Below are 60,948 nucleotides of genomic sequence, written 5' to 3'. Positions count from 1 at the left end.
TGAAGTGATGATCCTCTGCCACATTGTCCAAATGCCCAATGATCACCATCTCCCAAAGCAGTTACTATACACTCAACTCAAGAACGGAATATGGAATGTTGGTGGACAGCAAAAGAGATTGAAGGATGGGCTTAAAGCTAACCTTAAAAATGCCATATGACATATGTGGCATAGACACTGAACACTGGGAAGCCCTGGCCCTTGAGCACTCTAACTGGGAGTCAGCTGTAACCAACAGTGCTGTGGAATTTGAAGAGGCATGAATAGAGGGCAAAAGGGGAAAGCGTCTCAAGAGGAAGAAGGCGCATCAAGCCAACCCTTCTTGGGACCGCCTTCCTCCTGGAAATCGATGTTCTCACTGCAAAAGAACATGCAGATCAAGAACAGGTGTCTACAGTCACCTATGGACCCACTGCCATGACCCTTTATTTGGAAGGCCATCATACCCAGCCACGAAGGATCCTCTATGATGAAACTGAACATTAAAGACTTAAAATGGACTTCTCACCTCCCAACTTAAAGACATATGATGGAAATATTATTGTCATCCCGCTAGTGGCTTATCTGACACAACTTCTTTATTCTACCTTACTATCTCTATATTTTACTTGATCTTCCAAAATGCAAGCATTTTACATTTTGCTTTGTAAATGGTACCAATTGTTCCCATGCTTTCAAAAACCTGCCTTGTTTGACAAATTTTCCTGCCTCAATTCGACACCACCACTACCCCCCCCCCCCCCGCCCCATGCGCATACCTGAGCTGCTTCTGTTTCTGAAGCAAGTTCAAAGAAACCAGTTTCATTTCTGCTCCCCATCCAAAGCAACCACAGGCACTGCACGAAGAGGGTAGGTTATTGTGAGATATTCTAGATCTGTCAGTGACAGAGCAGCAATTTGACATTTGGGCAGGAAACAAAAGAGCACTTCAGGAAATTCTGATAGAAGGAATTAAAAGAAGTAAAGAAACCAAGTATTGCGTTCAGTCTCTGCTGAATTGACTCTTGAAAATCTGCCAAGGTAAGTAAATTTATTTATTTATTATGAGCTTTAGTTTTATTCCACCTTTCTCCCAATATAGGGATTCAAGCAACTGAAAAAGCAAAGTGATTCAATGCCTGATGTCCAATGTTTGATGATAAAATCACTATTTTCTCAGTTTGGGTTTATCAACTATGGTTCTCTAGTTTGGTGAAAGGTTGCAGTTGCGAGATGTGTTTGGAGATATACGTGTGTGTGTGTGTGTGTACACACACGTATATGTGTGTGTGCGCATGTATGTCTCTGTTTGTGTATGTATATGTATATATATAAATAAAAATTTAATGTTTGTTTGTAGGATTAACATAACTCAAAAAACCACTGGACGAACTGACACCAAATTTGGACACAATGCACATATCAGGCCAACAAGTGACCATCACTCATAAAAACACTGAAAAACACAGCAGAAAAGACTTAAAAAGCCAAAAAAAACCCAAAAATACATTACAACGCATGCACAAAACCACATATATATATACACACATATACACAAATATACACACACATATATACACACAAAACATATACACACACTGGCCCACAGCAACGCATGCAGGGAATGGCTAGTGTATACATGTCTGAACGCATCTCCCCTTATGAACCATCCAGGACCTTAAGATCATCTGGGGAGGCCCTGCTCTCATTACTGCCTTTGTCACAAGTACATGTGGCAGAGATGAGAGACAGAGCCTTCTTGGTGGTGGCCTCTCGGCTGTAGAACACCTTCCCTATAGATATTAGAATGGCCACCTCCCTTTTAACATTCCAGAAAAAATTCAAGATGTGACTTTTTGAACAAGCTTTTCCAAATGCAGAGTAACTGACATAGGAAAATGGAACGACAACAATGAGACCGGACAACATTTTTAACAAGGCGACACTATGAATTTATATTTTATTGATATGTTTAATTTTTATTATATGTTATGTTTTTAGTTGTATTTATGATATTGTAAGCATTGGATTTTACCCTGTTAACAGCCTTGAGTCGCCTATGGGCTGAGAAAGGCGGTATACAAATACAGTAAATATATATATATATATATATATATATATATATATATATATGCACCTATACACACACACACAAAATTAATTTACTCAAGAGATCCCTTACACCTGGGAATTATTTCAATGCTTCTTCCAGAGTTTAAAAATTGGTTGAAAAAAGGCTGTTCTGGATTATAGTGGATGGTCTAGCCAGAGCAGATTTGGGGTGCTTCTGTACTATAGAATTAATGCAGTTTGACACCACTTGAACTGCCCTGCTTCAAAGCCATGAAATCATGGAAGTTATAGTTGCACAAGGGCTTTATCCTTCTCTGACAAAGAGTGCTGGTGCCTCACCAAACTTCAATCCCCAGGTTTCCATACAAGTTAAAGTAAACCGCATTAAATCAGCAGTGTAGATGCATCCTTTAATAGAGGGAGGACTACGTATTTTGCATCCCATATTACTGTACTCAGGGGATAATGGGTGCCGCAGTCAACACCTGTAGAGTTCTGGTTTGAGGAAGTCGAAGTTTCAGTTATTAATGTAATGACTCACTGTGAAACCATACAATCAAACATTTAAGAACCAAGCCAAGATACCGAGGTAGAGTCAGTGCAGAGTGAGGTCGTTCTCACCCACAAACCTATTTATTGTGAGAAGAAATCAGGATTCTTATGAGATCGTGAATAATAAACACGTGGTTTTAGGAGCCAGATCATGTTCTGTATTTGTTTCAGTGCTCAATATATTTACATCACTTAAATACAGTGAGCCTTTCATACTGATGGATTCTGCATCCAGGGATTCAAGCATCCATGGCATCTCCTATCATCCTCTGCCAGTGTAGTCATAGTGTATAGTCACACTGCAGGGTTAATGTAGTTTTGTGAGGTCCCAGCACTCCTTGGCAGGGAAGGCTAAGGATCTTGCCAAACTACAACTCCCAGGCTTCCATAGCATTGAGCCATGGCAGTTAAAGTGGTGTCAAACTGCACTTCGTCTTCAGTGTAGCTTCACTCATAGGTAGCCATGGAGATCCAGGTTCAAATCCTAATTGAGCCAGGAAACTCTATGAATCAATTTCCTTTTTTTCAGCCAGACCTACGTTACAGGGTTGTTGTAACAACAAAGGAAAAGGAAGAGAGCTGTCATGAGCTCAACTAGAGCTCCACGATTTCAAGTCTTGGGCCTTCTTCTCCAATCTTTAGGGCAAGAGGGAGGACTTTCAAGGAGATAGTGGTCTTGAAAAGTGGGCATATATTTATTCTATCCATAAATCAGTTTGGTCCTTGTAACATCATCTGGGTCTGCTGAAATCTCAGAGCCTGGTAAACATAGATTGAACTGATATAAACAACTAACTAACCAGGAGCTAAATAGCTGAAGACAGCAGATCTTCTCTAATTTTGGAAACGGAGCAAGGTCAGACCTGGTTAATAATTGCACAGAAGACTACCAAGGCATACCTAGTTGTATTCCAGAGGAAGGTCATGGCAAACCACCTTTGAGTATTCCCTTGCCTATGAAAACCCTTTGAAACTTATGGGGTCACCATAAATCAACAGGTGACTTGAAGGTACATGTATAGCTAACTGTTCTCTATTTTTCTCTCCCCTCCCCAGACTTATGGATAACCTTTCCTCTACGAATGAGCTGCTACAAAATGGATCTAATGGATCAACATGTGAAATTGAGGATGGCTTCTTAGCCGTGACTCTTCCTATCACTTACTCCATTATCTCCATCATCGGCTTCTTCAGCAACACCCTGGCTCTCTGGGTCTTCTTTTATGGCACCCGGAAGATGAACTCCATCACGGTGTACCTGAAGAACCTTGCCATGGCCGACCTCTTGCTTGCCCTTTGCCTGCCCTTCCGGGCCACTTACCAGAACCAGAACGGTCCCCCAATCCTCTGCAAAGTGGTTGGCATCATCTTCTACCTCACCATGTATGTTAGCATCTTCCTCCTGAGCCTCATCAGCTTGGACCGCTATCTCAAAATCACCCGGCCCCTCCAGCAATACCGCATCCACACTGTGCCGCACAGCACCACCGCATCCAGAGTGGTGTGGTTCCTTTGCGCCGGTTCAATGCTGCCTTTCTTTTTCGATAGCGGCGAGAGCGGACCCTGTAGCCACAGATGCTTTCATTTCAAGAATAGAGGGACACTAGGATCCGTCTTCAACATGTTGGCAGTTGTCACCTTCTTCCTCCTGTTGCTCTTTTTCTTCTTCTCTTACAGCAAAATCTCCCTGAAGCTCCGCGCCGTCGCCTTAAAGAACTCTAAGAAGACTAGCACCAGAGCCATACTCAAGACTTTCGTGGTCCTGGCTGTCTTCGTGATGTGCTTCACCCCATACCATGTTGTCCGAGTGCCATACATTCTTGCCCAGGTGGGGGTCATTCCCACCACAGAAAGCAGACAGGCCCTCCACCTGGCAAACGAGATGGTCCTTTGCATCTCGGCGCTCAACTGTTGCTTCGACCCGGTGATTTTCTTCTTCCTGTCCAGCAGTTTCAAGAGAGCCATGTTGGCTTCCACCCGTGGGAAGCTCAAGAGAGCGCTCCAGAAGAACCAGGGGGTCTTGAACCCCAAAAAATCCACCTCAGAATGTAGGATCCAGAGAATCGAGGTACTAGGTCTGAGAGAGTCTATGAGAGATACACAATGAAGAGGCCAACACATTTGGGAGGAGGTAGCAAAATGGTGTCTTCGATCTCCAGATGGGATATATTCCTGGAAAAATAAAGAGTGACGGTCTCTGACCATAGTCTTCTAATCATTCCTGTTAGTGCTCTTCAACTGTAAGATATATACAGCACTGCTACTGCCTGCATATGCTTTGCAAGCTTATGTGTTAACTCAGCCCAAAGACTGTATTTACGTGAGATAAGAACTTGGTGTGGCATCCCAACAATGGACGAGGCCAAAAAGTGGCACAAAAGATGCTCACATATTTATATGAAGCTCTTAGCAACTCAGAGAAGAAGCTGTATCTGGATTGCACAATTATACCAGGTAGATACCAGTATAACTTCCAAAGCTCCATCCTCAAAAATCCTGGTATTTGGAGTTTGGGTTAGTAAAAGGTAAAGGTATAGGTTTCCCCTGGGCATTAAGTCTAATCGTGTCCAACTCTGGCGGGATGGTGCTAATCTCAATTTCTAAGCTGAAGAGCCTGAGTTGTCCATAGACACCTCCAAGGTCATATGGCCGGCATAACTTCATGGAGCACCGTTACCTTCCCATTATTTTCATGCCAAAGCGGTACCTATTTATTTACTCACATTTGCATGTTTTCAGACTGCTAGGTTCGCAGAAGCTGGGGCTAACAGTAGGAGCTCACCCCGCTCCCTGGATTTGAACTGCCGACCTTTCAGTCAGCAAGTACCTATTGATTTACTCACATTTGCATGTTTTCAGACTGCTAGGTTCGCAGGAGCTGGGGCTAACAGCAGGAGCTCACTCCACTCCTGGATTTGAACTGCCGACCTTTCAGGCAGCAAGTTCAGCAGATCAGCGGTTTAACCTGCTGTGCCACCAGGAGCAGTATTTTGGTGCAGTATTTTGGTCAAATATGTAAATTTTATTTCAACTTTTGGTAAAACAGAAACCTTTAAAGGTAGAGGAATGCTGTGTTTTGATGGAAAACTTGAACATTCGATGTCAGACTTGTTCTGTTCATTAGATGTATACTAATTTTATTTCAGGTTAACGTCTATTACTTTGATGTGTAATTATATTTGTTAAACATGTAGTGAATTTGGATTTGATGACTGAATTCAAATAAATCTGAGTCTAAATTAAAATTTAACAAGGGAAAGTGTGAAGGCATGTGGGTTATTTTGCAACCTACTACAAGGAGAGGTAAGTAAGAAATAAAATAATTATAATTATGATTATTATTACATACACAAACCCAATGGATACTAAAATTCATGGATGTCATTATTATTCTAATTATTTGATACACAACATGATTGGTACACAGCAAACAAGATCACTATGCAGGCTTTTGTATTCGATCACACGTTGGACACTTCCCAAGTGTCTAGGACAGTGTGATGTATCAGCGAATAATGTGTGCAGATTTGAGTAGGGTGACCTTTTGCAGCTGACAGATGGTAATTTTGTCAGGACTGATTTTTTTTAAGTGCAGGTCAAGGTCTTTAGGTACTGCACCCAGTGTGCTGATCGCCACTGGGTTGTGCCAGTCTTTCCAGTTCGATCTTTAAATCATCATATTGTGTAAGCTTTTGCAGTTCCAGTTATTATTATTATTATTATTATTATTATTATTATTATCATCATCATCATCATCATCATCATGTGCTTTAAAGAGAAAAAAGTGGCATATGGGTGGAGCTGTACTGTCTAAGACTTCTGGGACTTGGAGTCCAATTCACACCATTCTCATTTTCTGTAATAGGGGAGTGTGGGGACTATAGTCCAAAAATAACTGGAAGACTAAATAAAGTGCAGAGCGAAGGGGAAAAAGATAAAAAAAACCCCACAAAACATTTCTATGAGAAATAAAGATAAGCCGTTTTTTGCTAAGAGAAAGTTTCTGTGTGATTTTATGCAAGATTACTTATGGAAAGCAATGCAAAAGAACATTGCCTCTGTTAAAGGTTCCATCCTTCTCATTTTGGAAGTTTAGAACAAGGAAACGTTATCTGATGGGTGCTCAAAGGCTTACCGCTGAGACAGCTGTTGGTTGTGGTTTTGACACAAAACAGGATAATGCAAGATAGTAGGCAATGTAGATGTTATCTAAATTGGATTAGATTAATTAGGCAAAACACTCCTGTTAAAAGGGTACACAGCTTGAAAAACAGTCACTCTTTGATGCGACTTTCCTCAAATCTGGATATTAGCCATGACAAGTGGATGCAACCATTCCCAGTCTGGGACCATCAAAATATATTGGCCTGCAAGTCTTATGGGCACCAGATCAAAATGAAGGACATTGCAGAGACACCAGGATGGAGAAAATGGTCTTATTGGGCATTCTGTGCCAGAAGGTAGCTTAAAGTAAACTAAAAAGATGTCATTAATTCTGAGCTTTCTATTGGTGCTTCTCTAGAAGATAGCGGACTATAATTCCCATTATTCCTATGCACTGCTACCTTTGCCTGGGGAAAGCAGAGTCAGATGGACTTTGGTTTGAAACAACAAGTCACATCTTGGACATTTCTTGGCACTTGGAGATTCCATCTGAACATTAGGAAGAACTTCCTAACTGTGAGAGCCGTTCAGCAGTGGAACTCTCTGCCCGAGTGTGGTGGAGGCTCCTTCTTTGGAAGCTTTTAAACAGAGACTGGATGGCCATCTGTAAGGGGTGCTTTGAATGCAATATTCCTGCTTCTTGGCAGAATGTGGTTGGACTGGATGGCCCGCGAGGTCTCTTCCAACTCTATGATTCTATTATTCTAACGCAAGTCTTGTGTCAAGAAAAGTAGGGTTCTGCTGCCTATAGAACTAAAGCAACTTTCCTTCATTTAAATTATTTTCACTTCTTGGTTTGGTTTGGAGGCAGGCAAAATGCTCTGCAAGGAACAGACACTTCCCTTTCCCCCAATTCTTCCCTCTTCTTATACACCAGCATTTCTCAACCTGGAGGTCGGGACCCCGGGGGGTGGGGTCGCCAAAGACCATCAGAAAACACAGTATTTTCTGTTGGTCATGGGCATTCTGTGTGGGAAGTTTGTCCCAAATCTATTGGTGGGGTTCTATGCTCTTTGATTCTAGGTGAACTATAAATCCCAGCAACTACAACTTCCAAATGTCAAGGTCTATTCTCCCCAAACTCCACCAGTGTTGACATTTGGGCATATTGAGTATTCATGCAAAGTTTGGTCCATATCCATCATTGTTTGAGTCCACAGTGCTCTCTGCAATTAAAGGGGTGCCAAACTGCATTCCTTCTACATTGTAGATCAGTGATTCTCAACCTGGGTGTTGGGACCCCTGGGGGGGGGGGGGTCATGAAGGGGGTGTCAATTTGTTTCATAAAGATCAAGTAGACAGAACATATTGTAAAGAACAAAAATAACTTTCTGGCCTTGCATTGCACATTTTAGTGCAAATATTAAGACACAAATAGTGTTCAATTTGGTAAGTATTGCACAATGTCATGCCACATCAGAAAACACAGTATTTTCTGTTAGTCATGGGGGTTCTGTGTGGGAAGCTTGGCCCAATTGTATAATTGATGGGGTTCAGAAAGCTCTTTGATTGTAGGTAAACTATAAATCACAGCAACTACAACTTCCAAATGTCAAGGTCTATTTTCCCCAAACTCCACCAGTGTTCACATTTGGGCATATTGAGTATTCATGCCAAGTTTGGTCCAGATCAATCATTGTTTGAGTCCACAGTGCTCTCTGGATGTAGGTGAGCTACAACTCCAAAACTCAAGGACAATGCCCGCCAAACCCTTCTAGTGTTTTCTGTTAGTCATGGGAGTTCTGTGTGCCAAGTTCTGCGGTCCAATTCCATCATTGTTGGAGTTCAGAATGTTCTTTGATTGTAGGTTAACTACAAATCACAGCAACTACAACTCCCAAATGACAAAATCAATCCCCCTCCCAACCCCACCAGTATTCAAATTTGAGCGTATCGGGTATTTGTGCCAAATTTGGTCCAGTGAATGCAAATACATCCTGCATATCAGATATTTACATTACAATTCATAAAAGTAGCAAAATTGCAGTTATGAAGTAGCAACGAAAATAATGTTATGGCTGAGGGTCACCACAACATGAGGAACTGTCTTAAGGGGTTGTGGCATTAGAAAGGTTGAGAAACTGTGTTATAGACAAAGAGTAATAACTTTAGTTCAAAACATCCATTCCTTTTAGGACATGTTTGCTGGAAATGATAAAGTTAAGCCCACACTTTGTATGCAACCACACATGTATGAAGAACAAAGCCACAAGACCGCTGCTCTGAAAAGAAATGCCACTTATCTTTTTTATTATTGGCAGAAAGAAAATAATCAGTTACAGAACACATTATGGTTAAAACAAGTAACCATCCAAATTCATTGTTTTTGGAGGAGTCAGGAGCTAAGTTGGGTATGCTCTCTACATAAGTTGAGTATCCCTTATCCGAAATGTTTGGAACCAGAAGTGTTTTGAATTTCAGATTTTGGCAAGTCTGCATTTGCATATATCTACCCCATTACTCCAAACATTTCTTGGAGATGGTTACAAGCCTAAATAACTAATCTATTTATATTTCCTATTTACTTTCTACACATAGTTTGAACGTAGTCTTAGGAAATACTTTTGTGCGTGAAATATAGCTCGTGTACATTCAACAACCAGAAAGCAAAGGAGTAAATATCTAAATTTTTGAGGATTTCTGGATAAGAGATGCTCAACCTGTGCTACATCTCCTTGTTGGCAACATGTGGAAAGGGCAGTAGATGGACAATAGTGCAAAACACTACTAGATCTGCACTTGTATAAGGACCTTTTCATGAACAAACAAACACAATTCACAATTGTATTCTTCTGCCTTAAGAGAAAGGCAGGTGTGTAGTGCCACACTTGGATGATTCCAGGTGGCAGCCCTGAAATAAAAGGTAAAGGTTTTCCTTAAGTCTAGTTGTGTCTGACTCTTGGGGGGTGTGGTGGTGCTCACCTCCATTTCTAAGGCTAAGAGCCGGCGTTGTCCGTAGACACCTCCAAGGTCATGTGGCTGGCATAACTGCATGGAGTGCAATTACCTTCCCACCAAGTCGGTACCTATTAATCTACTTACATTTGCATGTTTTCGAATCGCTAGGCTGGCAGAAGAAGCTGGGCCTAACAGTGGGAGCTCACCTTGTTCCTTACCGCCAACCTTTCGGTCAGCAAGTTCAGCAGCTCAGTGGTTTAACCCGCTGTGCCACCAGAAGGGCCTGCAATAGAGACCCAGTAACATTCATATGAAGATTGTGTCTGCAACCATAATGTACCTCAATCTCCTTTTCTGTGGCTTTTTGTTAGAGGACACATGTTTAAAATTATACTTAGAGCAATGAGGTCAAAAACTACTCATGCTCTTTGGAAACAAACCTAGAAACTAAGAGGGGGAAAATTGACTACAAAGTCATCAACTGCCCTTTAGGGATTTCAGGAAGGGCAGAAGCAAAGGGACTCAACTGAATGGGATTCAGGAAATCTGGCAAAAATATCAAACGGGAAGGAAGTGAACTACGCTCATGACAAACTCAGCAATGACAACCTCTTGTGAAGACACAGCCCAAGCCAAGGAGGCCTTCAGCTATCATTTTTAACCATCCCGCTCTCAGGCTGTGATTAAAACAGATTTCAAAATGATTATGGGCCATGGCATACTGTACATTATGGCAGTAAATGCAAATACATACACATATACAATCATTTTTAAGATTGTGAACCAATGATGTAGGAAAATAGTCACCATCCCATGTGGAGCCCGCAGTGGAGTAAACTCTTGTGCCGGCGGTACCTACTGATCTATTCAAATTTGCATGTTTTCGAACTTCTTGGTTGGCAGAAGCTGGGGCTAACAGCGGGAGCTCGCCCTGCTTCCCGGATTCAAACCACTGACCTTTCGGTCAGCAAGTAACGGCATCCTGTCATGAAGACACGGCTCAAGCCAAGGAGACCTTCTGTTATCGATTTTAGTTTGCCATCCTGCTCTCTGGCTGTGCTTAAAACAGATTTCAAAACAATTTTGAGGCATGGTATACGTTATGGCAGTAAATGCAAAGACATACACATATACAATCATTTTAAAGATTGTGAACCAAGGATGTAGACAAATAGTACCCATCCCAAGTCCTATGAAAAAGGTTTTATTAGTTTTAACCCAAAATGGAGTGGATACAAGGGATGTAAGTCCAAATTGAGGACTGAAAGGGTCCCCAGTTGCTGCTCATAGGACTCTCTCTTGCAAAGAAAGCTCATTTCCTTAGAAGCAACAGCAATTTCTCAAAAGGTGAGACAGCACTGGGAACTTATTGTTTTGATCAAAGTCAGGTAAAGGTATTCAAGGGAACAACATACATTCATGGCACTACATAATCCAATAATCCCTAATGAACCTTTCTAGGAGTGTATCAAGGCTGCCATCAAGATAGCCATTAGTCCAGTGTTTCTCAACCTGGGGGTCGGGACCGCTGAGGGGTCAGGAGGGGATGTCAGAGGGGCTGCCAAAGACCACCAGAATCCACAGTATTTTCTGTTGATCATGGGGAATCTCTGTGTGAAGTTCGGCTCAATTCTATCATTGGTGGGGTTCAGAATGCTCTTTGATTGTAGGTGAACTATAAATCCCAGAAACTACAACTCCCAAATGTCACAGTCATTTTTCCCCAAACTCCACCAGTGTTCACATTTGGGCATATTGAGTATTCGTGCCAAGTTTGGTCCAAATCCATCACTGTTTGAGTCAACAGTGCTCTCTGGATGTAGGTGAACTACAACTCCCAAACTCAAAGTCAATTTCCACTAAACCCTTCCTGCCATGGAAGTTTTGTGAACTAAGTTTTGTTCAATTCCATCCCTGGTGGAGTTCAGAATGCTCTTTGATTGTAGGTGGACTATAAATCCCAGCAAGTACATCTCCCAAATAACAAAATCAATCACGCCCAGACTTGAATGCTGGTGGGGTTGGGGAGAGATTGATTTTGTTATTTGGGAGTTGTAGTTGCTGGGATAAAAAGTTCATCGGGTATTTGTGAATGAAAATGCATCCTGCAAATCAGATATTGATATTACGATTCATAACAGGAGCAAAATTACAGTTATGAAGTGGCAACAACAATAATGTTATGGTTGGGGGTCACCACAACATGAGGAACTGTTTAGAGGTCGCAGCATTAGGAAGGTTGAGAACTATTATATGAGTCAGTTCCGTCATTCAAGAGTCCAAAATATTCACTTCCATTCCAACCAAATGGAAGTAAATATTTTGGACTCTTGAATGGGAAAGTCAAGCAAAAAGTGGATAATGTCGTTGGACTCAGACTCCCATCAATTTCAGGCAGCACAGAAAAAGCTGAGGAGATACAATCAACAATATCTGGAGTGTTACAACATGTTGTAGGTCAAAACATTATTTTTGTGGTGAGCCAGCAAATTTCTCAATCTTTGCGCAGAATTCAGTTCTTGCTTTCTTTTCTTATTGTGTGTTCTATAATCCAGGGCGGCCTTCCAAGTAAACCCCTCAGTTTGGAAATGTACAGCCTTTCCAAAGGCAAAAGAGAGAAAAAAATAGGTTTGAGAGCAGTTAAAAACAAGGAAAAGATACATTTCAACTGCTGTGCTTTTTCCCCAAAATGGAAAGAGCAGTCAAGGTGTGGTTTGGGAGATGTTGAACAGAAGGCATAACAAAGAAAACTGGAAAAGATGCATTGTACTTGCAAAATGACTCTTTGCAGAACTGGGAAGGAAGAATTCTTTTAGCACCACTTCCCTCTCCAGTTCGGCAGGTCTTCTACAAAAGCTTCCTAGAGACACTTCTGCCTTTCAATATGACAAGTTTAGGCCATCGGTAGAAGACAAAATATGCAGAGAGGCCTAACTTAAACTTCGAGCAATGGGCACTTGCGTATTTTTGGAACACGGAAGAAAAAGAAAATAGTTCTATCTACTTGTTTTGCTGGAGAGTTTCATGTCCTTCAAGACGGACACTATTTTCTCCATTTCCAAAAACGCCTCGCTTGGATTATGTCCAAATACGCTCCAAAATACCTGTATGCTGAATGGCGGTTAACCGAGGACAAGTTTGTTACTACTTTCAAAAGGAAAAGGCACAAGTTCTGCCCTCTGAAGTGCTATAATAGGCCTGTATACCACTCCCAATTCAACCCAGCTCAACCAGTGAGGCTTTCAAAGCCAAGGGAGCAAGGCAATTGGGAAGGACAGAGCGAAGGAAAGGCAATGGCTGTGTGAGTGGAGTGACAATCAAGTAACGCTGTGGGACCTCTCTCCCGCTTGCGAAGAGGGGCCCGGTCTGTGAGGTAGACCAAAGGCTTCCCTGTTTTGGAGGCAGAAGCTCCCAACCCACAGAGGCTCCGACCACATCAGGCTTGCAGGCCCAGGAAGCGGGCTGTGTTCAGCACATCGTCTCTTGTCAGGTAGCAACCGCAGAGCTGCCGGTAACCCGTGAAGGACTCCCTTCCGTGCAGGATCCGCCAGTTGTCCACAAACAGGGCCTGGAGGCAGAAAGAGACAAGGAGAGGGAAGTGGCTACACAAAAACAGTTGCTACTGCAATGTTTTGATGTCACTAGTGCAGTGGTTCTCAACCTGTGGGTCCCCAGGTGTTTTGGCCTACAACTCTCAGAAATCCCAACCAGTTTACCAGCTGTTAGGATTTCTGGGAGTTAAAGGCCAAAACATTTGGGGACCCACAAGTTGAGAACCACTGCACTATTGTATAAGTACTACTAATAATAATATGATATTATAATTACATATTTATATTACATGTACAGTATTACTAATAAAATTACAATATAATGGTATAATACAATATAGTAATATTTAATACTGATATTGTACTATGCTAATAATATAATATATTGTATGTATATATATCTTGTAAGCCGCTCTGAGTCCCCTTTGGGGTGAGAAGGGCGGCAAATAAATGTCGTAAATAAATTAATAAATTAATAAGTAGTGTATAAGTAGGAGCCCCCAATGGCACAGTGGGTTAAACCCCTGTCCCGGCAGGATTTAAGTCCGACAGGTCGCAGGTTCGAATCCAAGGAAAGCGCAGATGAGCTCCCTCTGTCAGGTCCAGCCCCTCATAAGGGAACATGAGACTAGCCTCCCACAAGGATGGTAAAACATCAAAACATTCAAGCATCCTCTGGGCAACGTCCTTGCAGACGGCCAATTCTCTCACACCAGAAGTGACTTGCAGTTTCTCAAGTCGCTCCTGACATGATAAAACAAAACAAAACAAACAAAAAAAAACTAGTGTTTAAGTCAAGGGCAGATTTGGGGAGCCAAATTATAGATTTTGAGACGACTTGTGGATGCATCAAGAGCTAATGAGGGAAAACCACCAATTGCAGCTCATGGGACTCTTAACATCTGCAGAAATTACAAAAAGAAAGAAACCAAACCCTGGAAGCCCTTCAAGGAATCAAAGGAAATAAGGGGAACAATAAGGCAGAGAACATCTCAGTAAAGAGCTAGTCTTGTACTGAGACCCACAGTGGAAGGACTGCAGAAAAATGGATGGAATGTCATGCTGTGTCATTACCTTTCCTGGCTTCAGTTTGACCCAGAGTTCATTCTCCTTCCTCCGCAGCTCCGTGGTGAGAGTCCGGTGTGCCGTGTACCAGCGGCGTACAGTGTCATACGGCACCGTATTAATGACAGCTCTGTCATAGTTGTTGTATCTGGAAGTGGAAGAAGAAATGTTATTTGTCGTGCTTAAGCTAGGGCCCCCTGATCTGCTGAACTTGCTGACCGAAAGATTGGTGGTTCAAATTTGGGGAGCAGGTTGAGCTCCCACTGTTAGGCTCAGCTAGCAGTTCGAAAACATCCAAATGCAAGTAGATCAATAGGGACCACTTCTGCAGGAAAGCAACGGCGCTCTATGCAGTTTTGCTGGCCACATGACCTTGGAGGTGTCTATGGACAATGCCGGCTCTTCGGCTTAGAAATGGAGGTTTGGACACAACTAGGCTTAATGTCAGGTGAAATCTTTACCTTTACCTTTTAAGCTCATGTCTGCACCCTTCATTGACAGGGAAGGACTACTAGTAGTAAAATCTATTTTGAAGAGGGGTGGAAGCTTCAGGTAAACAGACAGAAGCCTTTCAGCATCCAGGCTGGTGTGGCCCATGGAAGGTTGTAATTTGGATGGACAAAAGCCCTTCTTCTCCTGGGCATCACTGTGTTATCTCCAGTAACTGAAGAGTTGTGGAGGGGCCCTTCATATGTTCATCATCCCCAATTTAACAGATTTTACTTAAGGATGAAATGAAGTGGCTGATTTTGAAGGCATGGAGAAATATATGCACCATGCACCAGGAAGATCTCTCACCAGAGTTTCATGTAAATACTAAAAAAAACATTGGGGATAGAGTGGCACCTTGTAAGACGCCATATAACAGCTCCTTTTTTGAGGAGCAGCTATCCCCAAGCACATCTGGAACCTACCTGAGAGGTATGACTGGAAACACTGCAGCACAGTGCCTCCTATTCCTAAACTCCCCAGGCATCGAAAGCCGCTGAGAGGGCTAGAAGCACCAACAGAGACCCACACCTTTTGTCAGTGTTAAGACAGAGATCATCCACTAAGGCAACCATGGCAGTCTCAACTCCATATCCTGCTCTAAGGTAGTTTGAATTGGGTCAAGGAAGAGTGTGTCATCCAAAACTAACTTTTCCAAGGCCTACTTGTTTTCAGCATGGATGCAGCCAACTCAGATGGATACTGGGTGCCTCACCTGATCAGGTAGAGCTCATTATTCCAAGGGTAGGTGTTCAGAACAGGTCCAACCCCGATCATGTGGTTGTGGCAGCCCCCCACGTTCTCAATGTACTCATGTTTCAGCGGCACCTTGGTGAGGAGCTCAAAGTCATCCGGTGCTTGCTGGAGCACCTGTTCGGCAGCATAGAAGCCATCCACCAGCAGTGTGCGGCCCCCGGTCCCTTCGTGACGGAGACAGTGGAGGACCTGGATGCTGTGGGAATCAAATGCAGGGAAGTAAAGTCAGCCAAAGGAGGGGGAGACAAAGTAACAGTCTCTTAACAGTCTCTTTTTGAGTTCTCTTGTTGAGTTCCAGGGCCAGAGAAGCAGATGGCGGAAACAGAAGAACGGCCTGCCTCAGGGGAGCGTGCTTGTTCCATCCATGTTCAACATTTACACAAATGACCAGCCACTGCCAGAAGGGACAGAGAGTTTCATCTATGCTGATGATCGTGCCATTACTGCTCAAGTAGGGAGCTTTGAGATGGTTGAACAGAAGCTCTCCGAAGCTCTGGGTGCTCTTACTGCCTATTACAGGGAAAACCAGCTGATCCCCAACCCATCTAAAACACAGACATGTGCCTTTCATCTCAAGAACAGAGAAGCATCCCGAGCTCTGAAGATCACCTGGGAAGGAATCCCACTGGAGCATTGCAGCGCACCCAAATACCTGGGAGTCACTCTGGACCGTGCTCTTACCTACAAGAAGCATTGCCTGAACATCAAGCAAAAAGTGGGTGCTAGAAACAATATCATACGAAAGCTGACTGGCACAACCTGGGGATCACAACCAGACACAGTGAAGACATCTGCCCTTGTGCTGTGCTACTCTGCTGCTGAGTACGCATGCCCAGTGTGGAACACATCTCACCACACTAAAACAGTAGATGTGGCTCTTAATGAGACATGCCGCATTATCACGGGGTGTCTGCGCCCTACACCACTGGAGAAATTACACTGTCTAGCTGGTACTGCACCACCTAACATCCGCCGGGAAGTAGCAGCCAATAGTGAAAGGACCAAGGCAGTGACATCTCCAGCTCATCCCTTGTTTGGGTATCAGCCAGCACATCAATGACTTAAATCGAGAAATAGTTTTCTAAGATCTACAGAGACACTCGCTGGAACACTTCAGCAAGTGAGAGTCCAAAAGTGGCAGACTCAAACCCAGAACCTCAACCAATGACTGATACCAAATGAGAGACTCCCCCCTGGGCACACAGAGGACTGGGCGACTTGGAAGGCGCTGAACAGACTGTGCTCTGGCACCACGAGATGCAGGGCCAACCTTCAGAAATGGGGCTACAAAGTAGAATCCTCGACATGCGAGTGCGAAGAGGAGCAAACCACCGACCACCTGCTGCAATGCAACCTGAGCCCTGCCACATGCACAGTGGAGGACCTTCTTGCAGAAACACCAGAGGCACTCCAAGTGGCCAGATACTGGTCAAAGGACATTTAATCAACTACCAAACTCACACATTTTGTATTTTCTCTGTTTGTTTGCTTTGTTCTGTTAGAAATGTAATATAATTGACTGGCTGCCCTGACACGAGAAATAAAAAAACCGGTCTCTTTAAAGAACCTTGATGGAGAATCACGTCACTGAGTGCTCTTCAGTTTAGTATTCTTGAGATGGTTTCTACAGCTCCTGTTCCTCCTTCACCATCAACTCTGCTGACAGTTACATAATCTTAAGGTCTAGGAACTTGCTTTTATTTAATATAATCATGTCAAATACACAAAGTTCTGAAAACATTAGCACAAGATCCCTCTCTCATTCAGCTTAACTGATTCTTTGCATCATGCCACCTTCTTGTCCAAAGTCAATGTTATTTAAGGCACAACAATAGTTCAGCGTGTGCTGTTTGAGCAAGGATAGAGTGACTAGAACTAAATTGGAGCTCTTTGGAACATGGCTGTGTTAGGACCAGGGCCAGTTTGGAAACCTTATATAATATCATCAGAAAAACATCAAACCCAGCATTGGAAGGGCAGGGCCACATAACTCTCCTATTGATGTAGTTCTGGAAAAGGCAAAAGATGCCAATGTCTTAATTGTTTTTATGACGGAGTTCCTGTCCTTTGAATATTACAGGCCCTTCTTTTGAAAAATGATAAGGTGATGTGAAACCACAGTATGCCAATATGGGTGTCAAAGGAAACTCTGGCTTGATCAATAAGAAAACATTCTATTACAGTGGTTCTCAACCTTCCTAATGCCGTGACCCCTTAATACAGTTCCTCATGTTGTGGTGACCCCCAACCATAACATTATTTTAGTTGCTACTTCATAACTGTCATTTTGCTACTGTTATGAATCGTAATATAAATATCAGATATGTAGGATGTATTTTCATTCACTGGATCAAATTTGGCACAAATATCCCATATGCCCAAATTTGAATATTGGTTGGGTTGGGGAGGGTTGATTTTGTCATTTGGGCGTTTTAGTTACTGGGATTTATAGTTCACCTACAATTAAAGAGCATTGAGAACTCCATCAATGATGGAATTGAACCAAACTTGGCACACAGAACTCCCATGACCAACAGAAAAAACTGGAAGGGTTTGGTGGGCATTGACTTTGATTCGGGGGAGTTGTAGTTCACCTGCATCCAAAGAGTACTCTGGACTCAAACAATGAAGGATCTGGACCAAACTTAGCACAAATCCTCAATATGCCCAAATGTGAACACTAGTGGAGTTTGGAGAAAATAGACCTTGACATTTGAGAGTTGTAGTTGCTGGGATTTATAGTTCACCTACAATCAGAGAGCATTCTGAACCCTACAAGTGATAGAATTGGGTCAAACTTCTCACATAGAACCCTCATGACCAACAGAACATACTGTGTTTTCTGATGGTCTTTTGTGACCCCTTTAACACCCCCCTTGAAACCCTCCCCCAGGGTTCCTGACCACCAGGTTGAGAAACACTGCTCTATTAAGTCAGGACAGGAAGGATAAAGTACACGAGGCCACTGCTCATTCTGTTTCCTTATCCACATTGTGGAGGATCAGGATTGCAATGTCTGAAGACTGCCAGAGAGACAGATATCTTTACAGCCCAATAAATGTCTGGCAAAGGTGGAAAACTTAAGCTTCTCCAAACACTATTGAACTATACCATGAGCCGTAGCTAGTATAGGCAATGCTGAAGGCATCTTGAGAATTGCAGTCCAACGTATGAAGGACCACACTGTCTCCATACTTGATCTAGGACCACTTAGGAACATAGAATTTCCATTGTTTAGTGCTTGGATGGAAAACTGCCAAATTACGATGTCAAATTAATTGCAATTCCTTCTTCTTCTTAACTTTGAATACTTTGAAAATAATTACACATGTAACAAAATTTGAAAAAAAATCTGTTCCTGGTTTGAAAGTGTCATTTCCTGTTTAATTGTGCGGAACTTACTTTGAAAGTAGGTGTTATTGTCAGAAATATTAAAAATTAACTAGGCATTTTTAAATTACAAAAATATGAGTCAAGCACTGAAAAAATTACATGGATGCAATGACTCACCAAAAGCTGCAGTTCAATATAAGCAGGTGTGCCTCCAGCTTAGGAGCCCTCAGTGTGAGAGAAGGCCTCAGTGGGAGAAAGGCCTCAGTGTTAGTAGGCCTCAGCCTGAGAGAGCCTTACTTCAGAAATTTTGTTTTTGTGGCAGACACAAACTAGGTTGAATTGCTTGAGACTTGATGAGATATTTATCGAAAAACTAGAGTAAAATGTGCTGCAGGATAACCCAGGAACAAAAAAATATTATTAATCTCCATGTTAACATAACCAGTGGCCATGGTGACTTCACCGGTGACCAACCTTTTGGTGAAAAGTGCTTAGTTAGTATAGTTTTTCCATACTTAGCTAAGTTGGTCTGCAGAATTTACTTCTACATGCTATATTTGAAACCTTATCAGCTCGACCAAATCTGCTAGAGTTTACACTGCATCCGACGTTGCCTTTGAGGGATAAGGTCACCCTCAAAAGGAAAGTAGGAAAGGAAGTAGGGTTTTGTGGAAGAGTCACCATATTGCTCTTTCTGTCAATGTTCTACCTAAAAGGAGCCATGTTTGTTGGCTGCTCCTTCTTGGCCTGGTGCTTACCCGCAGGGCTCCTGGAAGTAGGTGGTGTCGGTGTGACGATCCAGCGCTAGCTTGGTGTAGGCAGTGTCTCCCCGGGAAAAGTCAGAGGTGAAATGCCACATCCGGCCATAGATGGTTTCTCTACAAGAGGAGAGGAGAAAGATCAGAAAGGCCAACAAACCACTCTTCGTAAAAAGTATTACATTAACATGGACAGGTTAGTTTTTCCAATCATGCTTGCTGAGTAATTCTGGGGAATGTAGTACAAAAACAACTTTTCAAATTCGTTCAAAATCATACCTAACTCATAAAGCCAAAGCAGATGGGTGTCATGACCATTCAAGTGAATACGCCAACGATACAATCCTAGTTTACTAACAATACCTGAACAACTCATTTTGTTGGATGATTTCCCAGTAGTAGGACTCACAAAATCAAACTCTCAAGTGTGCATAGAACTGCATTAATGGAATATCAGGCGCATCACATGAATGTATTTATTATTATTATTATTATTATTATTATTATTATTATTATTATTTAAAGCATTTATATTCTGCCCTTCTCACCCCTCAGGGGACTCAGGGCAGAGCACAACATATATACAGCAAACATTTAGTGCCGGGACATAAAACCCTAAATATATACAAACATTAAAATCACTTCTATTCACATTAAAAGTTGCTTAAAAATGATCTATTTATGAATGTATTTATGTTATTTATACATAGTTTATATGTGATAGTATATCTGTCTAGTGGGTCGGCTTTAGCACAGCAGGTTAATCACCAGCTGCAGCGGCAGTAAATCTTGCCAGCTGAATGGTTGACAGTTTGAAGCCGAGTCAGGGTGAGCTCCTGACCTTCAGCCCAGCTCCCCGCCCAACTAGCAGATCGAAAACAGCAATGTGAGTAGATAAATAGGAACTGCATTAAAGCAGTGGCGCAGTGGGCTAAACCCTTGTGCCAACAGAATTGAAGATTGACATGTCGGAGGTTCGAATTCAGGGAGAGCGTGGATGAGCTCCTATTTGTCTGCTCCAGCTCCCCATGTGGGGACATGAGAGAAGCCTCCCACAAGGATGATAAAATATCAAAACATCTGGGCGTCCTCAGGGCAACATCTTTGCAGGCGGCCAATTCTCTCACAATAGAAGCAACTTGCAGTTTCTCAAGTGAGAGTAATAAACTCTCTCTCTTGGAGGCAGCGCTGACATGGATTAAAGTTTCCTAAACTCTGGTTTTCCCAGGCTTTTGGACTCCAGCTCCCAGAAACCCAAAGCAGCTAAGGCTTCTGGGAGTTAAAGTCCAAAACATCTGGAGGACTTGAGTTTGTGATTGATTAAGACAATCCCAAAGCAAGGAAACGGCCCGGAACGTATTTAAACAAGCCACTGTGAAAAAGCGTAGGCAGGCAACTGGCGCAAACTCCTTCTCTGCTAGTTCTCAAGGACAACCCAAGGACAGTCTGGCAATTTCATTTTAATTGGGTGGAAAAACGAATTCCCTTGCCCTTTCTACCAGCAGCACGGTTTGATCCTTAACTCTCCCAAGGCTAAGGTCGCCCTCATGAACATTCTTGTCAAAACAGGAAATATCGCTCTCTCTGACACTCAAATATTCCCAGGCTGCAGAAAGAAGGCATGCCTCATTCTTTGCTCGGCTCTAGATGCTCCTGGAAAAAGCCCTGAACCTTATACTTCTTCAAAGAAAATATCTTTTCTGCCCCAAAGCCAGGGAGGTAACAACAACAACATCAAAGGGTGATATTTAGACTAGGCTCCAAAGTGGGATCTTTAGACTAGGATCCAAAATGGTATGTTTCTTGTTTAGCCAAACTGAGCAATCATCTAAGCTGCAAAGTCTTGACTCTTGACTGATAAAGAAAAGGTTTAGCAAGCAAGGCTGCAAGCCAGGTGAAGTATATTGACAATTCTGTCCATTGTTAGTAGCAGAAAATAAACTGACGTTGTATTGTCGAAGGATTTCATGGCCGAAATCACTGGGTTGTTGCAGGTTTTTTCGGGCTATATGGCCATGTTCTAGAGGCATTCTCTCCTGACATTTCACCTGCATCTATGGCAAGCATCCTCAGACCTCATTACCTCTGAGGATGCTTGCCATAGATGCAGGCGAAATGTCAGGAGAGAATGCCTCTAGAACATGGCCATATAACCCGAAAAAATCTACAACAACCCAAAACTGACGTTACTTCATCAAATGGTCTTTGATACTATTCAGTCCACATTACATTTGTAAAATGAACATGCTACTCTTTTGGACTTATTTTGGAGCCCTTGATGTTGAAGTGGGTCAAACCGCTAAGCTCCAGAACTTGCTGACTGAAAGGTCGGCGGATCGAATCCGGGGAGTGGGGTGAGCTTCTGCTGTTAGCCCCAGCTTCTGCCAACCTAGCAGGTCGAAAACATGCAAATGTGAGTAGATCAATAGTTACTGCTTCGGTGGGAAGATAATGGCGCTCCATGCAGTCATGCCGGCCACATGACCTTAGAGGTGTCTACAGACAATGCCGGCTCTTCAGCTTAGAAATGGAGATGAGCACCAATCACCAGTGGGACACGACTGGATTTAATGTCAGGGGACAACCTTTACCTTTGCCTACAATATTATTATTATTATTATTATTATTATTATTTACTTTTATAACTGATTTTGGAGAACTGGCACATAGATACTACATTCTGGCAAAAATTGAGTCACATCTAAAGATCCCTACAGAGAACATATTAATCAAATCTGCACAGAGAAGGCCCCCTCTCTCATTTCCACCAACCGAGCTTGTGATAGGGGTGGGACCGAGAGGAGGGCCGAGAGGATGGTCTGTATTGGGAGATGCGATTAGACAAATAACCTGGACCTAAAACGTTTAGGGCTTTACAGGTAACAAGCCGTTTAGGGCTATAATGGTATGTTTGAGTCTATTTTAGTATTTATATTTTGTAAGTTTAATTTTTTTAATTTTAAAAATTATTTTATTTATTTATTTATTTATTTGCTTTATTTCTATACCGCGTTTCTCAACCTAGATTAGGTGACTCAATGCGGTTTACACAATATTAATTAACATAGCAATAACAATTAAAACACATCATACACAGAAGCAAACACACCACAATCATACATAATGCCTCGATCACAAACGAAATCCAGTCTCATAATCCTTGTGCCGTTCCAATGTTCAGTTTACCGTCATCCTATGTTTAATTGCGCTGATTAGCCAAACGCTTGCTCAAAGAGCCAGGTTTTGAGCTTCTTCCGAAATGCCAGCAGCGAGGGGGCCTGTTTGATGTCACTGGGTAGGGCGTTCCATAGCCGAGGGGCCACCACCGAGAAGGCCCTGTCTCTCGTTCCCGCCAGCCGTGCCTGTGACGCAGGCGGAACCGAGAGCAGGGCCTCCCCGGACGATCTTAATGTCCGTGTCGGTTCATAGGTGGAGATGCGTTCGGAGAGGTAGGTGGGGCCGGAACCGTTTAGGGCTTTGTAGGCTAGCGCCAGCACCTTGAATTGTGCCCGGTAGCAAATTGGCAGCCAGTGGAGCTGGCTCAACAGAGGAGTGGTGTGCTCCCTGAGAGCTGCTCCTGTTAGCAACCTGGCTGCCGAGCGCTGGACCATCTGAAGCTTCCGGGCAGTCTTCAAGGGCAGCCCCATGTAGAGCGCGTTGCAGTAATCTATACGGGATGTGACCAGAGCGTGGACTACCGTGGCCAAGTCAGACTTCCCGAGGTACGGGCGCAGCTGGCGCACGAGCCGGAGCTGTGCGAATGCTCCCCTGGCCACCGCTGAGACCTGAGGTCTCGTTTAACTCCAATTTGTCAGAGTCCACTTTGTTTTATCTTTCCAACCCCTCACTAAAACAATTTGTGCACGCGCTATTAATTCGTCAACCACTCTTTCCTTTTGCACATTATACACTCCTGGTATCCTTGCATGTATTGAATTTCTATTAACTATTATTATTTGAAGATTTAACATTCTCTTAATTTCTCTTTCAATCGTTCTCCAGGACACCTGTACTCTATCACATCCCCATATCATGTGATTAAAAACACCTCTTTGTTTACAACCATGCTAACATCTGTCCTTTACTCTGGTAAAAAAAACATGAAAGTTGTGCAGGAGTGCTGCACAATTTCAGTAGCATTTTCCCTCTTACTTGATTGAAGTTTTCAATCGCATTCTTTTTAAGATTGTGAGCTGCTTTGGGTCTCAATAAAGAGAGAAAAGTGGGGAACTGTGAAGGAGCCCGTATTACTGCTACTAATTGTAAAGGCTTGGCCACTGATTTGCAATTATGCCACCAAATTGTAAGGATGAATAAATATGACTCCTACCAATATGTAGCGTGACTTCACTTGGAAAAGAATGGTAACATAGGCTTGACTTTAAAAAGAAACTGTAACAAGTTTATTGAGGTACAGAAGCTTGATGGTTTCAAATGTTTCAAACTCATAGAGGTACAGATCTTCAAAGGTTACATTTAACAGTTTATAAATAACTCTTAGGAGGAGCAATTCTTCTAATAAACAGGCCTCAAACTTAGTTCCTTTAAAAAGGTGTTTCTTTCTTTAACAGATTGTTTCAGGCACACGCTTATCCTTTCTTTATTTCTATTTCTATCTCTAAAAGAACAAAATGAACAAACAGATTTTAAAAAACCACAAAGTTTGCAAACTTGGTAGTTGATTAAATGTCCTTTGACCAGTATCTGGCCACTTGGAGTGCCTCCGATGTTGCCGCAAGAAGGTCCTCCATTGTGCATGTGGCAGGGCTCAGGTTGCACTGCAGCAGGTGGTCTGTGGTTTGGTCTTCTCCACACTCGCATGTCGTGGATTTGACTCTGTAACCTCATTTCTTAAGGCTGGCTCTGCATCTCGTGGTGTCAGAGCGCAGTCTGTTCAGTGCCTTCCAAGTCGCCCCATCTTCTGTGTGCCCAGGAGGGAGTCTCTCATCTGGTATCACCCACGGATTGAGGTGCTGGGTTTGAGCCTGCCACTTTTGGACTCTCGCTTGCTGAGGTGTTCCAGCAAGTGTCTCTGTAGATCTAAGAAAACTATTTCTTGATTTAAGTCGTTGACGTGCTGGCTGATACCCAAAAAAGGGCTGAGCTGGAGATGTCACTGCCTTGGTCCTTTCACTATTGGCTGCTACTTCCCGGCGGATGTCAGGTGGTGCAATACCGGCTAAGCAGTGTAATTTCTCCAGTGGTGTAGGGTGCAGACACCCCGTGACAATGTGGCATGTCTCATTAAGAGCCACATCCACTGTTTTAGTGTGGTGAGATGTGTTCCACACTGGGCATGCGTACTCAGAAGCAGAGTAGCATAGCAGAAGGGCGGATGTCTTCACTGTGTCTGGTTGTGATCCCCAGGTTGTGCCAGTCAGCTTTTGTATGATATTGTTTCTAGCACCCACTTTTTGCTTGATGTTCAGGCAGTGCTTCTTGTAGGTCAGAGCACGGTCCAGAGTGACTCCTAGGTATTTGGGTGCGCTGCAATGCTCCAGTGGGATTCCTTCAGAGCTCGGGATGCTAGAAATGTAATACAGTGGTCTGGTTGCCGCTGACACGATAAATAAATCCTTTCTTTATGATGGTTATGTTACAATAAAGATGCTTATTAGGGTTTCCCTCTTTTTCCACAACCGTTACTTTTAATATAAATAAGTCACTCGACTTATTTAAACTATATTGCCTCAAAGCCAAAACCTTTCTGATTCTTAGTACCAAAGAATCAGCCTTCCCCTGTAGTTCTTTAACTACAGAATCCTCACTGGTTCTCCACACACAACAGATCCAGCCACTTCTGCAGTTCACCGACTACTGATTAACTGCTTTTAAAATGGCTGCTCTGCCAAGTGGCAGTTGGCTCCGCCCCTGTCTCCATAGCAACCCAGCTCAAAGTGAACTGAGCTGGCTACCATCCCCTAATATTATGCAACATTATATATTTACCCTTACAAACACTTATCTATAACAATACATAACTGTAGATAAAAATTACACTTCATCACAGGAACAAATAAATAAATACAACAGCATCAACATATATACCAAAACAACCTTAGAGTTACCTTATCAGGCTAATCCTCTCTGCTAAAATCTCAGTGTCCTCTTTCGTGGGGGGAACGTTTTCCACAAAGGCAATCCCGTAGAGCAAGAAGTTCTGCAGGAACTCCCTCAGGCCTTCGTTAGTTTCCAGGAAGCTCTGGCACTCGATGGAGGGCACCTGGGCCTCCTGGTAAATCTGGGCATTCCAGAGTATGCGCGGATGCATGACCTGCTGTTTCTGCCCCTCGTAGCTGTTCTTCAGCAGCCATTCCAGACCATACCGGGTCACGTGGCCATCGGGCCCTTGAAATAGCAGAGGAGAGGCAAGATAAGTTCAAGGATCCTTGCAAATAGCTTTCATATTTTCAGTGGTGGCATACAGGGATGCTCACCCTTGGTGCACATTTCTGTTACAGGTACCAAACTGAACTATCTAACCTCATGCAATAGTAGAGAACATGTTTGGGGTCATAACTATGAATTTTCATATGACCCATAGATAAGTCGAAGGGGGAAGGCTAAGGACCATTTCAGGAGTCCATTTTCATGCCCAGACGTTTAAAAAAGGCCAACGAGATCAGGCTCCAAAATCCTGCTTGGTCATAGAAACCCACTGAGTGACCCAGCAAGGAGGTTTTCTCAGCCTTAGAGGAAGGCAATGACAAACCAATCTTGCCAAGAAAACTTCAGGATATGTTGGAAACCACTCGAAGGCACACAGTAACATGGGCAGAAACAGAAAGCTCTAAAAATATATATCCTGTATATTTACAGGAGGAGGTGTTTCCCCAATAAAAACCCACAGGTTTCCATTCTCAACCATTTTGGCAGAAGGAGCCTATGTAATTCCTGTTCAATCCGCTGACAAGGGAGAAAAGCATGAGTTTCGAGAACACACACACACACACACACACATATATATATCTGTTGCACTCCAGGACAGGAAAAGCCCTCTGACTGTAAACACCACACCGTTGATTGGAAAACAATCCTTTTATTGGAGATAATTGAAAAGCAGCAAGTAAAAAGCACTTTAAAGAAATAAGTAAATCCAATTAGGTAAGAAGATAAGCAGAAACAAAAATAGTCCAGGGTAAAGTTCAGCAAAACCCATAAAAAAAAGTCCACACTTCTCTAAATATACCACATATACTCGAGTGTAAGCTGACCCAAATATAAGCTGAGGCACCAAATTAAACCAAAAAAGACTGGGAAAACATATTGACTCGAGTATAAGCCGAGGGTGGGAAATGCAGGAGCTACTAGTAAATTTCAAAATAAAAATAGATATAATACAATTACATTAATTGAGGCATCAGTAGATTAAATGTTTTGAATATTTACATAAAACTATAATTTAAGATAAGACTGTGGAACTCTGATTAAACCATTATTCTAACCTTCTTCAATGTAAATGTGCTTGCATATCCTTACAATAAAAATAGAGTAAAATAATAAATGTAATAATTCTAATAATAATAATAATAGAGTAAAATAATGGAAATGTAACAATAACAGTAATAACAGAGTACAATAATAAATGTAATAATAAAAACAATAAAGTAGAATGATCAATGTAATAATAACAACAGTAATAATAACAAAACATTTATTATGTATTTCTAACAGGGTAAAATAATAAATAACCTTGACTCGAATATAAGCCGAGGGGGACTTTTTCAGCCAACAAAAAGGGCTGAAAAACTAGGCTTATACTTGAGTATATACAGTAATTGAGGAAAACAGGAAACATTAATCCAAGGCATGAGTACGCATTCATACAATCCAAGAATCCAAACCATGAAACAAGAAATAGACAAGAATCTTTCAAGCAAGGCTTCCATAAAACAAGGACAAGAAATACACTTGATTCCAACGATGCTTCATCTGACTATATTTCCCATACTTGGAACTTTTATCCCCTCATTAAGCTATTCCACACACTCAGAAATTGGTTTTGCTTTACTTGAGATCCCCTTATCTTTTTCTGTCGGAGCCTGGCAGAACGCCGAAGGCACTGTTCGGCCTGTCTGTTTTGACTAATTTTCTCTCACCTATCTATTTGCTCATTAAGTTTTGCAGCCTGGCCAGGTGCCCAGTTGTTTTCAAGCCCCAAATCCTAGGAACTTTCTGGTAGCAATTCAGGGAGTACACCATCATCCCCACACCCTTCAGGGACATTCTCATGGGAAACTACACTTTGCACAAGGGTCTCCTGGTCCTTCTCTGCATCAGTATCACTGACCAAACCATTGCCATCTTGAAATTCATTGGCATCACTTCCCACATCCAAAGCACCTTGATCCTGAAACACAATCACAGGCTGAACTCCAACACTATCTATTACACTTTAAAAAGTGCTGATTGAAAAGATCTGGCAACCCCCATAGAAGGGCATCCCTCCGTGCAGTCTTCACCTGAAAAGGAATGCGTCAGAAACTTACAGGTGAGAAACAGCGTGGTCTCATCCACTCTGACCGTCTTTGGCCGGATGCAGAGGTCCACGCTGGCTGTGTCTAAGCTGCGTTGGTTGGTCTTTGTGTTGTAGCAGGACGCAGAGCGACAGTGGTCCCGGAGCCAGACATAGTCAAAGCGCATGAGGGTTTCTCCATATTTCAGCTCTAGAAAGGGAACACACAACACCAGCATCAGAACGAGCAGCAAGGATTTTTTTCCACCTCTTTCCAATTCAAATACATTGCAAAACATAAGTAGTAAATTGTGATTCTATGCCAACAGTCCAAAATTACAGGAAACTGTGCTGATAAAGTTTTCATTTACTATGGGCAGGTCTTTTTTTAAAGCCAGTTTGTTTTAATTGCCCACTAATAACCAGTGAGATATTTTGCATTTATGTAATGCATACTACATTGTGGACATCAAGCATACGTATACTCTAGCTTGGAAAATCTGTTCCAATTAAATTAAGAGGTAACAGGGAAGATGGCTGCAAATTAAGAAGTTCCAATAAGTCATCTTCATCATATCACCACAATGATATGTTACTAACATTTTACACTATGCAAAATCAGGGGAAAAATCTGTTCATGGTTTGAAAGTGTTATTTCCTGTTTAATTGTGTGATACAAACTTTGTGGCTGCCAAAAACTATGTTGAATTGGTTGAGACTCAAGGAGAGATTCATTGAAAAACTAGAGCAAAAACTAGAACCCCACGAATGACAGAATTGGGGCAAACTTCCTACACAGAACTCCCATGACCAACAGAAATTACTTAAGGCCATCGAGTCCAACTACCTTCACCAGGACAAGAAAACGTAATGACTGACAAAGAGCCATCCAGTCATAGATATAGATAGATATGATTCACACACACGGATATAATATCCTAGATTTGAAAGGGACCCTTAAAGAAGGACAATGATATGTTGCATATTCCAGAGTAGGCAAACCAGACAATTTCCACATCAACACTGACAAAGAAACAGCAAGAAATACTGTTTACCCACAAGCATCAAGACATTACATATATTAGAAACCAACATTTTCTCATTACTTTATTTTCCTGATCACTAGACTGGGCCACAGCAACGCGTGGCAGGGGACAGCTAGTAGTAATATATAATACTGATATTGTATTATGCTAATAATATAATGTATTGTATGTATATATATCTTGTAAGCCGCTCTGAGTCCCCTTCGGGGTGAGAAGGGTGGCATATAAATGTCGTAAATACATACATAAATACAATACATGTTGTTATCAGAGACACTAATCTTCTCAGCACCATTTACTGGGGAACAGCCAGAAGGATGCTATTAAATGTACATCTGTCCTGTGGGCTTCTCGTGGGCATCTGGTTAGCCACTTAATGAACAGAGAGCTGGACTCAACAGGAGATTGGCCTGATCTTCTATTCTAACGAAGTTATATCTCCATAAATACTAGATAACACACTCAAGGCATATCTGCAAAAATAAACCCAGGTGTTCCTACAAAGTGCCTCACTTCCTCCCCAGTCCAGCCACTTACCCAAGTGATCCTGGTTTAACTGCCAGGCACAGCTCCATGACTCTGGGGCTGTGTGATGCCAGCAGGCCAGGCCTGGGCCAACAGTCCTGAAGCCGAACCGCCATGGCACCCAGCCGTCCAAGTCCCTTTTCAGCAGGCGCTGGGGGCTGGAGACAAGGCGCAACAGGCGGCGTCCCCACATCCTATGCAACGGAGCCTGAAAGAGAGACAGGGTAAAGAAAAAGCACTCACTGTGGATAATGGGAGTGTGAGTTCAACACATTTGGAGAGCACTGAGCTGGGAATGCAGGATGGGAATGTGTGGAAAGCAGAGTTTCATCACTCTGAGGATTTTATTTAAGTAGATAATACTACTAATAATAATACGATATTATAATTATATATTTTATATTACATGTAATATTACTAATAATATTATAATATAATGGTATAGTACAATATAGTATTATATACTATATAGTACTATATACAAGGTGCCCCCGGTGGCGCAGTGGGTTAAAGCACTGAGCTGCTGAGCTTGTTGATCGAAAGGTCGCAGGTTCGATTCCGGGGAGTGGCGTGAGCTTCCGCTGTCAGCCCTAGCTTCTGCCAACCTAGCAGTTCGAAAACATGCAAATGTGAGTAGATCAACAGGTACCGCTCCGGCGGGAAGGTAACGGCGCTCCATGCAGTCATGCCGGCCACATGACCTTGGAGGTGTCTACGGACAACGCTGGCTCTTCGGCTTAGAAATGGAGATGAGCACCATACCCCAGAGTCAGACATGACTGGACTTAATGTCAGGGGACTACCTTTACCTACAATATAGTAATATATAATACTGATATTGTACTATGCTAATAATATAATATATTGTATGTATATATATCTTGTAAGCTGCTCTGAGTCCCCTTCGGGGTGAGAAGGGGGGCATATAAATGCGGTAAATAAATAAATAAATAAATAAATAGAGTCTTATATTCATTCAGTATAGTTATCATTCAGGATACTGAACATTGAGCATACTCTTATATACCAGGCATGAGCAAACTTCGGCCCTCCCTCCAGGTGTTTTGGACTTCAACACCCACAATTTCTAACTGCCAGTAGGATATTTGAGGATAAACACATTTCTGGATTTGGGGGCCCCAAGACCAGCCCTGGGGGCCACTTGCCAACCACATTTCTTCCTTCTGGTCTAGAATGCGTTGGGGTCTTTTGCCACAAAGAGGAGAGATTTCATTAAGTCACGGTGCAATTATCAGTCTGCAGACCCATTCTCCTAATGAGAAACAGCCCCTTTGGGTCCCAGGAGATGTCAGTTAAGCATATAAAAGGGAATTATAGTCCTGGTCCTTGTGACAACAGTCACGTAAACGGTCTGGTATAACAGATGAGTCTGGTGCATCTGGCAAGGTTTGCAGAAGAGCCAGAAAGGTTATGTACCTGGGCCCAGATAGGAAATGGGAGAAAACAGAACTGGCTGCATAGTGGGAATTCCTAAATGGGATTTTGAGACATGGGAATTATAGAATTGTAGAATCCTAGAGTTGGAAGAGACCTCGTGGGCCATCCAGTCCAACCCCCTGCCAAGAAGCAGGAAAACCACATTCAAAGCACCTCCAACAAATGGCCATCCAGTCTCTATTTAAAAGCTTCCAAAGAAGGAGCCTCCACCACACTCCGAGGCAGAGAGTTCCACTGCTGAACAGCTCTCCCAGTTAGGAAGCTCTTCCTAATGTTCAGGTGGAATCTCCTTTCCTGTAGTTTGAAGCATCCTAGTCTCCAGTGCAGCAGAAAACAAGCCTGCTCCCTCCTCCCTATGACCTCCCTTCACATATAAATACATGGCTCTCATCATGTCTCCTCTCAGACTTCTCTTCGGCAGGCTAAACATGCCCAGCTCTTTAAGCTGCTCCTCATAGGGCTTGTTCTCCAGACCCTTGATCATTTTAGTCACCTTCCTCTGGACAAATTCCAGCTTGTCAACAACTCCCTTCAACTGTGGTGCCCAGAACTGGACACAGTGTGATTCCAGGTGTGGTCTGACCAAGGCAGAATAGAGGGGGAGCATGACTACCCTGGATCTAGACACTAGACCCCTATTGATGCAGGCCAAAATCCCATTGGCTTTTTTGCCGCTGCATCACATTGTTGGCTCATGTTTAACTTGTTGTCCATGAGAACTCCAAGATCTTTTTCACACGTACTTCTATTGAGCCAGGCATCATCCCCCATTCTGTCTCTTTGCATTTCATTTTTTCTGCCTAACTGGAGTTTCTTGCATTTGTCCCTGTTGAACTTCATTGTGTTAGTTTTGGCCAATCATCTCTCTAATCTGTTAAGATCATTTTGAATTCTGTTGTTGTCTTCTGGAATATTGGCTCTCCCTCCCAATTTGTTGTCGCCTGCAAACTTGATGATCATGCCTTCTAACCCTTCATCTACGTCATTAATAAAAAAAGTTGGCTTACTATCAGGTCAGTTTAGATGGATTGCCAGATTCGGAATAAGAATTTCCAAACACAAAGCTTACAATGTATTGTCGAAGGCTTTCATGGCTGGAATCACTAAGTTCTTGTGGGTTTTTTCGGGCTATATGGCCATGTTCAAAGCTTACACTCCAACGCTGCACTATTCATGAGAGATTATTCAAGTTTTTTTAAAATGTATATCCCATCTTTCTCCCAAGGCTGGGATCTAAGAACATCCTTTTAAAAGATGTAAATAAAGTAAGAATTTCATTGGAAATACTTTTAAACAGACGATATTGTTAAAACATCAATGAATTAAAATTCACGCTGCTCTGAGATCAGAGTGAAGAGAGGGGCCAGGAAGGCAGTTCCATCTTGTCTCCTGCACTGTGCTTATAATATAATATAATATAATATAATATAATATAATATAATATAATATAATATAATACTAGCCATGCCCTGCCACGCGTTGCTGTGGCCCAGTCTAGTGATTCCAATGTTATCCTCTATTACGGTGTTTCTCAACCTGGGGGTCGGGACCCCTGGGGAGGTCATGAAGGGGTGTCAGAAGGGTTACTAAAGACAACAGTATTTTCTGTTGGTCATGGGGGTTCTGTGTGGGAATTGTATCATTGCTGGGGTTCAAAATGCTCTTTGATTTCAGGTGAACTATAAATCCCAGTAACTACAACTCCCAAATGTCAAGGTCTATTTCCCCCCAACTCCATCTGTATTTATATTTGAGCATATGGAGCATTCATGCCAAGTTTGGTCCAGATCCATCATTGTTTGAATCCACAGTGCTCTCTGGATGTAGGTGAACTACAACTCCAAAACTCAAGGTCAAAGCCCACCAAACCCTTTCAGTATTTTTTGTTGGTCATGGGAATTCTGTGTGCCAAGTTTGGTTTAATTCCATTGTTGGTGGAGTTCAGAATGCTCTTGGATTGTAGGTGAACTATAAATCCCAGCAACTACAACTCCCAAATGACGAAATCATAATGTTTTGAGTGATGGTCACTCCTTGTGTTGTGAGACGTTTTGTTGCCAAATTTGGTGTGATTTCGTTCATTGGTTCTTTTGTTTTTAAGGTACTCATTATGCACAGAGCATTTTTACATATATAGATATAATATAATATATTGTATATACATATAATATTGATAATATTATAATGTAATACAATATAGTACTACTACTAATAATATATTATAATTATATATTTTATATTAAATGTAATATTACTAATAATATTACAGTATCGTGCTATAGTACAATGTAATATATAATATTAATATTGTGCTATGGTAATAATATAATATATTGTATTTACTTTTTACTTGTAAGCCGCTCTGAGTCCCCTTCAGGGTGAGAAGGGCGGCATATAAATGTAGTTAGTAAATAAATAAATAAATAAATAAATAAATACATAACCATATGATTTACAGCACCCACAAACTATGTTGAATGGTTTGAGACACGAGGAGACATTCATTGAAAAACTATAGCAAAATGTGCTGCAGGATGTCCCTGCCGTAAAAACAAAGTTTTTGCAGTTTAATAAACTTTCCCCATGTTTTTATGATAGATCCAATGAGGAAATGACATTTTTAACCCAGGAACAAAAAATGTGTTACATAGTATTATGGGATGTAATGGAGTCCCAGGTGGTGCAGAATCATAGAACCATGTGCCGGCAGGACTGAAGACTGACAGGTCGCAGGTTCGAATTCGAGGAGAGCGTGGATGAGCTCCCTCTGTCAGCTCCAGCTCTCCGTGTGGGGATATGAGAGAAGCCTCCCACAAGGGTGGTAAAACATTAAAAAAAACCATCCAGGCATCCCCTGGGCAACGTCCTTGCAGACAGCCAATTCTCTCCCACCCGAAGCGACTTGCAGTTTCTCAAGTCGCTCCTGACACAACCAAAATAAATAAATAAATAAAAATGGGATGTATATGATATAGCTTCTTCTCAAAACCAACCTCTTCCTTTCTCAGCTTCCAAATTAACACAAATGAATGCCAAAATCATTAAAAACTAGCTTAGTAAAAGAGGCTCACTTTAAAACACTGGGGAAAATTCCATATAGTTCAAAAATGGGTTTCTTATATTGTCGGAGCATCTAACTTACGTACAGTTTACAGAGGTGGCAAAAAGTCTTTCTAATCCCCAAGGAATGTTCACAAAGCCCCAACTGGCCTTATCTGCTTATGGAAAAGCCAAGGCTGGAATGGCAACAATGCCAGAAAAGCAAAGGAGAAGCTTGCGAAACTGTTTAAGGGATTTCAGGTTTGTCAAGGTTTCCAAGGCTGGCCATGCAAAGTTGCACACAATTGGGAAACAAAACACAGATCCAGAGCATGATTTCAGCCACATATAAAGCTTTTTTTAACCTTGCTATTGGGAAATATATTAGTGAAAAGGATTGGAATGGACTATAATATCAATTTAAGGCTACAATCTTCCTAAGGCCCCTTCCACACAGCTGAATAAAAACTCACATATTCTGCTTTGAACTGGAATATATGATAGTGTGGACTCAGATATCCCAATACAAAGCAGATATTGTCGGATTTTCAGCCTTGATATTCTGGGTCCACTTCCACAAAGCTGAATAAAACCCCACATATTCGGCTTTGAAGTGGAATATATGGCAGTGTGGACTAAGATAACCTAGTTCAAAGCAGATATTCTGGGATTTTCTGCCTTGATATTCTGGAATATAAGGCTGTGTGGAAGGGACCTCAGATATTCCAACACAAAGCAGATATTGTGGGATTTTTTGCCTTGGTATTCTAGGTTATATGGCTGTATGGGCTCTAAAGACGTTTTGGAGGAGGCTGAATATTGAATTAAAGAATCCTGGGATCTGTAGTTCGGTCATGCAACAGCTCTCTCAGGACCCTTCCACACAGCCATATAACCCAGAATAGTTTTGGAGGAGGCTGAATATTGAATTAAAGCATCCTGGGATCTGTAGTTCGGTCATGCAACAGCTTTCTCAGGGCCCTTCCACACAGCCATATAACCCAGAATAGTTTAGGAGGAGGCTGAATATTGAATTAAAGAATCCTGGGATCTGTAGTTCGGTTATGCAACAGCTCTCTCAGGGCCCTTCCACACAGCCATATAACCCAGAATAATTTAGGAGGGGGCTGAATATTGAATTAAAGAATCTGTAGTTCGGTCATGCAACAGCTCTCTCAGGGCCCTTCCACACAGCCATATAACCCAGAATATAAAGGCAAAAAAATCCCACAATATCTGCTTTGATCTGGGTTATCTGCGTCCACACTGCCATATATTCCGGTTCAAATCAGACAATGTGTGATTTCATTCATCTGTGTGGAAGGGGCCTTAGGCAGAGAAGGCTAAAGTTCTTGCAAAACTATAAATCCCACAATTCCTTAGCATTAATCCACAACAATTAAAGTGATGTCCAACTGCATTATTTCTACAGTTTAAATGCATCCTATATCAATTTAAACTTGTCCAATACAAAAAAAAACAATTTTGTCTAATAGACCTTACAACCTCTGAGGATGCTTGCCATAGATGCAGGCGAAACGTCAGGAGAGAATGCTTCTAGAACATGGTCATATAGCCCGAAAAACCTACAACAACCCATTTGTCCAATTTACTAGTATATCAGCTGAGTGCGAGTTAAGACAGAAAAACATGCGTTGCTGACCAATTTCCCCTCTAATTTCTTTAATTAAAGAAAAAAACAAATTCACACTATGGTAAAACATGACAAACAAAAAAGCTGGGGTAAATGCAAGTGGTAATATGTATAAACACAACCTCTAAGTATGAAAGTTGAACGCTATTAGCTGGAGAAAGCAAGCAAAAAAACAGCACTTCACAATCTGCTACAGGATTAGTTTTCAGATCCTAATTCGTAGAAAACAGCTCAGGAAACACACACAAAAAACATACACAAAGATGAGCATAATTCATTTTGACAAGGCAATCCCTCCAAGAAGCTATGAGAAACTATGAGGACTTTGATTCCCAGAGTTTGAGGATATAAATCCACAGCAAGGAACTGAGAAGCAAATGTTTACAAACCTATGTTTGCTCCAACAAACCTGCTGGGTGGCTCCTTGTTACTGAGCACCCACCGAAGTCCTGAGCTGTTATCTGCATTCCCATGCGGTCTCTCTATCTCCTTTCCCATCCCAACATTGAAGGGTGCCAGAGACACACTGAGCATGCTTTGCGGTTAAAGGACCCTCAGCTCTCAATCTAATTTTGCATACTTGTTTCCATGCAGTCTTGGATCACATCCAGACAGCCTCTCTTACTACCTTTTCCACTAATTCGGGCTATTTAAGGAGCCAAAGATAAAACCCACACCCTAAATCATATTCATAACTATTTTTAAAGCGTTTGTAGCTTTTCGGTCAGCTAGAATAGACATCTTTGAGAACACAGGGTGTCGCAAACATCTCCAGACATAGGAAAGATTAACACATCTATATATATATATATAAATGCTCTGTGCATAATGAGTACCTTAAAAACAAAAGAACCAATGAACTATAAATCCCAGCAACTACAACTCCCAAATGACAAAATCATAATTTTTTGAGTGATGGTCACTCCTTGTGTTGTGAGACGTTTTGTTGTCTCACAACACAAGGAGTGTAGATGAATTAAACAGTGTAGATGGAGCCCACAGTGGCACAGTGGGTTAAACCCCTGTGCCGGCAGGACTGAAGACCAGCAAGTCACAGGTTCGAATCGGGGGAGAGGTGGATGAGCTCCCTCTATCAGCTCCAGCTCCTCATACGGGGACATGAGAGAAGCCTCCCACAAGGATGATAAAAACATCAAATCATCCGGGCGTCCCCTGGGCAACGTCCTTGCAGACAGCCAATTCTCTCACACCAGAAGCAACTTGCAGTTTCTCAAGTCGCTCCTGACAAGACAAATAAAAACAGTGTAGATGCACCCAGGGTTACAAAAACCAGGTAAAGCCCTAGAAGAACAGATCAGTTTTTAAAAGTAATTTTTCTATTGTGTCAGAAGTGACTTATCTAATATAATAGTTATAACTTTATTTTTATACCCGGCCAACCATCTCCCCTAATGGACTCAAGGTGGCTTACAAGGGACAAGCCCAAAATGACAAGTAAAACACAGAAAAACACTTTAGCCGATTAAAAAAACACTTTAGCCGACTTGAGAACATACTGCAAGTTGGTTCTGGTGTGGGAGAATTGGCCATCTACAGAGATGTTGCCCAGGGGATGCCCGGATGTGTTAGCTGGAGGGGGCCTCTTACATGTCCCCGAACGCTAGAGCTGATAGATGAGAGCTCACCCCATCTTGCGAATTTGAGCTGGCAACCTTCAGGTCAGCAACCCAACCTTCAGGTCTGAAGTTCAGCTGGCAAAAGGATTTAATAATAATAATAATAATAATAATAATAATAATAATGAGTTGTAGGTTTTTTTCAGGCTACATGGCCATGTTCTAAAGGCATTTTCTCCTGACGTTTCGCCTGCATCTATGGCAAGCATCCTCAGAGGTAGTGAGGACCTCACTATCTCTGAGGATGCTTGCCATAGATGCAGGCGAAACGTCAGGAGAAAATGCCTTTAGAACATGGCCATATAGCCCAAAAAAACCTACAACAACCCAGTGATTCCGGCCATGAAAGCCTTTGACAATAATAATAATAATGTATTGTCGAATGCTTTCATGGCTGGAATCACTAGGTTCTTGTGGGTTTTTTCGGGCTATAGAGCCATGTTCTAGAGGCATTTCTCCTGACGTTTCGCCTGCATCTATGGCAAGCATCCTCAGAGGTAGTGAGGATCTCACTATCTCTGAGGATGCTTGCCATAGATGCAGGCGAAATGTCAGGAGAAAATGCCTTTAGAACATGGCCATATAGCCCAAAAAACCTACAACAACCCAGTGATTCCAGCCATGAAAGCCTTTGACAATAATAATAATAATAATAATAATGTATTGTCGAAGGCTTTCATAGCTGGAATCACTAGGTTCTTGTGGGTTTTTTCGGGCTATCGAGCCATGTTCTAGAGGCATTTCTCCTGACGTTTCGCCTGCATCTATGGCAAGCATCCTCAGAGGTAGTGAGGTCTGTTGGAAATAGGACAATGGGTTTATATATCTGGAGATATAAAGCTGGTGGTACTCCTGGCGGATGGCCAGCTTGGCATCGCCCAGGACCTTGGCCGCTGCCGACACCAGCGGCTCCAGCCACCGGACCCCCGGGTCACCACCTACGCGCCCCTTTTCTTCTGCCACCAAGCGAGAGGCCAGGAGGCGGAGTCCCTCAAGGGCCCCCAGGGCCACCTTGAAGTTGGCGTCGTCGAGGAGTGCGCGGAGGAGGGCGAGGAGCTATATCTGGAGATATATAAACCCATTGTCCTATTTCCAACAGACCTCACTACCTCTGAGGATGCTTGCCATAGATGCAGGCGAAACGTCAGAAGAAATGCCTCTAGAACATGGCTCTATAGCCCGAAAAAACCCACAAGAACCTAATAATAATAATAATAATAATAATAATAATAATAATAATAACTTTATTTATATCCTGCCACCATCTCCCCAATGGAGACTCGGGGCAGCTAACATGAGGCCGAGCCCAAGAATAATACAAAACAATAAAAAATATTAAACACAACAAAATACATAATGCAACAAAATGAAATAAACAATACAAAATAACATAATAAAATCAATCACCATTCCAGATCTGAGTGAAAAGCAATAATAGAAGGGAAAATCACCAGCCCATATAACTTCCCTATCCCAACTTGGTCTATAGACTCATAACTATTTGTAACTTAAGTTTTAAAACTTTTCTTAAGTTTCAAAAAAAAAAATCACCTGTCAAGCAGGACACAGTGTTACCTCCAAGCTTCAGCCAAACAGGAACCAGAGAGACCATTTGCTGACCCGATCAGGCAGGAAAGTCTTCAAGAAATGGAACTAGTCAAACATCCATCAGAAGTGGTTGGGCTGGATCTGATATGGGAGGCTGGACAGGAAGGAGAAGGCAGAGAAAAAGGCCTATGAAGAAAGAAAGTTCAACTGATCTCCAAACAGAGATAAGAGCAAAGGGACAAGTTGACCAGAGAAAAGCAGAGAAGGCAGAGCCTCTTGTTGCTCAGAAACAGAGAAGATCTAAGACGGAGAAAATGGTGCTTCGGCTAATAGCCCTTTATCCCCTCCCAGCTGCCGGGCAGAGGTCGAAACAGCTTAGCCGAGGGGTTGGCTTGTTATTGAAAAAGGGAGGGAGAAGGAAAAATAAGACTTCAGATCTCCAGGGAGGAAATAGTCAAATCTTATTGCATATAGGTAGGTATTTAGCCATTTGAAACGAAACATCCAGATGTTCTAAAAGCAGAGAAGGATTTGAACATCTGATTATTTCATATCCTTTTCAAATAGCAAGGTGATTGGGATTTTTTTTAAGGAGCCCCCAGTGGCGCAGTGGGTTAAATCCCTGTGCCGGCAGGACTGAAGACCGACAGGTCGCAGGTTCGAATCCGGGGAGAGGCGGATGAGCTCCCTCTATCAGCTCCAGCTCCTCATGCGGGGACATGACAGAAGCCTCCCACAAGGATGATAAAACATCAAAATCATCTGGGCGTCCCCTGGGCAACGTCCTTGCAGACGGCCAATTCTCTCACTCCAGAAGCGACTTGCAGTTTCTCAAGTCTCTCCTGACACGACAATATATATGTATGTGTATATATATATAAAGGTAAAGGTAGTCCCCTGACATTAAGTCCAGTCATGTCTGACTCTGGGGTGTGGTGCTCATCTCCATTTCTAAGCCGAAGAGCCAGCGTTGTCCGTAGACACCTCCAAGGTCATGTGGCCAGCATGACTGCATGGAGCGCCGTTACCCTCCCGCCGGAGCGGTACCTATTGATCTACTCACATTTGCATGTTTTCGAACTGCTAGGTTGGCAGAAGCTAGGGCTGACAGCGGAAGCTCACGTCGCTCCCTGGAATCGAACCTGCGACCTTTCGATCAACAAGCTCAGCAGCTCAGTGCTTTAACCCACTGCGCCACCGGGGGCTCCATATATATATATATATATATATATATATATATATATAAATTTAAAAAATTACCTGATAGTAAAATAATTGTAGATAACTCTTACATTTTCCTCCATTGTAATAATAGCCTAGAAACTGTTTATTACTCAGGCTATTGATTGTTTGCTTGGTTGTTGTTTTTATACTATGTTATGTTGTTGTTTGTTTTATGATGATGTTTTATGTACTTTTAGTGTGCTATATTTTAACTGCAGTGCTACAGAATTCGAGGAGGCACAAGTGGAGGTCGAAAGAGAGAAATGTGCCAGGAGGAAGGCGCGTCAAGCCAACCCCAACTGGGACCGCCTTCCACCTGGAAACCAATGCCCTCACTGTGGGAGAAGATGCGGGTCAAGAATAGGGCTCCACAGCCACCTACGAACCCACAAGGAAACGCATAATGGAAGACCATCTTACTCGTCCAACGAGGGATCGCCTAATCTAATCAATCTAATCTAATATTTTAACTATGCTGAAATATAGTTAACCTGGAGATCACAACCTCGGGATCACAACCAGACACAGTGAAGACATCAGCCCTTGCGCTATGCTACTCTGCTGCTGAGTATGTATGCCCAGTGTGGAACACATCTCAACACGCTAAAACAGTAGATATGGCTCTTAATGAGACATGCTGCGTTATCACGGGGTGTCTGCGCCCTACACCACTGGAGAAATTACACTGTCTAGCCGGTATCGCACCACCTGACATCCGCCGGGAAGTAGCAGCCAATAGTGAAAGTGCCAAGGCAGTGACATCTCCAGCTCATCCCTTGTTTGGGTATCAGTCAGCACGTCAATGACTTAAATCGAGAAATAGTTTCTATTTCTGCTGGAACACTTCAGCAAGCAAGAGTCCAAAAGTGGCAGGCTCAAACCCAGAATCTCAATCAATGGCTGATATCAGGAGGGAGTTCCAGAGCTGAGAGGTCACCACCAAGAAGGCTCTGTCCCTCGTCCCCACCAATCGCGATTGCGAAAGAGGAGGGAACGAGAGCAGGGCCCCTCCAGAAGATCTTAATAACCTTGATGGTTCATAGGGGAGAATCCGTTTGGACAGGTAAATTGGGTTTACATAAAATTAATGTAATTTTATTGGTATCTATTTTTATTTTGAAATTTACCAGTAGCTGCTGCATTTTCCACCCTCGGCTTATACTCGAGTCAATATGTTTCCCCAGTTTATTTTGTGGTAAATTTTGCTTATATTCAGGTCGGCTTATACTCAAGTACATACGGTATATGAAGCTACTGGGGAATGACATAATAAAGTTCTTGGAACTATCAGGTTGCTGATGACAGTCGGATCTGCATGTGCACTGTATAATTTATGCACTTTGATCCCACTTGGCACAATGTTATGGAATTCCAGGAAGCTACAAGGTCTTTAGCCTTCCCTGGTAAAGAGCACTGCACCTAGGAATCAAATCCACAAAAGAGAAACCTGAAAATTTGGAAGGTTAGCTATACTTGGATACATATTCAGCCAATGGATGAAAATGGTCTTCCAAAGCACCAAATAATCTCTTCTTCCAATCTGAGTGTGAGTTCAAATTGCATCTGGGAAATGTTTGCCTGCCCAAAGGTTGTTCTCATCCATCACCTCTGAAGTTTATGTGCATATATTGTATATACTTGAGTATAACCCTAGTTTTTCAGCCTCCCTTTTAGGCTGAAAAAGCCCCCTTCAGCTTATACTCATGCCAAAGTTATTTATTTTTTGCTGTTGTTGTTATTACATTTATTATTTTACTCTGTTTATTATTATTATTATTTCATTTATATTATTTTACTCTCTTATTTTTATTTTTATTACATTTATTATTTTACTCTATAATTATTATTATTGCATCTATTCTTTTACTCTATTTATTTTTGTTATTTTACTCCATTAATTATTATTGTTATTAAACTGATTATTTTACTCTATTATTACTGTTATTATTACAGTTCCATTTTTTACTCTATTATTATTTTTATTGCACTTATTATATTGCTCTCTTCATTATTATTGGAAGGATATGTAAGCAATAGCATATTTATACTGAAGAAGGTTAGAATAATTTTTATTTAATATTATTATTTATTATATTTACTGTTATTATTACATTTCCATTTTTACACTATTATTTTTTTATTGCACTTATTATTTTGCTCTATTATTATTGGAAGGATACATAAGCATATTTATACTGAAGAAGGTTAGAATAATTTTTAATTATTATTATTTATTATATTTACTGTTATTATTACATTTCAATTTTTTACTCTATTATTATTTTTATTGCACTTACTATTTTGCTCTCTTTATTATTATTGGAAAGATACGTAAGCACATTTAGATTGGAGAAGGTTAGAATAACTTTATTTATTTATTATTATCATTTATATTTGTTATTATTACATTTCCATTTTACTCTATTATTATTTTTATTGCACTTATTAATTTGCTCTCTTCATTATTATTGGAAGGATACGTAAGCATATTTAGATTGAAGAAGGTTAGAATAACTTTATTTATTATTATTATTTATTATATTTGTTATTATTACATTTCCATTTTTACTCTTATTATTTTTATTGCACTTATAATTTTGCTCTCTTTATTATTATTGGAAGGATACGTAAGCATATTTATATCGAAGAAGGTTAGAATAATTTTATTATTATTTATTATTATTATATTTACTATTATTACATTTCCATTTTTTACTCTATTATTATTTTATTGCACTTATTATTTTGCTCTCTTTATTATTATTACAAGGATACGTAAGCATATTTAGATCGAAGAAGGTTAGAATAATTTTTATTTATTATTATTATTTATTATATTTACTATTATTATTACATTTCCATGTTTTACTCTATTATTATTTTTATTGCACTTATTATTTTGCTCTCTTTATTATTATTGGAAGGATACGTAAGCACATTTAGATTAAAGACGGTTAGAATAATGGTTGAATCAGAGTTGGACAGTCTTATCTTAAATTACAGTTTTATGTAAATATTCAAAAACCTTTAACCTACTGATGGCTCAATTAAAGTAATTTTATTGGTATCTATTTTTATTTTGAAATTTACTAGTAGCAGCTGCATTTCCCACCCTCGGCTTATACTCGAGTGAATACGGTTCCCCAGTTTTGGGGGGTAAAATTAGGTGTCTCGGCTTATACTTGGGTTGGCTTATACTCGAGTATATATGGTACATTACTTACATATTCATAGAAGTTGGAAGAGACCTCATGGGTCATCCAGTCCAACCCCCTGCCAAGAAGCAGGAAAACTGCATTCAAAGCACCCCCAACAGATGGCTATCTAGCCTCTGTTTAAAAGCTTCCAAAGAAGGAGCCTCTACCACACTCTGGGGCAGAGAGTTCCACTGCTGAACAGCTCTCACAGTCAGGAAGTTCTTCCTAATTTATTGTCGAAGGCTTTCATGGCTGGAATCACTAGGTTCTTGTGGGTTTTTTCGGGCTATAGGGCCATGTTCTAGAGGCATTTCTCCTGACGTTTCGCCTGCATCTATGGCAAGCATCCTCAGAGGTAGTGAGGTCTGTTGGAATTAGGACAATGGGTTTATATATCTGTGGAATGGCTGGGGTGGGGCAAAGAACTTCTCTCTGCTGGAGCTAGGTGTGAATGTTTCAGCTGACCACCTTCATTAGCATTTGAAGGCCTGCCTGAGCCTGGGAAAATCTTTTGTTGAGAGGTGTTAAGATGTGCCTGGTTGTTTCCTCTCTGCTGTTTTGCTGTTGTAATTTTATAGTTTTTAAATACTGGTAGCCACATTTTGTTCATTTTCATGGTCTCTTCCTTTCTGTTGAAATTGTCCACATGCTTGTGGATTTCAATGGCTTCTCTGTGTAGCCTGACATGGTGGTTGTTGGTGTGGTCCAGCATTTCTGTGTTCTCAAATAATATGCTGTGTCCAGGCTGGTTCATCAAAAACCCGCAAGAACCTAGTTCTTCCTAATGTTCAGATGGAATCTCTGTAGTATATACAGTATATTAAATAGTCTGCTTTACAAAGAAACAATTCCCATTCCTTAAAAAAAGGCTATTTCAGCAGCAGCTTTGCACTCCAGACCTGAGCAAAAAGTCCAATCCCAAACCTTGGCTGAGCTCCGGGCAAAGAAATTAAGAAGCTGATCAAAGGGCAAGGAAGAGACAGGGCGGGCTTTGCAACTATTTATTTATTTAGGCTTGAGTTTAATGACAGCTAGAAGCTAACTCAGCTGATTTTCCCACGGTTTTTACTGTCTGATTCCACTTGAAAGCTCCCATTCCTCTCTCAGCAACAGCACCACAGATAAGTGCAAAGGGTGCATCTCCACTGCAGAACGAATGCAGTTTGGCACCACTTGGACCACCATGGTTCAAGGCTATGGACGCCCGGGAGTTGTAGTTTTGCAGTATCTTTAGAATTCACTCCCAAAGAGGGCTGGTGCCTAACCAAACTACAACTCCAAGGATTCCCTAGCGCAGTGGTTCTCGTCCTTTCTAAAGTGGTGATCTGTTAATACTGATTCTCATGTTGTGGTAACCCTACAACCACAACATTAATTTCATTGCTGCTTCACAACTGCAATTTTACTATTGTTATGAATCGCAATGTAAATATCTGATATGCAAGAGGTGTTTTCATTCACTGGACCAAATTTGGCACAAATACCTGATATGCCCAAATTTGAATACTGGTGGGGATGGGGGGGAATTAATTTCGTCATTTGTGAGTGGAAGTTGCTGGGATTTATAGTTCACCTACAATCAAAGAGCACTCTGAACTCTACTAATAATGGAATTGAACCAAATTTGGCACACAGAACTCCCATGACCAAGAGAAAATTCTGGAAGGGTTTGGGGGGCATTGACCTTGAGTTTGGGAGTTGTAGTTCACCTACATCCAGAGAGCACTGTGGACTCAAACAATCATGGATCTGGACCAAACTTGGCACAAATACTCAATATGCCTAAATGTGAATACTAGTGGAATTTGGGGGAAATAGATGTTGATATTTGGGAGTTGTAGTTGCTGGGATTTATAGTTCACCTACAATCAAAGAGCATTCTGAACGCCAGCAACAATAGAATTGGGCCAAACTTCCCACACAGAAACCCCATGACCAACAGAAAATACTTCGTTTTCTGATGGTCTTCAGCGACCCCTCTGACACCCCCTCACGACCCTTGCACGGGTCCCGACCCCAAGATTGAGAAACACTGAACTACAGGAAAGGAGATTCCACCTGAACATGAGGAAGAACTTTCTAACTGTGAGAGAGAGCTGTTCAGCAGTGGAACTCTCTGCCGCAGAGTGTGGTGGAGGCTCCTTCTTTGGAGGCTTTTAAGCAGAGGCTGGATGGCCATCTGTCGGGGGTGCTTTGAATGTGATTTTCCTGCTTCTTGGAAGGGGGTTGGACTGGATGGCCCATGAGGTCTCTTCCAACTCTAGGATTCTATGAGTTAAAAGTGTTTATTAAATGCATTCATCTACAGTCAGGCATGGGCAAACTTTGGCCCTCCAGGTGTTTGGACAATCAAAGAGCCTTCTGAACCCCACCAACGGTGGAATTGAACCAAATTTGGTACACAGTTCTCCCAGGACCAACAGCAAATACTGGAAGGGTTTGGTGGGCAGTGTCCTTTGGTTTTGGAGAGCACTGTGGACTTAAAAATGATGGATCTGCACCAAACTCTACATGAATACTCAATATGCCCAAATGTGAACACTGGTGGACTTTAGGGAAAATACAATCTTGACATTTGGGAGTTGTAGTTGCTGGGATTTATAGTTCACCTACAATCACAGAGCATTCTGAATCCCACCAACGATAGAATTGGGCTAAACCTCCCACACAGAATCCCCATGTGGGCCACAGCAACGTGTGGCAGGGCACGGCTAGTATAAAACTAATATTGTGCTGTGCTAATAATATAATATGTTGTATATATATATATATATTAATAATATTATAATGTAATACAATGTAATACTAATAATAATACAATATGGGTCAATAGCTTCCAACTCCCACAATTCCTAATTCCAAAATCTGAGGAAGAAGAAAAAATCCAAAATCTAAAACACAGATTTAGTCCCATTGTAAAACTACAACTCCCAGGATCTCATAGCACTGAGCCATAGCAATTGAAGTAGTGCCAAACTGCATGAATTCAATAGTGCAGGCTCCTTTCTTGCCAGGGAGTATAAACTCTGCAACTCTGCCCATGCTCAGAGGCACTCTTTTTTCTTTAGCTTCACATGCTCCATGCACCCAGGAAGACACATCTCCAAAAAGTTCCCAAAGAGCCTCATTATAATCTATTATTATTGTGATAATGATTATTATTATGAGGAGCTTAGCCTTACCTTTCAAGCTCTCCCTCCTGGGTGGCACAGCCCCGCCCCTTGAGTAAGGACTACCATCGAGTCCAAAAGGAAGAGCGGCTTCCCAGGAAGTGAGAAGAATGAATGGGAGAGGCAACATTTCCGGCTCCCAATGGAACACTGCGTGGCAAATCTCCTTTGTGCCCCGCTTATGGAAACCGGAAGTGATGCCAATAGATGCCTGTGGTCGACTATAAAAACAGAGGGGTTGTGCCTCTTTGGAGTGAGCAGCTGTTGCTTGGATGAAGAGTTGTTTTTAGCAGTGTAGATCCATCTGATGCAATTTGAACTGCATTATGAACGTATAACCCAGGTTCAAACTGCATTATTTGGCAGTGTAGAATAGATCCAACCTTTGTTACTTGAGTTTCAATTGTATTCTAATTTTTATGTTCAATGGCACAATGATTGAATTGGTTTTTTAAAAAAAAATGTTTATATTCATATGTTTACATGCATTTGCTGTGCTTTAGAGATATAGAATCATAGAATCAAAGAGTTGGAAGAGACCTCATGGGCCATCCAGTCCAACCCCCTGCCAAGAAGCAGGAATATTGCATTCAAATCACCCCTGACAGATGGCCACCCAGCCTCTGTTTAAAAGCTTCCAAAGAAGGAGCCTCCACCACACTCCGGGGCAGAGAGTTCCACTGCTGAACGGCTCTCACAGTCAGGAAGTTCTTCCTCGTGTTCAGATGGAATCTCCTCTCTTGTAGTTTGAAGCCATTGTTCCGCGTCCTAGTTTCCAAAGAAGCAGAAAACAAGATAGCTCCCTCCTCCCTGTGGCTTCCTCTCACATATTTATACATGGCTGTCATATCCCCTCTCAGCCTTCTCTTCTTCAGGCTAAACATGGCCAGCTCCTTAAGCCGCTCCTCATAGGGCTTGTTCTCCAACCTTTTATTGTTTTAGTCGCTCTCCTCTGGACACATTCCAGCTTGTCAATATCTCTCTTGAATTGTGGTGCCCAGAACTGGACACAATATTCCAGATGTGGTCTAACCAAAACAGAATAGAGGGGTAGCATATGTATTGACATTTGTTATTTGCCTTGAGATCAACGTAATATGGGATAAAAATAAGTATATATTTATCGTGTCATCCGCAACCAGAACATTGTATTACATTTCTAACAGAACAAAACAAACAGATTTTTAAAAAAGCACAAATTTTGCAAACTTGGTAGTTGATTAAACGTCCTTTGACCAGTATCTGGCCATTTGGAGTGCCTCTGGTGTTATTATGAGAAGGTCCTCCATTGTGCATGTGGCAGGGCTCAGGGTGCATTGCAGCAGGTGGTCAGTGGTTTGCTCTTCTCCGCACTCACATGTTGTGGGCTCCACTTTGTGGCCCCATTTCTTAAGGTTGGCTCTGCATCTCGTGGTGCCAGAGCGCAGTCTGTTCAGCGCCTTCCAAGTCGCCCAGTCTTCTTCTGTGTGCCCACGAGGGAGTCTCTCATTTGGTATCACCCACGGATTGAGGTGCTGGGTTTGAGCCTGCCACTTTTGGACTCTTGCTTGCTGAAGTGTTCCAGCGATCTTAGAAAACTATTTCTCGATTTAAGTCGTTGACATGCTGGCTGATACCCAAACAAGGGATGAGCTGGAGATGTCTCTGCCTTAGTCCTTTCACTATTGGCTTCTACTTCCCGGCGGATGTCAGGTGATGCAATACCGTAATTTCTCCAGTGGTGTAGGGCACAGACACCCCGTGATAATGCGGCATGTCTCATTAAGAGCCACATCCACTGTTTTAGCGTGGTGAGATGTGTTCCACACTGGGCATGCATACTCAGCAGCAGAATAGCATAGCGCAAGGGCAGATGTCTTCACTGTATCTGGTTGTGAACCCCAGGTTATGCCAGTCAGCTTTCGTATGATGTTGTTTCTAGCGTCCACTTTTTGCTTGATGTTCAGGCAGTGCTTCTTGTAGGTCAGAGCACGGTCCAGATGACTCCCAGGTATTTGGGTGCGCTGCAATGCTCCAGTGGGATTTCTTCCCAGGTGATCCTCAGAGCTCGGGATGCTTGTCTGTTCTTGAGATGAAAGGCACATGTCTGTGTTGTAGATGGATTAGGAATCAGTTGGTTTTCCCTGTAATAGGCAGTAAGAGCACCTAGAGCTTCGGAGAGCTTCTGTTCAACCATCTCAAAGCTCCCTGCTTGAGCAGTAATGGCACAATCATCAGCATAGATGAAACTCTCTGTCCCTTCTGGCTGGGGTGGGGCACATCTTAACACCTCTCAACAAAAGATTTTCCCAGGCTCAGGCAGGCCTTCAAATGCTAATGTCAGTTGAAACATTCACACCTAGCTTTAGTAGAAGAGCTCTTTGCCCCACCCCAGCCATTCCACAGATATATAAACCCATTGTCCTATTTCCAACAGGCCTCACTACCTCTGAGGATGCTTGCCATAGATGCAGGCGAAATGTCAGGAGAAATGCCTCTAGAACATGGCCCTATAGCCCGAAGAAACCCACAAGAACCTAGTGATTCCAGCCATGAAAGCCTTCGACAATACAATACAATAATTAAAATGAACAAATTTAAAAATGTAATGTTCATTGGACACAAGACACCTAACAACCCAATATATGTCCTTCACTTGATGGGATTTATAGTTCACCTACAATCAAAGAGAATTCTGAACCCCACCAACGATGGAATTGAACCAAACTTGGCACGCAGTTCTCCCATGACAAATGGAAAATACTGGAAGGGTTTGGTGGGCAGTGTCCTTTGGTTTTGGAGTTGTAGTTCACCTATATCCACAGATCACTGTGGACTCAAACAATGATGGATCTGGACCAAACTCTACATGAATACTCAATATGCCCAAATGTGAACACTAGTGGAGTTTGGGGAAAATATAACCTTGACATTTGGGAGTTGTAGTTCCTGGGATTTATAGTTCACCTACAATCACAGAGCATTCTGAACCCCACCAACGATAGAATTGGGCCAAACCTCCCACACAGAACCCCCATGTGGGCCACAGCAACGCGTGGCAGGGGATGGCTAGTAGGCTTGTTTGATCGTGTTCGTTAGTTTCTAAAGTTGTTATTAATTCGTATTTAAATTAGCTTACGATCCAATATTGAGCCATGCAGGAATAGTGTGAAGAGTAATTAAGAATCAAAACAATTTTCCCAAATTTTCGTAATTATTTCGTAATTATTTCGTAATTATTTCGTAATTATTTCGTAATTAAAGGGAAAAGGAGAGAAAAGGTGCCAGCATTGCCTTTCCTCCCCATCCTCCTCCTCCTCCTCCTCCTGGAGATCATAGAATCATAGAGACCTCATGGGCCATCCAGTCCAACCCCCTGCCAAGGAGCAGGAATATTGCATTCAAATCACCCCTGACAGATGGCCATCCAACCTCTGTTTAAAAGCTTCCAAAGAAGGAGCCTCCACCACACTCCGGGGCAGAGAGTTCCACTGCTGAATGGCTCTCGCAGTCAGGAAGTTCTTCCTCATGTTCAGATGGAATGGATATTTTATTATCTTATTACTTATTTTATTATTTTATTTTATTATTTATTTTATTATTTATTTTATTATTTATTTTATTATTTTATTATTTAATTAATTTTAAATGATTTTAATTTGTATTTTTACTAACTTAATGTATTTTAATTTCATCCTGAATTTCAGAAGTTCCCCCTGTCCCGTTTGGAGGTGTTTTAAGCACATTGCGCAATCGCATCCTCCATTAACGAATCGATTCATAATTAACGAAATTTTGTAAATTTTGAAATTTTAAAATCTTAAATTTTGGAAGTCCTCAGAAATTTGAAACGCTGGCGCCCCCTGGAAACAAAGCGAGTTTAGACCCAATTTTTTTCTTGATCAAACAAGCCTAATGGCTAGTACTAAGAGACGAAGCGGATTTTTATGTACTTGTATTTGTCGTATAGTTATATGTTGTTGATACTGGCCTTTGTAACTGTCTTTTTATGTGTACTGTACACCGCCATGAGTCGCCCGTAAGGGCTGAGAATGGCGGTTAATAAGTGCATCAAATAAATAAATAAATAAATAATACTATATAAACGTATTAGTATTTCAATGGGAAGTGTGGGCCTGCGTTCAGCTGATGAGATAGGATTGTTGTTGTTGTTGTTGTTTTGTGCTTTAAAGTCGTTTCAGACTTAGGTTGACCCTGAGCAAGGGCCGGGTAAATGACCTTGGAGGGCCGTATCCGGCCCTCGGGCCTTAGTTTGAGGGCCCCTGCTCTAGAACATGGCCATATAGCCCAAAGAAACCTACAACAGCCCAGTGATACTGGCCATGAAATCCTTTGACAATATATTTATGTTATGTTTTGTTTGCTCATTCATTCATTTATATGCCTTCTTTCTCCCAATGATGGGACCCAAGGCACCTAAACACACATTAGAAATGACACTATGTAATAAAATATGAAAAATGTTTGGTTCCTGGTTTGAAAGTGTTATTTCCTGTTTCATTGTATGGTCCTTACTTTGAAAGTAGTTGTTCCACTCCAGAAACAATGTCTTTGTGACACAAATGATGTTGTATTGGTTGAGACTCAATGAGATATTCATTGAAACACTAGAGCATCATGTGCTATAGCAGGAGGTCTTGCAGAAACAAAGTTTCTTTCCCCATGAACAGAGGCTGGATGGCCATCTGTCAGGGGTGCTTTCATAGAATCATAGAATCAAAGAGTTGGAAGAGACCTCATGGGCCATCCAGTCCAACCCCCTGCCAAGAAGCAGGAATATTGCATTCAAACCACCCCTGACAGATGGCCATCCAGCCTCTGTTTAAAAGCTTCCAAAGAAGGAGCCTCCACCACACTCCGGGACAGAGAGTTCCACTGCTGAACGGCTCTTACAATCAGGAAGTGCTTCCTCATGTTCTGATGGAATCTCCTCTCTTGTAGTTTGAAGCCATTGTTCCGCGTCCTAGTCTCCAGGGAAGCAGAAAACAAGCTTTCTCCCTCCTCCCTGTGGCTTCCTCTTACATATTTATACATGGCCATCATATCCCCTCTCAGCCTTCTCTTCTTCAGGCTAAACACGCCCAGCTCCTCAAGCCGCTCCTCATAGGGCTTGAATGCAATATTCCTGCTTCTTGGCAGGGGGTTGGACTGGATGGCCCATGAGGTCTCTTCCAACTCTTTGATTCTATGATTCTATGTTTTAAATTATAGAACCAATTAGGAGATAACATTTATAACCCAGGGAACAAAAACCGTGTTACATTGTGAAATCAGAGTTAAAAGTGACACAAACAATTCAGAGTTAGAACAAATATGTGATTTTAAAGAGAAATCAAACAATTTGCAAATTGTTTAACAATATTAAAATATCACTCAATCTATAAAATGTGTTGTTGAAGGCTTTCATGGCCAGAATCACTGGGTTGCTGTGAGTTTTCTGGGCTACTGCCCATGTTCCAGATGCATTCTCTTCTGACATTTTGCCTACATTTATAGCAGACATTCTCAGAGGTTGTGAGGTCTGTTGGAAACTAGGCAAGTGGGCTTTATATATCAGTGGAATGTCCAGGATGGGAGAAAGAACTCTTGTCTGTTGGAGGCAAGTGTGAATGTTGCAATTGGCCACCTTGATTAGCATTGAATGGCCTTGCAGCTTTAAAGCCTGGCTGCTTGCTGCTGGGGGATCCTTTGTTGGGAGATTTTAGCTGGCTCTGATTGTTTCCTGACTGTAATTTCCCTGTTTTCTGAGTGTTGCTCTTTATTTACTGTCCTGATTTTAGGCAGGAAGCAGCCAAGCTTTGAAGCTGAAAGGCCATCCACAGCTATATAAACCCCACTTGCCTGGTTTCCAACAGACCTCACAATCTCTGAGGATGCCTGTCATAGATGTAGGCAAAATGTTAGGAGAGAATGCTTCTGGAACATGGCCATACCGCCCAGAAAAATCACAGCAACCCAATCAATAAAATATAAAAGTCAGTTTTCATAAGTGTTGTGTGTTTCAGATTTTTCCAGAGTTTGGATTATCTGTCTATGCATTTCTATGGCAGTGTGTTGTTCTTTTTGTGGGTGACCTCTGATGGGTATCGAACTGTGTTATATGTGTCTACACTGGCTATACAAAGCAGTTTCGAACTGCATTATATGGCAGTGTAAATGAGGAAAAATGCTAGCAATATATATGTGTGTGAAGGACAAAAGCTTGTCCACTAGATGTCCTCCAAACCTAAAGCTTGAAGAGGCCATTGCCAAAGCTTGAATAGACCTGGGCCATTCATGTTTGTGCAGAAGGACTAGAAGCACTTTGTTGTGTCTACATTTGCAGTTTGGACTTTTGTAGATTTGATTATTTACGAATGGACCAGAGACATTCTCTCTAGGAATCTCTGTGTCCTCCGGTGCAATTCCATGGTCAACTTATTACAGAAGTTAACCACAGAATTGTGCTGGAAGACCTAGAAGAAATTCCTAGAGGCTGAAACATAGCAATTTCCTTATTCTGTTCCATTGCATTTCAATCTGTGTACTATGTATTTGAATATATGTATTTTATAGTAATGTGTTTCAATATATACATTTTGTTGTATGCATTTTATGAGGATGTGTTTGATTGTATTGTAGCCTGCCTTGAGCTGTGAAGAGAGGAAGGTAACATTTTCAAGTGTTGTTGTTGTTGTTATTGTTATTTCATACATAACAAGATTAGTACACAACAAACAAGATCACTATGCTGGGTTCTGTATTTGATCACACGTTGGACACTTCCCAAGTATCTAGAACTGTGTGATATATCAGTGAATAATGTGTGCAGGTCCAAGTAGGGTGACCTTTTGCAGATGACAGATGGCAGTTTTGTCACTCCGATTGTTTTTAAGTGCAGGCCAAGGTCTTTAGGCACTGCACCCAGTGTGCTGATCACCACTGGGACCACCTTTACTGGCTTGTGCCAGAGTCTTTGCAGTTTGATCTTTAAATCCTCATATTGTGTAAGCTTTTCTAGTTGCTTCTCATCAATTCCGCTGTCACTTGGGATTGCATTAATAATAATAATAATAATAATAATAATAATAATAATAATCTGCTTTATCTCTCCTGAAGGGGATTCAAAGCGTCTTAACTGAAAAGCATTAGTACACAATTTAAAATATATTCAAATAAACAAACATTAAAGCAGAATTAAATATAAACAGTATTAAAACTTCACAGTTAAACATATTCAATGCATATTCAAAGTTATAGCAGTGTAGACTCAAATAATCCAGTTCAAAAGAGATAATCTGGATTCAGAAACTGCAGTGTAAATGGGGCCATATATAGGAATGTGTCTACACCAGGGGTCCTCAAACTTTCTAAACAGATGGCCAGGTCACAGTCCTTCAAACTGTTGGAGGACTGGATTATAATTTTTAAAAAACCACGAATGAATTCCTATACACACTTCACATCTTATTTGTAGTGCAAAAAACCCCCCACTTAAAAACAATACAATAGTCCACAGATATATAAACCCATTTTCCTAATTCTAACAGGCCTCACAACCTCTGAGGATGCTTGCCATAGATGCAGGTGAAATGTCAGGAGAGAATGCCTCTAGAACATGGCCATATAGCCCGAAAAAAACTACAACAACCCAGTGATTCTGGCCATGAAAGCCTTCAAAAATAGTTAAAATGAAAAACAATTTTAACAAATATAAACTTATTAGTATTTCAATGAGAAGTGTGGACCTGCTTTTGGCTGATGAGATACGATTGTTGTTGTTGTGTGTTTTCAAGTTGTTTCAGACTTAGGTTGATCCTGAGCGAGGGCCGAGTAAATGACCTTGGCCGGGGTTTCTGGCCCTCAGGCCTTAGTTTGAGGACCCCTGGTCTACACTGTAGAATTAATGCAGTTTGACCACCACATTGAGTGCTGTGGCTTGATCTTACGGAACACTGGGAGTTGTAGTTTTATAAGTTCTTTTCTGCCAAAGAGGGCTGATGCCACCCAGGCCCGTAGCCAGGATTTCGATTCGGGCAGGGGCGGGGGGGGGGGGGGGGGCTAAGTTTCTTTCGGGGGGGGGGCTGAGTCTGAGTGAAAGAGGGTCTGCCCTAGCAAACCTTTCGTATCGTTACCCCAAAACCCCCATGCATATGGGATATATTGAGTATGGTGATCTGATCATGATATGAATAAACATAACAGTTTAAATAATGCACCAGTAAAGCCTTTTCGCGAACCACCATGAGAATTTTGGGGGGGGGGGTGAAGCCCCCCAAGTCCCCCCCCCCTACAACTCCCAGGATCTCATAGCATTGAACCATAGCAATCAAAGTGGTTTCAAACTGCATTTGTTCAGCAGTGTAGAGATGCACCCTTATTCTCCTCCTATGTACAGAGCCCTTTGCTCCAAGACCAGCTTGGATTCTCCAAGGTTATGGAAAAAAAGCAAAGAGCTTCATTGATGTCCAGGGAGATGGGTTGTGTTGCCTAGCAGGAGATATGGGGCAGTCTCAACCCATACAGCCCCCAGGAATCCCAGGAAAGGCATGCAATGATAACTTCCCATGGAGGCCAAAGATGCCTCTGTGCTGAGCTCATTGGGTGAGTCACCCAGTTGAGGTTCCTTTGGGAGATATTTGGTGTGAGTGTTGTGGCCCAATGTTTGCCCCTTCACCCCAAACAGCATACTAGAGATACAGCGATAAAGCATGCCTGACTTGACCTTTCTGAGAGTTATGTGTAAGTCGTCTCTTGCCCTTCACTGCCTCTCATTCTCATGCAGACCGGAAAAGAGCTCAACATCTAACTATTCTCATGGATAAGGACACGATCACTTGACTTGTGTAAAATCGGTGCTCAAAATATAATGCATAGGGATTATACAACCTACAAATTCCATCTGTTTTGAACTTTTTGGACTGGAGGTATCCATCTACACCAAGCCTGGGCAAACTTCGGCCCTCCAGGTGTTTTGAACTTCAACTAGAAAAGCTTACACAATTACTTACTTACTTAGGCGATCCCTCGTTGTCCGAGTAGGATAGTCTTCCAGGATCAGTGTACTGGCGGCGGGTCCGTAGATGACTGTGCAGCCCTATTCTTAACCTGCATCTTCTCCCATAGTGAGGGCAATGGTTTCCAGGTGGAAGGCGGTCTCAGTCGGGGTTGGCTTGACAAGCCTTCCTCTTGGCATGTTTCTCTCTTTTGCCCTCCGTTCGTGCCTCTTCAAATTCTACAGCACTGCTGGTCACAGCTGACCTCCAGCTAGAGCGCTCAAGGGCCAGGGCTTCCCAGTTCTCAGTGTCTATGCCAGAGTTTTTAAGGTTGGCTTTGAGCCCATCTTTAAATCTCTTTTCCTGCCCACCAACATTAGTTTTCCATTCTTGAATTCGGAGTAGAGCAACTGCTTTGGGAGACGGAGGTCAGCTATGACCAGCAGTGTTGCAGAATTGGAAGAGATACGGTTGGAGAGTGAAAGGGAGAAATGTGCCAAGAGGAAGGTGCATCAAACCAACCCTGACTGGGACTGCCTTCCACCTGGAAACCAATGTCCTAACTGTGGGTGATCATGCACATCAAGAATAGGACTCCAGAGCCACCTACGGAACCAGTGCCGAGACACCAGACTTGGAGGACCATCATCCTCGAGCTATGAGGGATCGCCTAAGTAAGTAAGTAGACACATATAATGTAATTGAACTGTATTATATGAGTTTTAGCCCATTCTACACTATCCCTATACCCCTAGGATCTAATCCCAGATTATTTTCTTTAAACTGGATTATATGAGTCTCCCCTGTCATATAATCTGGGATAAGCAGATAATCTAGAATCAGATCCTGGGGTATAAGGGCAGTGTAGAAGTGTCCTTCATTGACCATGTTATGCATTTTCAAACTACATTTATTATATGGCAATGTAGATGGGGTCGATTCTCACTGTGCTCCTAAAGTTTCTGAAATGTGACATATTGCAATTCATATACAATTGTTTATTTGCTTGGATTGGGTTTTTTTTTTTTTTTTGCATATAATGTAATGTTCTCTAATATGCTTTCCTTTTCTCTGTTTGGAAAAGAACAGAGTAACAGCTTCTTTGGGGTAGGAAGGAAGTCCTAGCTTGGATGTTTATCCGCTCATTCCCAGCTGATCTCTTCTTGGTTCCACTCCAGCGGCTGAGAAACGCGCCAGGATGAGAACGGCAGAGCCTGGGAGAGGTCAGCCTCCTTCCCTCCCCTTGGGCCTGGTGTCAGGGCTGCTTTCTGGTCCACTTCAGCCCTGGGACACCATTTTCCTTCTTCTCGGTTGTTTCTTTTCCTGGATTTGCACATCTGGGAGGGGATGGAAATAGCTTTCAGCCAAAGCCATCCATCTGGCTCAATGGGGATTCCAAGAAGGAAAGGAGGGCCAGCATCTCAGCAGGCAATATACCATAGTTACTTGAATCTAATGCTCACCTTTTTTGGGTAAAGTACTTTGGTGGCGCAGTAGGTTAATCTGCTGACCTGCTCAGCTTGTTGATCGAAAGGTCGCAGGCTCGAATCCGGGTGTGGCATGAGCTTCCGCTGTCAGCCCCAGCTTCTGCCAACAGTTCGAAAAGTAGATCAATAGGTACCACTCCGGCAGGAAGGTAACGGCGCTCCATGCAGTAATGCTGGCCACATGACCTTGGAGGTGTCTATGGACAATGCCGGCTCTTCGGCTTAGAAATGGAGAGGAGCACAAACCCCCAGAGTCGGACATGACTGGACTCAATGTCAGGGGAAAGCCTTTACCTTTACCTTTACCTTTACCTTTACCTACCTTCCCAAAATTAGGGTGTGCATTAGATTCATGTAATAACAATCATCTGAACGCTGAGTCAAAGCAAAAGTGGAAGCAACTTCAAGAATAGCTAAAGTGCCTATTTTGAGGGATGCCGCCTCTAATTTAGCTGCTATGGCTCAATGCTATGCAATGTTGGGATTTGTAATTTTGTGAGGCATCAGTATTCTTTGGCAGGCCCCATGATCCCAAACTATGACTCCATAATATTGAACCAAGGTGGTTAAAGTGGATTCATTCTACAGCATTGATGCACCCCCAAGGTTTTTCTTTCCATTGAGGGAATTATAAGCAAGCAGCCAATGTAATGCACACTTATTTGGCCAAATTATAAAGAGCGCACTTTTTGCCTCTGCGCGTGTTGCACCGCAGGCCTGGAAACACCTATGACTGTGACACCACACAAGAGTCCAGAGTATAACCAAACAGTTTATTGTAAAAACACATAAAATATATGAAAAAGTAAGAATAAAGAGAGAAAAGGTATAATCCAAAAAGGTTTAGCAATAGGTGATCACCAAACAGAAATCCAAAAGTAACACAGTCCAGGAATAGCCCCAAAATCACAAGTACAAAATATACTTAGTAAAACTTGAGCAGAGAAAACAAGAATATAGAACACTTCCAGGATACTTAAATCCAAATTGAAGCTTGACTTGATACAAGGATCATAAAACTCAGGCCTAGCTTCTCATTCGAATGCTACGTTGCCTGAATTAATCCTTAGGTAAACAATCTGCTAATTAATAGACACTCATGAAGTCATGTTGTTTCCCACAAATCTCTCTCCAACTTTCCCACGCAATCACACCGAGCTACGATGCCTATTTTCAGCACTAATCTGTAAACAAAGACCCTTGAACATGGAACTAGACCAGATGATTGTTATGATAACTGGAAACGGATATGTGATTAGGTGATTGTGTGATTATATAATTAATTGTTACTGTTTCTAACCTTTTATGTATTTATGGTTTATATTGGTGTTTATGTATATTGTGGCATCAAATTACTGCCTGTGTTAGCCACTCTGAGTCCCCCTCCAGGGGTTGAGAAGGGTGGGGTAAAAATGCTGCAAATAAATAAATAAATAAATAAAATTTGTTCATCTCCATAGCTCCGGGTGTTTTTACCCCCAAGAGCCTTCTGTATCATGCATTTCCTCATCTAACTCCTTATCTAATGTTGCAGTTTCTGGCTCCTCTGATTGACCTTGAAAGCCTGCACTTTCCAAGTCAGATTTCTCATCATTCTCCTGACTTGAATCTTGCTCACTTTGAGCTTCAGGAAATCACACAGGCAATCTCACAATCCTCTCTAAATAATCAGTGAATCTACAACAGCGCATTACATTAGTCAGCAAATACTTTTTCTGATTTCAGGGTTTCGAAAACTGAGTTGCATATTGAATTCAATAGCTCATTACATATTACCATCAGAAACATTATATAAAATATACATATTAAAAATATTTCTACAAAACACGTATATTAAATTGCAGAACAAAAATTAAATACAGCGAACACAAGGCCCAAGTTTAATATAGAAGTGTATACAAAGAGAGGAAGACTCGGAGTGCATCTAAATTGTAGAATTAATGGAGTCTGATACCACTTTAACAGTTCAATGCTTTGGCATCAAGGTCTTCTTTGCCAAACAGTGCAGATGCCTCACCAAATGTCAGCTCCCATCACCCCATAACATGGATTCATGGGATTTGCATATTTGCAAATAAGCAACTCCTTGCAAAAATAGCACCAGCCTTTGCCTGCTTGAAGGAAACTCTCCCTGGAAAGACTGGTTTGAAATTCCCACCCTTTGAGGGAGTCTGGGAATGTGAATGAATATACGACCGCATCAAAGAAGCATTGTGGCTATTAGTAGCTCTCGAAAATCCACTGATCCACTGGGGAACAAGAAAAAAGTCTTTCTGCAGCTTTCTGCTCAAGCCATTAGGTTGTAAACTCTGCTACATGGGATAATATATGTTTGACATGGCCCATAATGGGCCAATATTTATGGAGTATTGAATAAATGTCAAGTAGGGATAGATGAGGGGAGCATTCCTGGCTTGTGGGGTTGGGGCCAGCCGCTTTGATTTTTTGCCTGGGTCTTGGTTGCAGAGGTATATAGGATCCCTCTAGGACAGTGTTTCTCAACCTGGGGGTTGGGACCCCCGAGGGGTCATGAGGGGGTGTCAGAGGGGTCACCAAAGACCTTAAGAAGACACAGTATTTTCTAATGGTCATGGGGATTCCATGTGGGAAGTTTGAGCCAATTCTATCATTGGTGGAGTTCAGAATGTTCTTTGATTGTAATGAACTATAAATCCCAGCAACTACAACTCCCAAATGTCAAGATCTATTTCCCCCAGAGTTAACATTTGGGCATATTGAGTATTTGTGCCAAGTTTGGTCCAGATCCACCACTGCATGAGTCCACAGTGCTCTCTGGATATAGGTGAACTACAACTCCCAAACTCAAGGTCAATGCCCATCAAACCCTTCCAGTGTTTTCCATTGATCATGGGAGCCAAGTTTTGTTCAAATCCATTGCTGGTGGAGTTCAGAATGCTCTTTGATTATAAGTGAACTATAAATCCCAGTAACTGCAACTCTCAAATTACAAAATCAGTCCTCCCCCAACCCCACTACCATTCACATTTGGGTGTATTGGGTATTTATGCCCAGTTTGGTCCAGTGAAAGAAAATCCATCCTGCATATCAGATATTTACATTATGATTTATAACAGTAGTAAAATAACTCTTATGAAGTAGCAATGAAAACAATATTATGGTTGGGGGTCACCACAACATGAGGAATTGGATCAAGGGGTCACGACATTAGGAAGGTTGAAAACCACTGCTCTAGGATCAGAGGGCAAGTGAAATCGGGATGCATGGATTGGCAAGCTTTTAATTGTGCTATAATTGTTCTACAAGCTTCAGAGGGGGAGAATCTGGGACATACCTCCAATAAGAATTTAGCTGACCAAAATGAGTGTTTCTTTCCATTCTCAAATTTCTAGTATTGTCATAATTTCAACTATTTAGAAATATAGTTTAAAGCATCCAAAGTAAATTGCTAAGCAATATTCTTGCCAAATTGAACATAGCAAATACGTATGAATGGTTCTCCACAATACACACATAACTGTGCTGTCTTTGCACATATGTAGCATGACATAATGTATATGTATCTATATAAATAAAAATGCAATGTTTGTGGGACTAACATAACTCAAAAACCACTAGAAGAATTGACACCAAATTTGGACAGAATATGCCTAACAACCCAATGAGTGACCATCACTCAAATTTTTTGATTTTGTCATTTGGGAGTTGCTGGGATTTATAGTTTACCTACAATCAAAGAGCATCCTGAACTCCACTAACAATGGAATTGAACCAAACTTGGCACACAGGACTTCCAAGACCAACAGAAAGCACTAGAAGGGTTTGTTGGGTGTTTATCTTGAGTTTTAGAGGGGTTTTTTTTTGTTGTGTCAGAAGCGACCTGAGATACTGCAAGTCGTTTCTGGTGTGAGAGAATTGGCCATCTGCAAGGACGTT

At 41.9% G+C, this 60,948-nt stretch overlaps 2 protein-coding genes across 4 annotated transcripts; one reads left to right on the top strand and one right to left on the bottom strand.

Annotated features, from left to right (window-relative positions):
* The first annotated feature begins 2,894 nt into the window (after window positions 1-2,894).
* On the top strand, window positions 2,895-4,757 carry LOC132763151 (probable G-protein coupled receptor 34). The gene has a single exon (XM_060756541.2). It carries the CDS (start codon window positions 3,665-3,667, stop codon window positions 4,709-4,711), a length of 1,047 nt encoding a protein of 348 aa, XP_060612524.2. The 5' UTR covers window positions 2,895-3,664; the 3' UTR covers window positions 4,712-4,757.
* Window positions 4,758-8,991: 4,234 nt separating this feature from the next.
* Window positions 8,992-46,683, bottom strand: TMLHE (trimethyllysine hydroxylase, epsilon). 3 transcript variants are annotated; one of them, XM_067471552.1, is made up of 9 exons: window positions 46,584-46,683; window positions 38,984-39,134; window positions 29,657-29,852; window positions 28,108-28,284; window positions 25,687-25,966; window positions 19,619-19,738; window positions 15,487-15,723; window positions 14,292-14,430; window positions 8,992-13,234 (listed from the first exon to the last, which is right to left on the bottom strand). In XM_067471552.1, the coding sequence occupies exons 3-9, from the start codon at window positions 29,835-29,837 to the stop codon at window positions 13,103-13,105; spliced, it is 1,266 nt and encodes a 421-aa protein (XP_067327653.1). In that variant the 5' UTR covers window positions 29,838-29,852; window positions 38,984-39,134; window positions 46,584-46,683; the 3' UTR covers window positions 8,992-13,102. The 3 variants fall into 3 exon arrangements, with proteins under 3 accessions (XP_067327653.1, XP_067327654.1, XP_060612251.2); XM_067471553.1 differs by having other exon boundaries at window positions 39,008-39,134; XM_060756268.2 differs by lacking the exon at window positions 38,984-39,134.
* Between the last annotated feature and the right edge of the window lie 14,265 nt (window positions 46,684-60,948).

Source organism: Anolis sagrei, chromosome 10 (assembly GCF_037176765.1).
Source record: "Anolis sagrei isolate rAnoSag1 chromosome 10, rAnoSag1.mat, whole genome shotgun sequence".
NCBI classification, from domain to species: Eukaryota; Metazoa; Chordata; class Lepidosauria; order Squamata; family Dactyloidae; genus Anolis; species Anolis sagrei.
The sequence above is the reverse complement of the archived record's forward strand: the minus strand, read 5'-3'. Positions and strand labels throughout refer to the sequence as shown.

Bases quoted from the DNA above. Each gene is read 5' to 3' on its own strand.
- LOC132763151 (XM_060756541.2), top strand. From the start codon at position 3,665: ATGGATAACCTTTCCTCTACGAATGAGCTGCTACAAAATGGATCTAAT.
- TMLHE (XM_067471552.1), bottom strand. From the start codon at position 29,837: ATGTGGGGACGCCGCCTGTTGCGCCTTGTCTCCAGCCCCCAGCGCCTG. The intron at 28,285-29,656 runs GTAAGTGGCTGG...TTCCCTTTCTAG, and splicing joins GTTAAACCAGGATCACTTGG to AGCTGAAATATGGAGAAACC. The intron at 13,235-14,291 runs GTAATGACACAG...TTCTGCCTCCAG, and splicing joins TCAAACTGAAGCCAGGAAAG to GCCCTGTTTGTGGACAACTG.